This window comes from Conger conger, chromosome 3, assembly GCF_963514075.1.
Source record: "Conger conger chromosome 3, fConCon1.1, whole genome shotgun sequence".
NCBI lineage: Eukaryota > Metazoa > Chordata > Actinopteri > Anguilliformes > Congridae > Conger > Conger conger.
This window is the reverse complement of record NC_083762.1, coordinates 3275002-3330001: the sequence shown is the minus strand read 5'-3', so window position 1 is coordinate 3330001 and position 55000 is coordinate 3275002. Positions and strand designations below refer to the sequence as shown.

Genomic DNA, 55000 nt, shown 5'->3' with positions numbered 1-55000 from the left:
AAAGGCACCTGAATTGCTTCAGTGTAGAATATCCAGCTTTGTAACTGGATTTGTATGTACAAATATGATCTGTGTGAGTAACTCCGGATAAGAAGTTCTGCTAAGTGACGAAATGTAGTGTAATCTTCGAGAAGATCACAGAGCGTTCTGAGGATCTAGAGCGTTCAGTTTCCCGGGAGACTGCAGAGGTGTGGAATCGGGGTGGTGGGACAGAGGTGCGCTGGGCTTCAGGTGTGCCTGCCAGCTGAGCGGCAGGTGAAGCTGTCTGCACGCAGCCTTGCTCTCGGACCTGTGCTGTTCAGGGTGGCGCTGGGGTAGGGGGTGCTCTAAGGACGGCAGGTTAAAGGTTAAAGGTGAAAGGTTAAGGGCAAAGGGACAAGAGGGGAAGACACCATTTATTATACAGTCGTCTTCTCAGTTATCACTGGTGATGGCTATTCCCAGCTGTCCGAGCACACACACACCCTCATACACGCACACTCCCGCGCGCACACACACACACACACACACACACACACACTCAGCAAACTCCCTCAGTCCCTCCTGCGGGTCTCCAGAGGGTTGCCTGTTGACGAAACTACAGGGAAACAGAGAGATGAAGTGTCTGCCTCCGTCTCTGGAGGATAGAGTTTAAAAAATGTCTTTCCAAAAGCAGTGATGTTTTATGCAATGTGTGTGTGTGTGTGTGTGTGTGGTTGTGTGCGCGTGTGTGTTTTCTTTTCATGTAATTCCCTTTTCCCTGTCACAGCCATTGTTCTTTAGCAGCGGTTGACATGTTTGATAGACAGAGGCTTTGAGTTCCGGTTCACACATCTCCCAGTCTGCGATTTGACCCCGAAGCCATCCGGTGTCAGGGCAGACAGTCTACAGAGTGAATGCTAACTGCCGTTTCAAAGCACATCTTAGTCTGGAAAACACAAATGTGTTTAGATGTGTCTCCCCCTCTCCGTCTACCCCCCCCCCCTCACTCTCTCTCTCCCCTCGCTCTCTCTCTCCCCCCACTCTCTCTCTCTACCTCCTGCACTCTCTCTCCTTCTCGCTCTCTTTCTTTCAGATGTAAACTAAAGCTCGATTCGTTTGCTTGCTGTGACAAGAGAAATGCATTTACAGACGTTTGTAAAACACATTAAAGCAGAGGATAAGCGTAATGACTGTGATTCAGTAAAATATCCAGAATTAACTAATGAAGCAATATAAATATAAATATAAATATAAATAACTTTGCCGGATACATGATAGATGTAGAGACACACTGTTCCCAAGATTATATGTATATGGTAAACGTGTATAATGGTATCGTACGTATATGGTATATGTATTTATATATACGTATATGGTATATGTTCACTCTTAACTAAAAAGGGGAACTGTTGAGGACTTGAAACTAACAGATTGAATGGATTTGGTTCAATCTGTTCAACGGAGACAGGGACTGGACAGAGACAGGGACAGGGACAGGACACAGTCAGGACACAGTCAGTTCACAGAGACAGATGGACAGGACACAGTCAGGACGCAGAGACAGACAGAGAGGACACAGTCACGACACAGAGACAGACAGACAGGACACTGGACACAAAGACAGCCAGACACAGAGACAGGGACAGAGACAGGGACAGGACAGAGATAGGGACAGGACAGAGACAGGACACAGTCAGTTCACAGAGACAGACAGACAGGATACAGTCAGGACGCAGAGACAGACAGACACAGAGACAGGGACAGGACAGAGACAAGGACAGGACACAGATAGGGACAGGGACAGGGACAGGACACAGAGACAGGAGACAGGGACAGGACACAGATCGCATTCTGCAGTGGCACGCCCCGGCTCATTAACTCTCTCGCACACACAGCTGTCTCACGTCCTGAGAAAGGTATTGGGTCTCTCAGATTAGGTAATTAATTATGCCAATTAAGTGATTAAGACAGATGGGCTGGAATCCTGGAAGAGAAGGAGCCCCGTTGGGAGACCGTCGATTGGGGCTGAATTCACAGGCCACAGGGCTCAGTGGTGTGTGGGTGCTGCCCCCTTGTGTCTGTTAGGGGGATTGCACATGAAAACACAACACTACCTTTCCAGTCGAGCTTCCTAAACATTCCTCTCAAGCAATTTCCTCACTTTTCCCCACAACTATATATACTATAACTAATTTCATATTTTGGTTACTCTCCAGGGACCTTTTTTTCTGAGATTTGTTTAGTTTAGTTTCATCCCTTGTTTAGGTACACATGCTCATCACATCCTGGAGCTACAAATTCATCCCCCTACCCTCTGAACTACGGACTCTAAATCCCTCCATATGGAGTTTAGTTCCATACATTAAACCTAAAGGCCAGCGGAGAATGGGCATCCCCCTATAGCCAGGTTCCTCCCGAGAAACACAGACATTACATTATTGACATTTAGCAGACGCTCTTATCCAGAGCGACGTACAGTTGATTAGACTAAGCAGGAGACAATCCTCCCCTGGAGCAATGCAGGGTTAAGGGCCTTGCTCAAGGGCCCAACGGCTGGGCAGATCTTATTGTGGCTACACCGACCGGGATTAGAACCACCGACCTTGTGCGTCCCAGTCATTTACCTTAACCACTACGATACAGGCCATCCCAGACGACGCGCTATAAAACAGGCTCCAGTAGTAATGAGCTTAAAGTCACGGCCGGCGAGTATTTACAATTTACTTCAAACTGTCCCTCGCAGAAGTGAGCGCTATGGCACGTCGAAGTGAAGGGCGCCCTCTCGAATCAGATCTGATTCAGTCCAATGGGAAAACAGGCTTTTTGAGAGAACAATATGGATCACTCGGGCGCAGCTTCATATCAGTTGGCGAAGCTGAACGCTCGAAGTCTGGCCCTCGGTCGAGCCCTTGAGCCTCAGCCTTTGTCCTGCCCTGGCCTGGCGTGACGTATGATCTGCTGCTCCAGAGAGAAGAGTGTGTCCGTTTCACAATATCCTGGTCGCTGCTGTAGCCTCGTGGCTAGGGTACACGACTGGGACCTGGAAGTTCGGGGGTTCAAGGCCCATTCTAGCCACGATGAGTCCTTGCAACTATTGGACCCTTGAGCGAGGCCCTTAACCCCACATTGCTCCAAGGGGGATTGGCCCCTGTTTCATCTAATCAATTTAAGTTGCTAAAGCGTCATCTAGATATATATAAAGATTCAAATCACTGATTAGAGTTGCATTTCGCTGCACCCAACCATAAAGGCACAATCCTAACCTATCCCATGAAAACTCCAAACATATTGTGAAATTGAGGGTCACAGTGCTACGAGCCCTATATGCGATCTCGGTCAGTAATATTACAACTTGTGTGGCTACGTGTTGATATGCCATACTGCTGAATCATTGATCTGCACATTATGGATGAGGACAGCAACCCCGGTGAACTCTCGCTTCTACAAAGCTGGCTGCTGACAGCATCAACTTTCACTTACCCTGCACACTGTCCCCTTCCTCTTTCCTGGGGAGAGAAACTGGGTCCGGATTGGGCGAGAGCCACACCATGTGACCCGCGTGGGTTATCGTGGTGTATCTTCGGAGGGTGTTCACCAGTATCTGTAGGAAGGACCGCTTCTTAAATAGATCACTCGGCCACGGAAAACCCCTTCGACACGGGTTCCCCAACTGCTTCTGGGGCGACCACCTTCCAAGCACCATTACGACCCTAGAATGGTAACCTGTAATCTGTTAATTGATCTTGATTAGACACTTTATCTGCTCAGGGATGCGTTACATTCTTAAGCCTTTTCTTTTTCTAAATTCTAAATTCAGTGTTCTAGAACTGCGTTGCTGGCCCTGCACCAGCAGTGATTGCTACATCAGCATTAGAACATTCAGTTTAGAATGTTCTAAACACATGCGTATTTGTGACATCATTACATTACATTACATTACATTACTGGCATTTGGCAAACGCTCTTATCCAGAGCGACGTACAGTTGATTAGACTAAGCAGGAGACAATCCTCCCCTGGAGCAATGCAGGGTTAAGGGCCTTGCTTAAGGGCCCAACGGCTGTGCGGATCTTACTGTGGCTACACTCGAACCCCCGACCTTGCGGGTCCCAGTCATTTACCTTAACCACTGTGCTACAGGCCGCCCTCGTACCTTAAAGCATTAAAGCTGCATGGTGTCAGAAATAGTGGTGGGTGCCATGAAGAGTAAGTGGCTCATGTTCACGTCTCTGGACTGGATTACTCTGTGATCAGCCAGATCACCTAATGCGCTGACTTTCTGTAATGTGTAGTGTGTAATGTGGGAAGATGACTCCTTTAGAAAAAGGTTACTTTTATACATTATGTTTTCACAGCTGAAATAAGTGGGGTCTTACCTGTGTAGAAAGTGTAGAGGGCCGCTCGCCGCTCGCCGAATGTAAATGATTCGTAGAAAATTACGAGCTCAAAGACGAGGCAAATGGCAATGAGCCAAACCTGCGTTGTGTTCGAATAACTAACTGTTAGTCAAACTTAAACATGCAAAGTTATAGCTTACAGCTGGTCTCTAATACAAGAGATCGGCTGTAATAGGAAGCAGCAAACACAGGCATCCCCCTGGGACCAGGTTTTGGGCCCATTGCCCCATGGTCTCCCCCCATTACTCATCTTTCCACTGCACCTACAATAGCAGTACCCATCGGCGATTGGACAGGAATCAATGGCATCAGCAGCAGGTGCACAGTAGCCTCTGTCACAGGTGGACCAATCGCAGAGCTCGTCCTGATGGCTCTGCAGCCACATGCAGTTGCCATGGCTACAGTACCGTACAATGCATACATTCATATATTAGTCACAGGTACATTACCTGTACAGTGTGAATCCATCCTACCTACAGTAGTCTACATACAGTACTGAAGAGGTCGTTGGGTTTTGCCTTCATTTACCCAGGTACAGTAGTTGAACTGAGAATTTGGTTCTCTTATTGTTGCACAGGAGAATCCTTGAGTAGGGAATGGACCAACGATGACTGCATTGATGCCAGTAAATCATATTGCCAGATACACACAGGGTACAGACCCGTGCCAAAGAAATGCATAATTACTTATTCATCTGATTGTTGTTATTCTTATGACTATTTTAAAATGCAAAAAACTTATTTGCGGACAATTTAAATGTGTGGTCTTGCCATCTGATTCCAGACACTTCTCAAGTCCTGTCGGTTCATAATACCTTGTGTAATAACCCAGTAAGTCCAATTTGTTCTGTTTTCTCCCCTGGGTGGACTGAATCAGGTAGGTGCAATCCAAATATCCATACACTAGCATTGCATAGTACAGTGCTAGCATTTGTATACTCAATATACTCTGGTCAAGACACTGAATAAACATTATATTCTTTGAGGTCATACTCAAACTCAAACTCTAACCGCATTCCTTATGTGAAAACCTAAAAAAAATACCTAATTCATATGTTTCTGAGCATACGTCAGAGAGTGATATGCATCTAATCTACATACTACATAATAGCTTTATGATTCATTGATTCACTCATGAGCTGTTAGCATTATTTGCGAAGTTAAAATGTAATTGTCTAACAGGAGGAAAGTGAGGTGAATGTGTTCAGAAATATTCTCTGCTGTCTGTAAGGTGTCTCCAGGCATTCAGCAGTAATGGGAATCCAGTACCCACGGGGCAGTATTACCAGGACCACAGAGGTGTTAATGGCCAGTCAACATTTAGGAGCAGAATTTCCTCATTCTCCGGTTTCTTGCCTCCGCTAGCACTTTGCTAACAGGCTGGCAAAGAAACATCCTCTAAACTGGACAGAACTGGTCATATCCAGGGAGGGAAATTGGTGGTGTTTGGGGGGAGTTGAACTGGACAATACAAATAGTGTTCCTCTTCACAAACCACAAGCAAAATGTTTTCCCTCATTAGCAGAACTGCTAACAGCTTGGTTTGAAATTCATATATTTGCTGAATGGCTGTCATTGGCAGAATTAAGTATATATTTCATTCCTCCGAGCTGTCGACCCTGGTCACCACAGCCTGGTCACCACAACCACAGTCACTGACCGCATTTCCCCTAAAGATAACCCACAACACAATCCCTTTTCTGCTTTACTGTCTGTGACTACAGACTACCCTTGTTTGCTGATATTTAAGCTACCGATTTTCCTCACTCTTGAAACGAAAATGTTTTTGTTGACAAGCATTTTTTTGTTTGTTTTGTTTTGTTTGACATATCAGACAATGTAGGTCCTTCATTCTGACTCACAAAAAATCCCAGGCTACTGAAACACTTTTACTTTTATTTCTGAATAACCAATAAAAGAGGAACTGAATCTTTTAAGGTTTAAGGCCTGTTTCCCTCTAAGAAAACCTGAGAACAGCTATTTAGCCATCAGAATCACCCATTCTTTCTCATCCATTCATCCATCTCAATGATTCAACGGGACAACAGGTTTTAACATTTCTACATAGGTTCCATGGATTAGAGTCAATGACTTAATTAAATGTAATCATCGGAATTAAATGATGTGATTTCATTTGATTGCGGAAAAGCTCATAAAATGTCATTAAGCAAATCAAATCTGCTGACATGTGCTCAATATGATTGGCATTTTTCATGAAGCTTTTTCTTCTTCTTCAAAGAAAACCAAGCAAAGCACTGAATCTTGGAATTCCAATAGTTATCAAAGATTATTTTCTACAGCAGACGAGTGTTTCTCATCTTCTTTGCAGTCGATTATTATTATTATTATTATTATTATTATTATTATGTTCAACCACAGAACTTGATCTTGAAGTGTGGGGTGTCTTGGCTGTACTCAAGTCTGTTTTCTTCACAATCTCTTGCCATAATCACGTTATACTTATGTGAATATATAATCATATCAGCATAATTATACTGTTCATTAGTGAGTAGACTCGTACAACAACGACAAAGGCTAATACCAACCATGCATATGTCAGAGGTGGGGGGTAAACAGAGACCAAATTCTTGTGCTCTGAATTTGCTACATGAATGAATGTTTTCTCAGTTTGCTTATAATTGCAAAAGTACTCTCGTTTACACCAAAACTCAACCAGGTCAGAGTTCGGGATCAGTTCCTCTTTAGATTTGCTGTACCTTGCTGGGAAAAAAAATGTGCCCCATAGTGGACTTGGGGGCTGACTGTGGCCTGGTGGTTAAGCTACATGAAGGGAATCTGGGAGGTTGGTGGTTCAAGTCCCGGGGTAGCCACAATAAGATCAGTAGAGCTGTTGGGCCCTTGTGCAAGGCCCTTATCCCCACATTGGCCCAGGGGGGATCGTCCCCCACCAAGCCTAATCACCTGCAAGTAGCTTTGGATAAAAACGTCAGCTAAATAACAAATGATTGATTTATATACTTTGAGGCTTCAGCAAACCCAATGCTACATTGGGACATTTTTGGAGAGGAACATGGATGAAATTGACGGTCGTAGGAGAATAATCGCTTGAGTCTTCGTCTCCTGATCCCGTCAGGGGCATCGTTCTTCGGCATTCTCGTCCTCCTCCACCTGGACCATGTTCTTCATCTCCATCTTCCTGGTGTCCATCTCCAGGAGGGGGTCAGGGGTCGCGAGGAGCGTGGAGCCGCTGGTCTCCCACGGTCTGCTGGGAATAACGGACGCTGTGACGCGGGTCCAGACTGAGGACACTGAGGACGACAGCGGTCAGCAGGTCCTCTGAACTGCAACTTAAACCACTTGCAGGGCATGTGCGACCATGTTTGCAAACATTACATTTTTTACATTACGGCGGCATTTAGCAGACGCTCTTATCCAGAGCGACATACGACAAAGTGCAAATCAAACACAAGAACACGTGCAAAAGTGGACCTGAGAGGACAGTACTGTTCCGAGTCCTAGTGTGAACATACAGAAATTCAGAACAAACGGTTACTGTTTAACTATGTTAAATTGACATTCCATTTAGTTGGCCACCCATGCATTTTAAATACAAATGGACTTAGGTCTAACAGCACCAGCTAGCTGATTCATTGCTTACCTGTGATTTATTTTTAAAGGTAAGAACTAATAGTTTCATTTTCCGCTCCGATACTGGAGTCTAAATTTTTGCTTATGCCCTTACGGTATGTGGGTCTTTCTGGATAAAAGTGTCTCCTGCATATCTTAATGTAATGTCATTTACAGTCACAACGAGGTGGTCACATTGATCCTGGGTGTAACTGGGTATGATTCACTCAGGGCCAGGGGTACTCACATCTTAAAACTGCCTGCTTTCTGCTTCTTTCCTGTGGTATGGAAGAGAGAAATGTAAATATTTTCAGACATGAGTCGCATGGAAAATCAAAAATCACAGTTTGTCTCAGATCTTTCAAGAGACCTGGGAATTAAGTATTTTAGTATTCTTTGTCACATAATATTGTCACCTGTATTACATAATTCATTCATTCATTCATTCATTCATTCACTATCTTAACCTGCTTATCCTGAACAGGGTCACAGGGGGGCTGGAGCCTATCCCAGCATACATTGGGCGAAAGGCAGAATACACCCTGGACAGGTCGCCAGTCCATCGCAGGGCACACGCACCAGTCACTCACACACTCATACCTATGGGCAATTTTAGACTCTCCAATCAGCCTAACCTGCCTAACCTGCATGTCTTTGGATTGTGGGAGGAAACCGGAGTACCCGGAGGAAGCCCACGCAAACACGGGGAGAACATGCAAACTCCGCACAGAGAGGCCCCGGCCAACCGGGGGATAAATAATATGAATACTAATAATAGTGCTCACTTAATTTCTGTACAGTACATTAGTATTTTTGTTTTTAACTAAATGGTAAAATAGTCAATGGTCTACCTATATATCGCGCCTTCATCCAAAGCTCTGTACAATTGATGCTTCTCATTCACCCTTTCTCACACACACACACACACACACACACACATACACTCACACACCAACGGCGATTGGCTGCCATGCAAGGCACCGACCAGCTCATCGGGACCAATTGGGGGTTCAACCCGGCAACCGGACCACTCTTACCTCCTGAGCTGCTGTGGCCCCTTGAGCACAGATGGTAAATGGTAAATGGTTGGCATTTATATAGCGCCTTTATCCAAAGCGCTGTACAATTGATGCTTCTCATTCACCCATTCATACACACACTCACACACCGACGGCGATTGGCTGCCATGCAAGGCCCCGACCAGCTTGTCAGGAGCATTTGGGGGTTAGGTGTCTTGCTCAAGGACACTTCGACACAGCCCGGGCGGGAGATCGAACCGGCAACCCTCTGACTGCCAGACGACTGCTCTTACTGCCTGAACCATGTCGCCCCTATACAGATGGAATAGAGAGGGGAACATGGCCGTGTGCGCGGAGGACACACTCACGTATGTGTGCGCCGACTGCAGCCGCCACAACCGCCAGCAAGACCAGGGCCGAAGCCAGACTCCAAAGCAGATAGGGGCCGGGGATCAGCGCCTGAGGAATTGAGTCATGACCACGTTGTAAGCAGGTTGTACACCAGGTTATAAGCTAGTTGTAAGAGTGATTTTCAAATGTCCCGTGGAACAGGTGAGCGAGCAGCTATAACATTAAATATTACATCACATTTTTTATCACATCTTATCCACAGCAACCTAATGTTTTTCTGCCAACAATACAACTGACGATCTGTTAAGTACTTTGCTCAAGGGTGTGTCATGGAAAAAATAGTCCCCACTGAATTTCTGGTGCTGCTTCAAAAAGTGCATTGTTTATTGAAGCGGCAGGGAGAGAATACACGTGAACAGAGTCTCTGTGATTCTCAGACTAGCACAGATTTTCTGACTTCCCTTTGTGGTTCAATACCATGCCACACTCATGCTAGCATATTCTACAGCTATTGTGCAAAGCCTGGGAGATCGTTTTCTGTTTTTCAACCTTGGATACTCTGCAAGCAAGCTTCTTCTGCTTTTTGAGGGTAAATACAGGTTTTTTCTCACATCTGTCCCTTGCCTGACCTCCACAGGTGCACAGCAGCATCTCCACTAGGAGTTAAACCTGCAGCATCTCCACTAGGAGTTAAACCTGCAGCATCTCCACTAGGAGTTAAACACACAGCATCTCCACTAGAAGTTGAACCTGCAGCATCTCCACTAGGAGTTAAACCTGCAGCATCTCCACTAGGAGTTACACCCACAGCATCTCCACTAGGAGTTAAACCTGCAGCATCTCCACTAGGAGTTAAACCTGCAGCATCTCCACTAGGAGTTAAACCTGCAGCATCTCCACTAGGAGTTACACCCGCAGCATCTCCACTAGGAGTTAAACCTGCAGCATCTCCACTAGGAGTTAAACCTGCAGCATCTCCACTAGGACTTAAACCTGCAGCATCTCCACGAGGACTTAAACCTGCAGCATCTCCACTAGGAGTTAAACCTGCAGCATCTCCACTAGGACTTAAACCTGCAGCATCTCCACTAGGAGTTAAACCGGCAGCATCTCCACTAGGAGTTACACCCACAGCATCTCCACTAGGACTTAAACCTGCAGCATCTCCACTAGGAGTTAAACCTGCAGCATCTCCACTAGGAGTTAAACCTGCAGCATCTCCACTAGGAGTTAAACCGGCAGCATCTCCACTAGGAGTTACACCCACAGCATCTCCACTAGGAGTTAAACCTGCAGCATCTCCACTAGGAGTTAAACCTGCAGCATCTCCACTAGGAGTTAAACCTGCAGCATGTCCAATAGGAGTTACACCCGCAGCATCTCCACTAGGAGTTAAACCTGCAGCATCTCCACTAGGAGTTAAACCTGCAGCATCTCCACTAGGAGTTAAACCTGCAGCATCTCCACTAGGACTTAAAGCCACAGCATCTCGGCTACAAGCCCATGTCCCTGTCTGCCACCGTACCTTCAGACCCAACCAGGTGGAGTTCTCAGAGGTCTGCTCCACAGTTGGACTTTCCGTCGAATAGTACCAGTCACCTGCATACAGAGTAAGACATGTTCCTCGCGTGAGAACAAACCAATAGCAAATATATGGTTTATCCACTGAATTTTTCAGTGCTGTGCATCAATGCTATGCATCTGAAAAATACTGTACCTTCTGTGGGCGTATCTGTGGTCAGTGTGTCTGTAGTTTCTGGGTCAGCCGGCCAATAGGATGTAGAAATGTCTGGTGTCCATGGAAACACAGAAATGAGACACATGTGCACTCTATATAAGGGACACAGATATACCTATTTCATGTTTACAGGACACATTTGGCCAATATTTAATTAAAATTGGACATTTTATTACATTGACAAAAAAAGATATATAATGTTGGAAACACGAGGGAACATAACTGGTCTATTCCAAGAACAACACCACATGAGGTTTTATTGACGTAATAAAAATTACAATGTGATTTTCAGTTGTCAATTTGTTTTAATCTGGGGCGTCACTGTGACGTGAGAGTGTCTAACGGCTCTGAACGCTTTTCCTTTTTTTTTACTTTCTGTTGCGAATGTCGCAGCTTTCCGAGAGGAAAAACTTGGGTGATGGTAGTGGCGGTTGTTTTAAACGTTTGTTATTGTTTCATTTTTTTTTGCCCGAGAGGCCCAGATTATTATTTTACAACAATGGAAGGATAAATAGTTATCCACTCAGCTAGAGGATTGCGTCGTTTTTCATAATATTTCATTAAACGTCACCTCCGATAAATTTATTTGTCCTTGTTTATACTGCTTGCTTTCATTCGTTTGTTTGTTTTACATTTTTGCGTAGGACCCTTTTCTTTTTTTAAAATAACCGAACTAACTGATCCAAATTAAAAGGGAGAAGCAGGACAGCGTCTGATCGTGTGTTATGGGTTGAAGAGGGGCCTGGCGTGGGTCTGAAGACGGCCTCCTACGGAGAGGGTGAGTTCATCCGTTTCCATTTTGTCAGTTATCAACATGGTATTTCTCTTTGCTGTATACTGTTTTATGAAACCCATCCATCCATCCATCCATCCATTATCTGAACCCGCTTATCCTGAACAGGGTCGCAGGGGGGCTGGAGCCTATCCCAGCATACATTGGGCGAAAGGCAGGAATACACCCTGGACAGGTCACCAGTCTATCGCAGGGCACACACACCATTCACTCACACACTCATACCTATGGGCAATTTTAGACTCTCCAATCGGCCTAACCTGCATGTCTTTGGACTGTGGGAGGAAACCAGAGTACCCGGAGGAAACCCACGCAGACACGGGGAGAACATGCAAACTCCACACAGAGAGGCCCCGGCCGACGGGGATTCGAACCCAGGACCTCCTTGCTGTGAGGCGGCAGTGCTACCCACTGCACCATCCGTGCCGCCCAGTTTTATGAAACCGAATACCTGAAATTAAACGTCAGTACCCAAAATAACTGCAACGTATTGAAATATAAGGGAAACAAACTACATTTAGGCCCTGGAACTTCTTAAAGCTTTGATGTCTCAAAAGTACAGTCTCCAATCTACAGACTGCAGAGACAAAGTTGCTTAAAGTCCGTTCTGGAGTCTGTGCTTGAGGCCTTACCTGTAGTTGGACTTTCAGTGGTCTCTCTCTCTGTGGGCACAGGAGTTTCTGTTGTAATAGGATCTTCTACTGTAGTAGGATATTCTGTTGTAGTAGGATCTTCTGTTGTAGTTGGATCTTCTGTTGTTGTTGGATCTTCTGTTGTAGTTGTAGAAGGATCTTCTGGTGTAGTTGTAGTAGGAGCTTGTGTTGTTGTTGGATATTCTGTTGTAGTTGTAGAAGGATCTTCTGTTGTAGTTGTAGTAGGAGCTTTTGTTGTAGGAGGTGCTGGGAAACATATTGACACAATTCAACCAGTTAATCATTTTGGAAGGATACTGCACATCAAACACTACCAACTCGCTTTCTACGGATGGGGCCAATTTGATTTCAGTTCAGGAAATACATTTTAATTGAATCAAGGAACTGGAAAACAAAAGTCTATTATTGGAGCGGAAATTATCCTTATGTAGGTGGCACGGATGGTGCAGTGGTTAGCACTGCCGCCTCACAGCAAGGAGGTCCTGGGTTCGAATGCCCGTCGGCCGGGGCCTCTCTGTGCGGAGTTTGCATGTTCTCCCCGTGTTTGCATGGGTTTCCTCCCACAGTCCAAAGACATGCAGGTTAGGCTGATTGGAGAGTCTAAATTGCCTGTAGGTAGAGTGTGTGAGTGAATGGTGTTTGTGCCCTGTGATGGACTGGCGACCTGTCCAGGGTGTATTCCTGCCTTTTGCCCAATGTATGTTGGGATAGGCTCCAGCCCCCCTGCGACCCTGTTCAGGATAATTGAATGAATGAATGAAATTATCCTTATCCAATTTCCATGGATGCCCCCTTGTCCTGTTACCTAAGCTCGCCCTGAAGAATCGCACATAGATCACTTTGTTAATCCCTTTAATGAATTTAAAATCAAAATCAAATCACCCCTAAGACTCCTTTTCCTAAAATTAAAGAGATTAAGTCTTTCCTCATAACTTCTTATCTTTTAGACCAGGAAACAATCTGGTTGCCCTTCTCTGAACCTTTTTCCAGCACCTCTACATCGTTCTTGTAGTACGGTCCGCAGAACTGTGTTCTCTGACAAAGGTATTGCATAAGGCCAGTATAACGTCATTTGAGCGGGTGTACATCCCGGTGTTGTGCTCACACACCTGCGGCACTCACCTGCGGTCAGGATCAGGTGGACCGCCTCCTTCTGGTCGTTAAACAGCCCCGGGATGTGCACGCGGCACCCGTAGATCCCGGCGTCGCTGCCGACGGTGTCCCGGATGGTGAGGGAGACGTCCCCGGAGGACAGGCGCCCGAGCAGGACGTACCTGCGCGACTGGCTGTAGGTCACCGCCCGGCCGTCCGTGGACACCACCTCGTTGTTGCAGCCCCTGCTCGGCACGTAGCCCCGCCCCCAGCACATGTGCAGGGCGCCATAGTAACCGGCGTCGTACCGGCACGGCAGGGTGACGCTCCGCCCGATGAAGCCGTACACGATGCGGCCGGGGCGGGCCACTGAGGGAGAGGAGGAGGAGGAGGAGGAGAGAGAGGAGCAGGGAGAGGAGAAGGAGGAGGAGGAGGGAAAGGAGGAGGAGAAGAAGGAGGTGGTGGAGGGAGAGGAGGAGGAGGAGGAGGGAGAAGGAGAGGAGGAAGAGGGAGAGTTGAAGGAGGAGGAGGGAGAGGAGGAGGAGAAGAAGGAGGTGGTGGAGGAGGAAGGAGTGGAGGAGGAGAAGAAGAGAGGAGAAGGAGGGAGAGGAGGAGGAGGGGGGAGAGGAGGAGGAGGAGAAGGAGGTTGTGGAGGGAGAAGAGGAGGAGGGAGAGGAGGAGGAGTAGGAGGAGGAGGGAGAGGAGGAGGAGGTGGAGGAGGGAGAGGAGGAGGAGGAGGAGGGAGAAGGAGAGAAGGAGGAATATAATAATAAGAAGCAGAAGTCCGTAATGTAACACCCTAAACATTCTGCTAATTTTAAGGAATTTCCTTGATCAGTTTTCATTCACATTTAATTTGATCGATCAAATTCTTAACAGCAAATTATCAGTCATTAATCATTCATTAGCATTCCTAATTCTGTTAAGACTGGCCGATCAATACTTGAATATCGTACATCAGCCTTAAAATCAGATATTGTGATATGGAAGAATTATATGGATTCATGTGGATGTGATGAATGTAATTTATGACAACGTAACATATTGACTGAAAGCAGCAATAGTTAGCATATTTGCCAATATATTGCTATATAATAAGTGCTAAATTCTCCATAAATATAGATTTCTTTAAGTATTACAATACAAAAATTACACTCTGTTGATACTCTTATTTATTTCTATATATTTTCAAATATATTCCATAACTGTAAGGAAAGACTTATGCCCTTACACCCCCCTAACAACAATGCAGTTGCTTTAACACTGCATGTGGTATTTAGATTGTTAAATGTACATTTAAAACCATGAACTGAACATGAATCTTCATTTAACAGGGTTCAATCCGGTCTTTTTTACCTGGGAACAGATGGCACAGAAGTCCGAACAGGAAGACGTGGCCACAGAGTGTCTTCATGGTGAAGTGGTCGGAGATGTACACACACAAGCACACATATATGTGCGAGCACACACACACGGACTCTCACGAACACACACACACACACACACACGCACACTCACTAACACACACACACACACTCGAAGTTTACTTCCTTGGGTCAGTTGACTTCCTCTTCCCTATCTGCACTTGAGCGAATCATCATAAAATCAGTACTCTGAGGGGTCAATTTAATTTTGTGTTTTAAATTAATTTTTGTGGTAACAGCACTGCCAATTTGCCTGGAAATAAATCAGTTATACAGAAGATACTGTAATACATTTTTTTGTAAAAAAAAAATAAAAAACGTACACAAGAGAAATCACATTGTAAATCTCAGCCACATGTACACTGCTGCTGGATAAAAGAATGGGTTAAATCATGTTCATGCGTTTTCCTTTTAATTCCATCTGTGTAAAGCACTTTGTTTGTTTTGAAAAGTGCTACAGTATAAAAATAAAGATTATTATTTGACGGTAACGATTCTGCCATTCAGACTGTTTCACACTAAATGACAGACCAAAGTGATACTCCATCAAGTGCCATGAGTGTAATACGTACCTGAATGATGTTATTGAGGTTCATTTTCATGTGTGCCAAACCGGAGTCTTCCATCGTTCTCTTCTTCATGGTGGGAAATGGCTGCATCACTTGCCAGTGAACTTTTCTGCTCATCAGCACCACCCTCTGGCAGGATCAGGTACTACAGTTCATCAGCACGGCACTGAACACACACACGGGTATGAGTGTACATTACATTACATTACATTACATTACATTAATGGCATTTGGCAGATGCTCTTATCCAGTCTAATTAGCAATGCAGGGTTAAGGGCCTTTGCTCAAGGGCCCAGCGGCTGTGCGGATCTTATTGTGGCTACACCGGGATTAGAACCGCTGACCTTGCGGGTCCCAGTCATTTACCGCTACGCTACAGGCTGCCTCTGAGTGCACATTGAAGACAAACTTTCTGATATAAAGCTTTCTATATTCCATAGGTGGTACATCTGACCTCTCTGTCATATCTCACTCCCACACACATACGCACACACACACGCGAGTGTACACTGAAGGCCACGTTTCCCACAAATTCTATATTATATACAGTACTGTGCAGAAGTCTTAGGCACCTTCAGTCTTAGTCTTTATTGTATATATGTTTATTTTTTTGTGTGTTAGTATAAAAGAACACATTTGAGATTTCCAAATATTCATTTTCTAAAAGATTTTATTTTACAGAGACATTTTTGTATTTAATTAAAACATGTAACACATTACTGTAAGCAATTGACTACATTTTACACAAAAACCTGATCAAGGCTGTCTGAGCTCAGAAGCAAGGAGCCAACCAAAGTCTGCAGAATAACTGTGGCAAGTTCTCCAACATGCTTGGAACAACCTCCCTGCTGATTGTCTTATAGAACTGCAGGACAGCGTTGGCTATCACAGAGAAGTGATGCAGTTTTAACGCCGAAGGGTGGTCACAAAAAATATTGATTTGATTTTGTTTTTAACTATTCAGCCAAATTACTAAAATGTAGTGTAAAATGTATAGTACATTTATTTAAGACCTTTCATTGAATTGTTTTTGAAAGTGCCTAAGACTTCTGCACAGAACTGTATGTGGTACATATTATAATGTCAACTCTCTCTCCCTCATGTAGGTCAGCCCGCCCACCCGTGAGAGAAGCAGCAAATGCAGTTCCGATTAACACAGTCCTCTCCCCGTGGTCTACCACAAAATTTCACTCAAGCCTCTCTTGCGTCATGAGGTCGCACTGAAGACAGACTCACCTGAAGAACCAGGGGTGGAACAAGCACCACTCGTACCAGCCTGCCACGGAGCGGGGGGCTCGGTCCAGGCAGTCACAGCATTCTCAGATTTCGGCACCAAATTCTTTTCTTTAGGGAGTTCCAGGGAGCAGTGGCTGTATTTAGTGTAAACTTCAGCTGTGGTCACTCAGAGCTCTCGGCCCTGAGACGTCTTTATACACACCCCGGCTGTGCCAGGGAGGGTCACACCGTATCGCACTCAGAGCTGTGTGTGTGTGTGTGTGTGTGTGTGTGTCGGCTTGTGATGTCTTGGGTCTCAAGGACACCCATCAAACTCCTCAACTGGAATAATATGTTCTCTTGGAACACCAAACATCCACCCCCTCCACACACACACACACACACAGACACACACACACACAGACACATACAGACACACACACACACACACACTCACACACACAGACACACACACACACACACACACACAGACACACAGACACACGCACACACAGACACACACAGACACATACAGACACACACACACACAGACACACACAGACACACACACAGACACACACACACATTTATTACATTACAGGGATTATTATCTGATCCAGAGTCACTTACAAGGCCTTCTATGTTATTTTTTTTTACCTAGTATCCATTTTATACAGCTTAGAACAGTAAACATCCACCCACTTCCCACACACACAGGCATACACAAACTTGCTCACAAGCAGACAAGCAGTACTCCCTCACACACACACACACACAGACACACACACACACACAGACACACACACAGACACACACACACACACACACACACACACACACACACACATCGCATGTATTTATGGATCCCTTCCACACATTGTTTTCTGGTCAGGATTATTGTTATTTATTACAGTTTTTTACAATCGTTTTCACACTTGTCTCAATACCATGTCCTCTTTTTCAAAACTCTTCACACAGTGTGCTTTTGAAACACACACCTGAGCACATCAGTTAACCTTTGGTGCAAAATGCACTTCAACCACCAAAACACTTAATATTTCACCCAAAAGTGACTCTTGCTGCCATAACTATAGCGCATGCTTTCCTCCATAAGACTACTTTGTCACTCAATGTACAATGAACTACAAAACACAAACAACTTGGAGCATTGCTAAATACATATATTATGTGTTTCCCTTTCCTCTATTTTTGCATCCACAAATATTTCAAGCCAAGTAGCTAAAGAAACTTTTGATCTGTTGGTTTGCCTCTCACAATAGATGGCATGACTAAGTGTGGTAAATTTACAGTAAACTGTAAATGAATGAATGTTTTACTATTTACCCAGAATCCCAAATTTTTACTCGGTAACATAAAAGAATATATGATAAAGAAACAAATCACAAAAGCAACAGTATTCTTCAAAGGGTTTAGAGTATTTTGACATTTGTTCTCACAGTGCAATATACTGTAATTCAGAAAAGAAAAATACAATACAATCAATTACTCAAAGTACATTACAATCAATAACAAATACATACCAAAAAGCTATATTTTCACTATATACAGTAATTTGCACATATATTGTCTGCCTATCAGTATCAGAAGTCTACTGTTGGCCTGGCCCATCCATCCTGTCCTCTGCATTTGGCTATAGATTTTCATCAACATCACTCCAAATGTTATCTCTTGCTATACACCGAGGAAAACATCTCTTTGCGTGCCTTTTCCAGCCCTGGATGTGTTCCACTGTTATGTCCATACACCCAGCAGCCATTGCATCTAGAAGTGACATCTGTTCATGTGGGTGGTGGTCCTAAACCTTCACATATACCTTCATAAACTTCATATTGTTCCTTGTCTCAATACCATGTCCAACCTTCACATATACCTTCATAAACTTCATATTGGTATCTGAGCTCCTTGACACCCTCAGAGTTCCTGTCAAAGGGGACAGTGTACAACTGTTTCATCCTGAATGGTTGTAGTGTCAATGTTTGGAAATATGTTGTTGTCTGCGATTATGTTGTTGCATATTTCTCTTAGCCTGATGCTGTTATTGACAATGACCATCCCAACTATTGTATCCTCCTGTTGAGGCGTAAACATTCTTCCCCTTCCCCCCTGTGTGACTGTGTGAGGTAACCGCTGGGTCCTGTAGTGAGTCAAAGACAAATGTGCACTGATACATCTGCTTCTGAAATCACAGTACTGCTGTAATATACACATCAATTGAACTTGGTTTGGTTGATGCTCTTCCGCGACGTCTTCTTCCTCTGCTTCTGGCTGCATCCATTTTCCCCACCAAGGCTAAAGAATGCAAATGCCAATCCAAAGGTGGCCCCTTTTGTATATGTGGTAACAGGGCACAAACAACAAACACCTTGGTAGGTTGTTCACTGAAATGACAGCCCGATGTTTCAACAGTACATATACAGCAGTAATAGTGGAAAAATCTCTTCAGTGACAACTACATCTATATTTTCCCTATATACATGCACATTTCAATGCAAGTATGATCACTTTTGTATAGATGGTAACAAGGCTGCAAACAAAAAAAATTTATAAACTGAATAAACTTTCTGCTCAAATCAGAATGCTTTCTTATGTATTTCAAGCATATAGTTTCATTTTTCAGAATTTTATTGGGTTTTGAACTGAAAGTTAACTGTTTTGAACAGAGTATCTAAATGTCTGCAAAAGTTGCTGTATTTGTACAAACATTTGCTGGTAGTGAACACTGACTGAGAGAGGTATTCATGAATTTTGGAAGAAGTGGTGATTGAATGCCTTTAGTATGAAAGCAATGCAAAAATATCCACAGTTTAGTTCACATAGTCTAATGATATGGTGAATGTGTTAAGTGTTTTGAAAAAGTGGACATGGTAATGAGACAAGTGTGAAAACGATTGTAAAAAACTGTAGTGTCATTATTACAGAACAGTCTCTGTAAGGGTGCACTCATTAACCTTACATCTACCTGCATTTCTCTGACAGATCACAACTGTGTCTCTTCCTGCATTTCTCTGACATATCTCACCTGTGTCTCTACCTGCATTTCTCTGACATATCTCACCTGTGTCTCTACCTGCATTTCTCTGACAGATCACACCTGTGTCTCTACCTGCATTTCTCTGACATATCTCACCTGTGTCTCTACCTGCATTTCTCTGACAGATCACACCTGTGTCTCTACCTGCATTTCTCTGACATATCTCACCTGTGTCTCTACCTGCATTTCTCTGACAGATCACACCTGTGTCTCTACCTGCATTTCTCTGACAGAGCTCACCTGTGTCTCTACCTGCATTTCTCTGACAGATCACACCTGTGTCTCTACCTGCATTTCTCTGACAGATCACACCTGTGTCTCTACCTGCATTTCTCTGACATATCTCACCTGTGTCTCTACCTGCATTTCTCTGACAGATCACACCTGTGTCTCTACCTGCATTTCTCTGACAGAGCTCACCTGTGTCTCTACCTGCATTTCTCTGACAGATCACACCTGTGTCTCTACCTGCATTTCTCTGATAGAGCTCACCTGTGTCTCTACCTGCATTTCTCTGACAGATCACACCTGTGTCTCTACCTGCATTTCTCTGACAGAGCTCACCTGTGTCTCTACCTGCATTTCTCTGACAGATCACACCTGTGTCTCTACCTGCATTTCTCTGACATATCTCACCTGTGTCTCTACCTGCATTTCTCTGACAGATCACACCTGTGTCTCTACCTGCATTTCTCTGACATATCTCACCTGTGTCTCTACCTGCATTTCTCTGACAGATCACACCTGTGTCTCTACCTGCATTTCTCTGACAGAGCTCACCTGTGTCTCTACCTGCATTTCTCTGACAGATCACACCTGTGTCTCTACCTGCATTTCTCTGACAGATCACACCTGTGTCTCTACCTGCATTTCTCTGACATATCTCACCTGTGTCTCTACCTGCATTTCTCTGACAGATCACACCTGTGTCTCTACCTGCATTTCTCTGACAGAGCTCACCTGTGTCTCTACCTGCATTTCTCTGACAGATCACACCTGTGTCTCTACCTGCATTTCTCTGATAGAGCTCACCTGTGTCTCTACCTGCATTTCTCTGACAGATCACACCTGTGTCTCTACCTGCATTTCTCTGACAGAGCTCACCTGTGTCTCTACCTGCATTTCTCTGACAGAGCTCACCTGTGTCTCTACCTGCATGGGGGACACTTGACGTGGTCGGCCAAAATGTGTTTCACCGTGTTTTTTGTCCAGAGCCCCGACATGTGATTGGCTGCAGTTGATTGGTGAGAAAAACAGCCTGATGTTGTGACGTCGAGCACTGATGAGCCGGCTCTAATGGACTCCCGCCGTGCGCTCTCACCCTTCGCCCCAGAGAACTTCACAACTTCTCCACGTTTCGCTTCCGGCGATGAGCGCTGCCTCTCGTGGTTCTGGAAGACTCCCTAGAACATTTTCAGCTTTAAAAAAAAAGGACGAGAATAAAAACCCAATATCAAGGCTGTTAATTAATGAATCATCCTGTGCATGCATTTGCCAACAGCGATAATTGAACTTGAAATGTTACATATTAATATAGGAACCCGAGTTCATGATAGATATGTTTTGCATGAATTTGGCAAAAATGTGCAGAAATATTACGCTCCCCGACAGGTCAGAGCCAATTAGTGTTCATCATTAAAATAATAATTTGCAAAAAATAATATTAAAATAATGAGTGTAATCTTGTCTCACCCTGGAGGACTGCAGTGTAGTTTCCTTCCGCGGGCCTTGAGAACGAGGCGTGTGGTTTCCAGAGCCGAGAAACCGCTCGCACTGACTCACAGATGTGAAAAACAGGCCCGAGACCAGCAGACGCAGCAGCCCACCCGGGCCGGATCGTGCTCTGCACGACGCTCTAAGGAAGTGGTATTCTGTTGGCATGGCGACACAGACACACAGAGCACAGCCGCTCGTAATGACGGCGTTTTCTTCTTGCCTCGGCCTTTATCACGCTACAGCACCGGAGCAGCGGTGGCCGTGGCGTGTTGTTTTTTCGCAAAACAGGCATCCTGCTTTCATGCGAGTCCCAGAAGGCTTCAGTGCACGATGTGAACTGGCAACACCTCAGATGAGAATAATGACCAGCACTGTTCCAGCAGAAAGATAATAGGTCAAAGGCCAGTGCTATTAGATCTGTCATTGCATTTCATAATTTGGCATTTAGCTGATGCTTTTATCCAAAGTGACTTGCAGTGGATTAGACTAAGCAGGGGACAATCCCCCCTGGAGCAGTGCCCTCAAGGGCCCCAACAGCTGTGGAATTTTATCATGGCTACACTGGGGCTTGAAACACAAACCTTCCGGGTCCTAGTCATGTACCTTACTTCGCTGAAACGAAGCAAGCAATCAGGGACAGCATAGGGAGACGGAGCTATAGAACAGGAAAATAGGACATAACGTTAGCGAGTTAGTTACGTGATTAAATCTAAACTACCCAAATTAAGTGACCATTAGTTTATTAGTTTACTATAGCACCCGAATAGTGAAGCACACAGATAGTTTCCCCTCTTTTTTCTGTTTAGTTGTCATCGCTGGAATTATGGCATATGACAGGTTTGGCATAAAGTAGTAGCTGGTCGGCGCCTTGCATGGCAGCTAATCGCCGTCAGTGTGTGAGTGTGTGTATGAATGAGTGAATGAGAAGCATCAATTGTACAGCGCTTTGGATAAAGGCGCTATATAAATGCCAACCATTTACCATTTAGGGAGCTTTTTGAGTCCCATTGAGTCCCATTGAGTGCCCCCTCTAATCACTTCTAATCAAAGATGTCATCTGGCTTAGGAATGATAACAGAAACCAGCTCACGTTACATTACATGTCATTAGGCTGACGCTTTTATTCAAAGCAACTTACAGTTGATTAGACTAAGCAGGAGACAATCCTCCCCTGGAGCAATGCAGGGTTAAGGGCCTTGCTCAAGGGCCCAACGGCTGTGTGGATCTTATTGTGGCTACACCGGGGATCGAACCACCGACCTTGCGGGTCCCAGTCACGTACCTACAGGTCGGCCGGTAGAAAAGCTTAGAAAAGATCCGTCTCCAACGGGTATTTACCTTTTGCATTGATCACTAATCATGACATGTTCAGTTGAACGGTTCAGTTCTATTAATTCTGGTAAACTTAGATGATGAAAATGTGTGTGTGTGTGTGTATGTGTATGTGTATGTGTGTGTGTGTGTGTGCACATGCGCGTGTGAGTGTGCGTGTGTGTTTGAGATGGATCAGGGGTGTGCTTCTGCAGCGTCGAACTGGTAGAGATTCTCCACCGCAGTCTCCCTCCCTGCCTTCTGAAGCGTTGAGACGGAATTCACGTAGAAGATGGAGGAGGCGCTGCTGCTCGGTTCCCTACAGAGCATGCGGTATGTCAGCAAACAGCACTATTACATCATACAAACATTACATTACATCACATTATTGGCATTTGGCAGACGCTCTTATCCAGAGCGATGTACAGTTGATTAGACTAAGCAGGAGACAATCCTCCCCTGGAGCAATGCAGGGTTAAGGGCCTTGCTTGTTGCTACACCGACCGGGATTAGAACCACAAACCTTGCGTGTCCCAGTCATTTACCTTAACCTTAACCAAACAAACAAACAGCACTATTGCATCATACAAAGAGCACTATTACATCATACAAACAGCACTATTGCATCATACAAAGAGCACTATTACATCATACAAACAGCACTATTGCATCATACAAACAGCACTATTGCATCATACAAACAGCACTATTACATACAAACAGAAGTATTGCATCATACAAATGCCACTGTTACTTTCATCATACAAACACAATTATTACATCATGCCAACACCAACCATTATTACATCAGACATGCACCATTATCACATAATATACCTAGAACAGTACTATTCATGCAGTACTTTAGGTAATGGTGACAAAAGGTCCATAATGTACAGTAAAGCACTTCATCACACTGAGTGAAGTTGAAAGTACTTACTTTGGAACGAGCAGACCTTTTTGTATTTTGAGCCCTAAGTGAATTAAAGGAAAATATAAAAATGTTAATGAGGCAAATAAAGACTTGAGTTTTTTCATTTCAAGTTTTTTTGTGTTCATATACTTTACGCCGAATGTTTCACTTACTCCAAAATCACCACATAAACCAGGTGAGTGCCGGTGAGTGTGTAGTCTGCGTATACAGAGTGTGTGTGTGCTCATGAATGCACGTGTGTGTGTGTGTGTGTGTGTGCAAGCATGTATATGTGCGCGTGTGAATGAGCTTGCTTGTGTGTGTGCATGTGTGTGTTCACATACGCTCACATCATGAAGAGGAACATGGCTGCAAGAGTGTGTGTGCACGTGTGAATGAGTTTGCTTGTGCGTGGATGTGTGTCGTGTGTGTGCACGTGTGCTTGTGCATATGTGTGTGTACGTTCATGTGTGTGTGTGTGTGGAACATGGCTGTGAGAGTGTGTGAGCATGTGTGTGTGTGTGTGTGTGCATGTGAATGAGTTTGCTTGTGTGTATGTGTGTGGATGTGTGCAGTATGTGTGTGTGTGTGTGTGTTCACGTGTGTTTGTGCGTGTGTGTGTTTGTGTGCACGTACTCACACATCATGAAGAGTAAAATGGCTGCCAGAAGGAGCAGTAAGAGAAGAGGCAGTAAGATGGCAGCAGGGAGGCGGGGCCTGTGGTCTTCCTGTCCAATGGCAGAACAGTAGAGAGTAGTGCGGGTGTGGTCATAAAGCGAGAAGCAAAAAAATAAATAATAATAATAATATATATATATATACATTCACCAAGCACTTTATTATTGTGTGGCAGGAGTGCAATGCATTAAATCATGTAGACATGGGTCAGGAGCTTCAGCTAATGTTCAAATGTGATCGAAGTGACTTTGGCCATGGGATGATTGTTGGTGGCTGACAGGGTGGTGTCGCAGAAACTGCTGATCTTCTGGGATTTTCACGCACACTAGTCTCTAGAGTTTGCAAAGAATGGTGCAAAAAACAAAAACAATCCAGTGGGCAGCAGTTCTGCAGACAGAATCACCTTGTTAATGAGACGTCAGAGGAGAATGGCTAGACTGGTCAAAGCTGACAGGAAGGTGACAGTAACGCAAATAACCACACATTACAACAGTGGTATGCAGAAGAGCATCTCTGAACACCCAACAGGGCGGCCTGTAGCGCAGTGGTTAAGGTACATGACTGGGACCCACAAGGTCAGTGGTTCTAATCCCGGTATCTAATCAACTGTATGTTGCTCTGGATTAGAGCATCTGCCAAATGCCAATAATGTAATAATGTAATAATGTAACAACGCATCATAACTCTAAGTGGATAGGCTACAGCACTAGAAGTCCAATAAATACCTAATAAAGTGCTTGGTGAGTGTGTATGTATACATACTTGCAGGTTAACACCCTGCATAGAATGCCTTTAATGTATTTGTAGGTGTAGATTAATGAATGTCCTTGTTACTCACCTCTTGGCTCTGAAAGTGGGTCTGGTTTGAGCAGGACGGCTGCACTTCCCTGGCCTGTGTCACGTTCAGGAGAGAAGGCTCTGTGAAGCTGGCTGAAGATAAATAAAACTCATATTAGTAATAATAATAATAATAATAATAATAATAATAAAAAGGGGCTCAACAGCTTACAGCAGGTGTGAGAAACAAGGGCCGATCCGTTTGAGGATTTTTTGGCAACTTCTGCTCTTAATTATTGTACTTGTGTAACATGGTTAGCTCCGCTAGTTCGCTAGTAAGCACGGATCGTGCAGTGAAAGCGAAGGCTGGTAGCAGGTTACCGTGACAACACTCCCCGATGACGTAACCCTCAAATTCAAGAGAACGTTGTTGCCCTTGGCTAGTGGCGAGTTTGTCGTTAGCTGACTGGTAACGCGTTCGTTCAACAAATAATTTGGTACAAGTGAGAGGTCGGGGTTCAAATCCCACCTCGGACTCAGGCAAATTTCTCACCTGTTACACTTGCTCCGTCACATCTTGAGCTGATAGTGTGAGCACGGGCTCCAGCCACAGACTGTAAGTGTGTCTGAAAGGTTTTACTGAGCTCAAGTGCAGGAGTGAACCAGTGTAGTTTATCAGGCGGTCAGAACACTAAAACTAAGGTAATTGGCTGGAACGAAAACCATCACAAAGACCTGACTTACTGAAGGCAATGGGACTCCTTATGCCCAACCTGCACCCCATTATCCTCCTGAAGATAACTAAACACACATAAGATGGGACACTACCTCACACATATAGACTTTCCACGATCAATTCAGAAATAATCAGAGCGCATGACAGCGATGTGACTCCTAGATGCCCTCAAATGGATGTTTAATCAGGCCCTTTAAATTACATTTTTTGGTCGGATGTGAAACAGGTCGGATGTCGCCCTGCTAGTGCCAGCACAGGGGACCAGTTGTGGACTTTCTAAAAGTGGAGCCACTTTAAGCCATAAAAGGTGCTGTGCATGAAACTCAGAAATACAAATGGAGAAGTTGGCAACAGGGAAGGTATTTTAAATCACACCAAGTGCAAAGATTGGTTTAAACAGAGATAAACATTCATAGATCCTTTTTGACATAATTAGCCTGAGACATAGAAGAAAACCTTTTTATTACTATTTTATGGTTTTAATGCTTTGTCACATATTGTTAAACATACACATACACACACTGCTAAAATGGCAGTACCTGCTCTTGATTTGGTGGTAGTGATTGGTAGTTGGTAGTTGGTTTTAATCTGCGTTTTCCCTTGATCTGGAACACGATTGACACAGACACCATACACACAGAGTAAGACTTAAACCAAATTCATCTGATATATGCTCATCATCTTTTACCTTTCCCAACTTCTCCCTCCCCATGTGGGGTCCATCCACACACTGGAATAGAGCCTTAACAGACACCATTAGCACAGGTGCCTAGCCGTTTCCTAGCTAGCGCCAAGTTGTTAAAGTTTAAAAATAAGAAAATGAACTTTATGTGGCACTATTTATTAAAGCAATATCTGCCTACCTTTTACAACAGTCAAGTTAAAGTTTAGCTTCTTGTCGTTAAACAAGCCTGGAATCTCCACCCTGCATCCGTAGATCCCGGAGTCTTCCTCCGTTAAGTTGATGATGGTCAGTGACACGTCTCCCTTCTTAACTCCGCTCTGTAACCGGTATCTACGCGATTGTTTGTTGAAGGTCGCTTTTTTTCCGTCGGTTGAAACGATTGTGTTGCGGCATTGGTTTATCGGCACTACATCCCTTCCCCAGCATATCGTTGTGAGTCCGTTAGCTTTGACGTCGTAGCTGCAGGGCAGAGTAACCGACTCTCCGGTTTGCCCAATCAGCGTCTGCGTGGAGCCGTCACAGACTAGAGGAGAGGCAATAAACAGAAGCTTAGCGGCTTTGATTTAAAAAATCGAACACATATTTCATGTCAGACACAAATTCTGTATTGAAAACAATGTCATGATTGTATGGGTGTGGTCTGGACTGCCTCACCTACTCCTCCAAAAATGTTACACCTTGGGTTGGTGTGTCTGCGTGTTGGTGTGCCTTCGCATTGTTGTGTCTTTGTGTGGGTGTGTGCGTATATGAGCATGTTTAATCCTGAACACACACTGAAGAGAGTATGTCTCTGCGTTGGTGTGTCTGCGCGTTGGAGTGTCTTTGTGTTGCTGTGTGTGCATATATGAGCGAGATGCGAACATATAAAATGTGATGGGAGTGTGATGGCAGTGTGATGGGAGTGTGATGGGAGTGTTATGGGAGTATGATGGGAGTGTGATGGCAGTGTGATGGGAGTGTGATGGCAGTGTGATGGGAGTGTGATGGCAGTGTGATGGGAGTGTGATGGGAGCTTACCTGGGAGCAGGTGGAGGAGCAGCTGGGTCAGGAGGATGGAGCTGCAGAGCGTGTTCATGGTGAAGTGATTACAGATTCACAGCACACTGCTCTTATGTGGACACACACACACACACACACACACACACACACACACACACACAGCTCTGCGCTGGTTCTGTGGTCAGCTGTCGGCAAGCTGTTAGTCACATGATTTCCTTGGTTCTCAGAACGGAAACAATTGCTCATTTTTTATTAATCTTTATTTAACTTTTACTTTGAGTTTGCGTCTGAACAATTACACTGTGATTAAAACACGTCCTCAAGTCTGGGGCTTTTTTGCACTGGTCCGGTTGCTGTGAGCAGATTTATGTGTGACCTTTACATTACATTACATTATTGGCATTTGGCAGACGCTCTTATCCAGAGCGACGTACAACAAAGTGCATACCCATAACCAGGGATATGTGCGCTGAAAGACCCTAGAGGGAAGTACAATTTCAATTGCTACCCGTTCAACAAAGATAAGGACGAGGGCCCTTTTTTTTTTTTTTTTTTTTTTTGAGAACAAAGAAACAAAGAAACAGAGCAAAAGTGACAAAAGTTAATTATCCAAACACTGCTTACCTAGCCAACTAAAAATACCGATACGCAAAGCAAGTCACAGAGACAACAATTAAGGTTCACAGGGAGGTAGGGAGGGATGGGGAGAGGTGCTGCTTGAAGAGGTGTGTCTTCAGCTTGCGCTTGAAGGTGGGGAGAGATTCTACAGTTCTGACCTCAACGGGGAGTTCGTTCCACCACCGTGGGGGAAGGGCACAGTGAGGGGGGCGGTGGTTGTAAAGGATCTACGGATGACTGTGACCTTCTCATCGAAGAAATCAGCAAAGTCATCAGCAGCAAAGGAGGACTGAGGAGGAGGAGGCGGTGCATTGAGGAGAGAGGAGAAAATAGAGAAAGTTTCCGGGGGTTAGAACCGGAGTTCTGAATTTGTGTTTGAAAGTATTTTGCTTTGGCGGCAGTGACATCGGAAGAGAATGCCGCCAGGAGAGACTGGTAAGTTGTGAGGTCTGAAGCGTCTCTGGATTTCCCCCACTTCCTCTCCGCTGTGTGGAGGCTGGTCCTGGAGGTACGGAGTGTGTCAGATATCCAAGGACTGGGAGGGGATGTGCGAGGTGGCTTTGAGACAGGCGGGCAGAGAGAGTCAAAGGTGGAGGAGAGAGATGAAAGGAGGGTGGCAGATGCAGAGTTAGTGGGGAGTTTGAAGAAGGATTCAAGAGGGGGGAGTGAGGTGATGACGGTGCTGGCAAAGGAAGAGGGTGAGAGGGAGCGGAGGTTACGGCGGGCTGAGGAAGTGTGGGTGGGAGGAGGGGGAGGAGGATGGGGAGGAAGAGGTTGGGAGAATGAGATGAAGTGGTGATCAGATGTATGCAGAGGGGTAACCGTAAAATCGGAGCATGAGCAGTTCCTCACAAAGACAAGGTCTAGGACATTGCCCGCCTTGTGGGTTGGAGGAGAGTGTTGCAGGGAGAGGCCGAAGGAGTGGATTAGCGGTAGGAAGGCAGCAGCCTGGGAGGCTTCTAGGTGGATGTTGAAGTCTCCAAGGAGAATCAGTGGGGTGCCATCCTCAGGGAAGGAGCTGAGAAGGGTGTCCAGCTCATCAAGGAAGCTTCCCACGGGCCCTTTTTCCACTGCTGAGCCTACATAAATACAGCATGATTCTTATGTTATTCATGTCATGCTTATGGCTACTTTCATATTACAAAGCATACATGAAATCCATTTTCAAGGGAAAATGTCACATATATGCTACAACCTATGGATTTTCAGGGATATCAGGGATTTTTTTATTTTCTGCAGATTCAAGTTTGAAAGTATATTTTAACAATAATATGAATTGTCCAATTAATACATTTGATACAACAAAAGGACAGGTTTTGAAACATTAAACTAATGCAAAAGTCTTGGGGCTGAATGGCTGTTCAGGTTATCACTCACTCAAGAGGACATCGCAATACGAAAACAACTATTTGAGTAAAGATTGTATGACCACATATCCAGTGAACTGGGTCTCACATTTCTCACCACATACATTTTGTGTGTTTGCTGCCATATGTGTTAATTATTTACACAGTGTAGGTTTATTCAACCCTTATTTACACAGGCTGGTTTATTTTACATCAGCAGGGACACAAAGTAGTTTTGTCACAATATCTTATTTTAATACAGTGAACAGTGAACAAACTGTACACCTTCGAAGGATCTCATACATCACTACAGTATTTACAGAATTTGCAGTTTGTTGTCTCCATGACAACAGACATACGTGAAACGGTGCTCTGTCCTGTCGGAGTGTGTTCCAGGACCAGATCTGACTCGCTGTTTCCGCGGCGACGGACGCCTGCTTGACGACGAATGCCGCACCTTTGCGTCCCGTTTGCCGGCGCTTTTATTTTCCCTCAATTTGGAGCTCCCGATCGTTTTCACCAACCGTCCTCAGCTTGGAAGAGCAGACGCACACTGGCTCTCCTCTGAAACACGTCGTCAAACCGCGACTTCTTTTCGCGACAGTTTCCTTTGCACACACAGCTGTCAGAGTATCTGTGGGTACAGCATGAGGAAGCCGAATGTAGCCGCCTGCGTTTACCAGCAGGGGGCGCTGAATCCTTTCCTTACTGGAAACCAAGCCATTGACGTTCCCCCAGAAGCTCGCAAAACAGGCGAATTGAAGTCAATTTAAAACTATGAATTTACCCTGACAAAATTATGCTATTTTAGACATTACTTTTAAATTCTGAATTGTCTTGAACTAATATATCACTGAACTAATTAGGGCCTGATTTTTCCCCTTCTTTCTACCCAGGTCATACCTTCACGTTTAGGCACCCAGTGCTCATGCTGAGAAGCCCCGTAGTCCAACATGGCCGCCTCCATGAACCGGCTTCATTGAGCCACTGAGCAGCTCCCATAGGAACCCATGCAGCGGTAGGCGAAAGCTGTCTCCAGCTCTCATCCGTGTCGCTGGTGGGAGCAGACAGCAGTGCAGCAGTAGCACAGGACCTGCTTCTAAATCTCAACTCTGAGTGACGTGTGACCTGGGGAATGTGGATGCTAAGGGTTTTGCGGAAATGTGCACCTCTCCAGTGTATTGTTTGTGTTTTTTGTTCTTGGAGGGGTTAGGGTATTATATTATTTGTGTTCTTGGGGGGTTAGGGTATTGTATTATTTGTGTTCTTGGGGGGGTTAGGGTATTATATTATTTGTGTTCTTGGGGGGTTAGGGTATTATATTATTTGTGTTTTGGGGGGGGTTAGGGTATTATATTATTTGTGTTTTAAGGGGGGTTAGGGTATTATATTATTTGTGTTTTGGGGGGGTTAGGGTATTATATTATTTGTGTTTTAAGGGGGGTTAGGGTATTATATTATTTGTGTTTTGGGGGGGGTTAGGGTATTATATTATTTGTGTTTTAAGGGGGGTTAGGGTATTATATTATTTGTGTTTTGGGGGGGTTGGTTCCCATCTCTGCTTTCTGCTGAAGCTGAGGCGGCCCTGCTACACCCACGGGTGCGTCAGTTGGGACAGCGGGGGCGCTGTCATCCGACTGCGCACTTCTCCTGCGATTCTTCTGCTGAAGGGACCTGAGGTCTGTGCACAGAGGAGGGAGGGGAGTTTACACAGCTTGTCCACTTCCGCATTTAAAAAAATACACAAAGAGCAGAAAGCGGATTCCATTTGGCTCGGTTTCCATGTTAGCATAATGTGTTAGCTTAGCATAAAGACTTGGAGCTGATAGGAGTCAGTAGCCTACCTTCTTCAAAGTGTGGAAATACAGCAACTCTGAAGCTGTCTTATTTACATGAGACATCATGTGTATTTGAAAAATTGTAAAAACGAGAGATGTTTTCTGAGAAGTTTGACAGTTGGAACTATAACCCGCATTTATTACTACCACACATTTATCCTTCCATCCTCACCTTACCTTCAGAAGGATACATGTTTGTTCATTTATAGTTCCTACCGTCTAACTTTTTCAAATACATGTGATGCCTTGTGTAAATAAGAGAGTGTTGGAGCTGCTGTAAAGTGTATTTCTTCACTTTGAAGAAGGTAGACTACTGACTCCTATAGGCCTCAAGTCTCTGTGCTTTATCCTCAGCTACCATGGAAACTGAGCCAGTGAATGCAGAAAAATTAAAATGAAATCGAACATCTCATCTAAGTCAGAAAAGAGGTATATTTCCCAAAATGTTGGTGTAACATCGAGGACCATATTGGGAATAAGTATTTTCAAAACTTTAATGTTTTATACTCAGGAAAGTCACTGTATTTATTTGAAAGTTATGTTTGAAGTTTTATCCTCAATAAACTAAACTAAATTAAAAGAGCTTTCCGAAAAACAGAAAACAATTGGGTCAAATTGACTGTCATATTGGCTCCATACACTGTGCAATCCGACCGTGTATTAGTATTCTCTGATATTTAGCACATCAGTACCCACCAAGAATTACCAGGACAATCAGTCCTGGGATGAAGATGACCAGTCCTAGCCTTATGATATTTCCGTAGAATTTGTGAGAAATCTTCTGAAATCAGAGAGAAAACAGAGAGTCTAAGTGTACAGAAAAACCAAGTGAGAAAATGATTCAGTATCGATGAGATACTGAAACTGTGCAAAACTGGAAGACGAGTGTCATTTTCTGACAGTACGTAGGCGACCTCTGGGCTCTTATTTGCAGGACAAAATAAGCTTAGACTTTAAGGACTGTGACAATTAGAGGATTTTTAGAATCCTCCGGAACTTCTTCCGTATTAGGTAGACTAACGTCAAGTGGAAGCTGTGTGAATTTAACAACGGAACATGCGATTAAATAAGGTATTTTTGAAAAATATCAATTAGGATTGCCTTTCCCCAAACCCTCCTGCTCAATTTATTTTGATTTCATATAGTTTGTTGTATTTACGCCAAGCAGTCTGACATGTTATTGTATAAATGTGGTTTCCAAACCCAGATCAAAGACTGGAGAAGCTGTCCACTACTAACCACTTCTAACTCAGCGGACTGGTTAAGCTTCTCGAGCAAACGTGCCTCTTCTCCAGTCAACGTCATTGTGGCATGTAGTATATCCCATGAGACTAGGAAGGTAACTTTAGTGTCCGATCAGACAACTCTTGTTAAAGATTCATTTTAAGAACGAAGAAGCGATTTTACCATAAACATCCTAAGAGCAATACCATACAATGTCCGACTGCACAAGAGATTGAGTTTCCAGTTTTTTCTTCCCAGTTTTTAAACAAAATAGAGAGAAGGAGACGTGTATGTATTTGATATTTAAGAGAGAGAGGGGGAGAGAGGACTAATGAGAAGTGAGAACGTTTGAGCGTCTGTCTTGGTGATAACACTTCCAGTAGTGGAATTTGTCGGATACACAGTGTGATGTTAGGAGGTTAGGATGGCAGTACGGTCACTGCAAGCCTTAAAAGATCATCAGAAGAGCCAGGGTGTGGTGTCGCAGTATCAAAATAAATGCCCATCAATATAGTTTAGCGTGCTCAATGGAAAGACATTTCCCTGATGTGTGTTTCTTAAATATTAGCCGCATTGTTTTACGGCACTCATTTGTTTGGGGGGGGGGGGGACTAAATTCTGCGATTCTGGATTATCGGGTGTGCTTTCTCGAATCCCGGAGAATATTTGATTATCCCACGGGATTCTGGTTTGTACGTCGAGGATGTTTTCACTGTTTTCGGAGTTCACCATTTTGTGTTTGGAGCGTGTCGATCTGCTGCTGGGTGAGATCCAGGCTGGCACGTAGTTGTTTTATTACTTGGTGTAATCAGCCACGGACATGTCATTTACTGATGGAAGTGCGCACACTCACCTCGACTTCGTTGGAGGGAAGATCGTCTGTGCTGGTGGAGGAGTCCATCTTGATGGTTGGCAGGTGGGTTGCGTCTTCCATTATGTCCTGAAAGAAGTCGTCGTCAAGGTCTTCCACAATGACAAATGTCTGTGTTGTAGCTGAGTGAAATCAGGTAACAACAAACGGGTTTCCTTTTGTTGGATTCTGAAGAATTAGGCGATTACGCTGTGTTTTTTTCCCTGAGTTAGGGACAGGCTTGTGTGTCTAGCAGGTGTGCCCTGTTGAATTCCTCCACACCCTATGTTCTCAGAGCTCATGCAGAGTGTTCCTGTTGATTATTAAGCCTCTAGATCAATAAGGCCAGTTGATCAGTAAAGCTTGTTGATTAGTACGGCCTGTTGATTAATAAAGCCTCGTTTTAGTGCAGAACCGTACCTCGTTTTGGACCGTAACCAGGAACGGGACATCCAACTTCTCAGTTTCAGCAGGTATAGTTGTCCGTGTTTCAGAATGAGTTTTCTGGGCAGCTGAAACCATGCAACCATGTGTCATGTAGTGTCTGTATGTCCAAACACTTTAAAACATACACTCAGTGAGCATTTTATTTGGTTGAGCTGTATATCAGCTTGTTAAGGCAAATATTTCATCAGCCAATCATGTGGCAGCAACTAAATGCATAAAAGCATGCAGGCGTAAAGAGGTTCAGCTGTTGTTCAGACCAAACATCTGAATGGGGAAGAAATGTGATCTAAGTGACTTGACTGTGGAATGGTTGTTGGTGCCAGACAGGGTGGTTTGAGTATCTCAGAAACAGCTGATCTCCTGGGACTTTCACGCACAACTGTATCTAGAGTTTGCAGACAATGGTGCAAAAAAACTAAAAACATCCAGTGAGCAATTCTGCAGGAAAAAAAAAGTTCACGAAATAAGTTTAATAAATACCAAATATAGTGCTCACTGAGTGTATAGTTATATTATATAGTATACAGTACTGTGCAAAGGTTTTAGGCTGGTGTGAAAAATTGCTGGAAAGTAAGAATGCTTTCAAAAATAGAAATGTTAATAGTTATTTTTTTATCAATTAACAAAATGCAAATTGAGTGAACAGAAGAAAAATCTAAATCAAATCAATATTTGGTGTGACCACCCATCAGGGATTTTGTAGGCATATAATGATCATCAATTTAATATGTAGGTTGAAACAGTTTAATGTCAGAAGTCATACACCATGGCATGACTGAGCACAGCAACAAGACACAAGGTAGTTATACTGCATCAGCAAGGTCTCTCCCAGGTAGAAATTTCAAGGCTGACAGGGGTTTCCAGGTGTGCTGTCCAAGCTCTGTTGAAGGAGCACAAAGAAACGGGCAACGTTGAGGACCGTCGGCCAAGGAAACTAAGTGCAGCAGATGAAAGACACATCATGCTTACTTCCCTTCACAATCGGAAGATGTCCAGCAGTGCCATCAGTTCAGAATTGGCAGAAACCAGTGGGACCCAGGTACACCCATCTACTGTGTGGAGCAGTCTGGTAAGAAGTGGTCTTCATGGAAGAATTGTGGCCAAAAAGCCATACCTCCGACATGGAAACAAGGCCAAGCGACTCAACTACGCACGAAAACACAGGAACTGCGGTACAGAAAAATGGCAGCAGGTTCTCTGGATTGGTAAGTCAACATTAGAAACATTTGGCTGTAGCAGAAGGCAATTTGTTCATCGAAAGGCTGGAGAGCGGTACAAAAATGAGTGTCTGCAGGCAACAGTGAGGCATTGTGGAGGTTCCTTTGGGTCTGCCTTTCTGCAAATGGAGTTGGGAATTTGGTCAGAATTAATTGTCTCCTCAGTGCTGAGAAGTACAAGCAGATACTTATCCATCATGCAATACCATCAGTGAGGCATCTGATTGGCCCCAAATGTATTCTGCAGCAGGACAATGACCCCAAACACACAGCCAATGTCATGTAGGGATAATTTTCTTAATTGATTTTAAGGATAATTTTCCTAATTGATTCTTAATTTACAATGTGTGTTAACATAGAGATAATCACGTGATCAAAGATAACCTTTTATTATAATCCTTATTCGTATTAGACCACTTCTTTATTGTGTTTTTACTGGATCTGTTTTATCAGACGATGCTCACTTGTTATATCTTATATGTGCATTTTTCCCCGCACAGTCATAATGTCATTAAGAACTATCTTCAGCATGAAGAAGAACAAGGAGTCCTGGACCTGATGGTATGGCCCCCACAGAGCCCTGATCTCAAAATCATTGAGTATGTCTGGGATTTCATGAAGAGACAGAAGCATTTGAGGCTGCCTACATCCACAGAAGAACTGTGGCTAGTTCTCCAAGATGTTTGGAACAATCTACCCGCCGAGTTCCTTCAAAAACTGTGTGCAAATATACCTAGAAGAATTGATGCTGTTTTGAAGGCAAAGGGTTGTCACACCAAATATTGATTTGATTTAGATTTTTCTTCTGTTCATTCAGTTCTTCTGTTCATGCATTTTGTTAATTGATAAAACTATTAACATTTCCATTTTTGAAAGAATTCTTATTTTACACCATTTTTTTACACCTGCCTAAAACTTTGGCACAGTACTGTATATATAATGTAGTTCATGCCTACTGTCAGGGAACTGGCTGTTTCCCGTGACCTTCGTCCCCACAGGTGAAGACTTGTTTCTGCTCAGTCACAGCATTTTATTCACTCGTAAGACTTTTATTCAGTTTGCAAGCAGAGAAAAGAATGAGAGAGTAAGAATGAGAGAGTACCTACAAGACTCACTGAAGCTCTACAGACATAGACAGATTCTTATATTCACTGTCTCAATATTACATTATTGGCATTTGGCAGACGCTCTTATCCAGAGCGACCTTCAGCCGATTAGACTGAGCAGGAGACAATCCTCCCCTGGAGCAATGCAGGGTTAAGGGCCTTGCTCAAGGGCCCAACGGCTGTGCGGATGTTATTGTGGCTACACTGGGATTAGAACCACCAATCTTGTGTGTCCCAGTCATTCACCTGAACCACTACACTACAGGCTGCCCCACAATATTTGTGGACCGAAGGCTAGTTTCAACTATAAGCAGTCAACTAAGGTAAACCATCTGAATTCTAAGAACAGATCTACCAGATCTAACAGATTTTCCTGTTGTTTTTCACACCTCCTCAAGGTGCTACCTGTTCTGTCACGGGTGGCAGACAGAGGAACCAATAGCAGACTCAGGGGTTATGAGAAAATGGCAGGTTTAAATACGGCAGATGAAGGGGCAGACAGAGCGTAATCAAAACAGGCAAAGTACAAAAACCAGGAGGTCAGTCCAAACAGGGCAGAGGTACAGAGATCACAATGCAAGAGAAAGCTCCAGAGGAGAACCAGGCAGGAGTAAAAAAACCGGACAAGGAGGCTAGAACAAGGGGGAAGGAATACAAGTGCTCGGAACTCGAAATCAGGAAAAGATGAACTGGCAATTATTCCAATCTCTCAATCACACATTCATTTATAATCAGTACAATCTTCTTTTAAGCAATATATGAAGAGACTGCTGTATAAAAACAAACTGCTCATAAAAGTATTAGGAGTAGAAGATGCATAAAAGAAAAATCTTTGCAAATGGATATAAAAATGATGATTATTTAAAGCATTTATTTACAGGAGATATAATAGATTTTTTGCAACAAAGTTCCTTAAAAAACCCACAATTTTCCAATTTGCTATGAGAAAACCGGCAACCTCATCTGTAGCGCCCTTACCTTTTACAACAGTCAAGTTAAAGTTTAGCTTCAGGTCGTTAAACATGCCTGGAATCACCACCCTGCATCCGTAGATCCCGGAGTCTTCCTCCGTTAGGTTGATGATGGTCAGTGACACGTCTCCCTTCTCTACTCCGCTCTGTAACCGGTATCTGCGCGATTGTTTGAAGGTCGCTTTTTCTCCGTCGGTTGAAACGATTGTGTTGCTGCATTTGTTTATCGGCACTACGTCTCTCCCCCAGCATATCCGTGTGAGTCCGTTAGCTTTGGCATCGTAGCGGCAGGGCAGAGTAACCGACTCTCCGGTTTGCCCAATCAGCGTCTGCGTGGAGCCGTCACAGACTAGAGGAGAGGCAATAAACAGAAGCTTAGTGGCTTCGATTTAAAAAAATTCCCTTTTGCTAGTTTCTTATTCGACATCTCTATTTACTTCCCCTTTTCTATCAGTTGCAGTATTGTTGTTGAATGCGTCCCATTTTTGCTTTATATATCACAGCCATAACGCGGGAAATGGAGTAGGCTGTGTAGTTAGGAACACTTTACATTAATTACAGTAGTTTACCATTAATTACATACATCATTTCATTCACAACCTTACCGTTAAAGTGACTGTAAATTATAATGTATAGATTATAATTTATCAGAATTAAATAACCATAAATTATCAGAGGGGTGTATCCACTACACATCCATCCACATCATTTCAAAGTTTTAATGTAAATTTTTTCAAATTTTCAAAATTTTATGTAAATTAAAATAATAAGACACATTTCAAAGTAATGTGAATGACTATAATAAAACATATTTAAAGTCAGACACAAATTATGTATTGAAAACAATGTCATGATGGTATGGGTGTGGTCTGGACTGCCTCCCCACCCCACCTCCCTCCTCCACTCCTCCCAGAAATGCACCACGACAAGTACATTGTACTGGAGAAGGAGGGAGACTGTGGGGTAAAGTTGGTTGAGAGATTAAGAGATGAAAAGTAACAACATGCAAAACTCCACTCAGAAAGGGGCCCTTGACAGTGTTGTTGTGAGGCATAGCTCCTGCTACAAATCTCTCTCTGAGAGAATCTCTCCTCATACATCTCAGCCAGCCTCAGATCACAGAAAGACACAAAGGTGTTGGAGTGACTTTGTGTTGGAGTGTCTGTGTGTTGGTATGTCTGTTTGTCGGAGTGTCTGTTTGTCTTTGTGTCGGTGTGATGGTGTGTGCGTAAACGAGTGTGATGGCAGTGTGATGGGAGTGTGATGGCAGTGTGATGGGATCATGATGGGAGTGTGATGGGAGTGTGATGGGAGTGTGATGGGATCATGATGGGAGTGTGATGGGAGCTTACCTGGTAGCAGGTGGAGGAGCAGCTGGGTCAGGAGGATGGAGCTGCAGAGCGTGTTCATGGTGAAATGATCACAGATTCACAGCACACTGCACTTACGTGGACACACACACACACACACACACACAGCTGTGCGCTGGTTCGGTCACACACACACACACACACACACACAGACCTGTGCGCTGGTTCTGTCACACACACACACACACACACACACACACACACACACACACACAGACCTGTGCGCTGGTTCTGTCACACACACACACACACACACACACACACACACAGACCTGTGCGCTGGTTCTGTCACACACACACACACACACACACACACACACACACACACCTGTGCGCTGGTTCTGTGGTCAGCTGTCAGCCCTCTCTCTGTTAGTCACATGACTTCCTTGTTCATATGTGTTCTCAGAACGGAAACAAATGCTCATTTTCTATTAATCTTGATCTAACTTTAACTTTGAGTTGGCGTCCTCATGTATGGGTTTTTTTTTGCACTGGTCTGGTTGCTGCGAGCAGGTTGATGTGTGACCTCAATTATTTTTCCACTGCTGAGCCTACATAAATACAGTATGATTCTTATGTTATTCATGTCATGCTTATGTCCACTTGCATATTAGAAAGCATACATGGAATCCGTTTTCAAGGGAAAATGTTGCATATATGCTTCAACCTATGAATCATATTGGGGATTTTTTTTTTTTTCTGCAGATTCAAGTTTGAAAGGATATTTTAACAATAACATGAATTGTCCACTTAATACATTTAATATCGCAAAAGGGCATGTGTTGAACAGTCTTGGGGCTGAATGGCTGTTCAGGTTATCACTCACTCAAGAGGACATCGCAATACGAAAAAACAACTATTTGAGTAAAGATTGTATGACCACATATCCAGTGAACTGGGTCTCACATTTCTCACCACATACATTTTGTGTGTTTGCTGCCATATGTGTTAATTATTTACACAGTGTAGGTTTATTCAACCCTTATGTACACAGGCTGGTTTATTTCACATCTGCAGGGACACAAAGTAGTTTTGTAACATATCTTATTTTAATACAGTGAACAAACAGTGAACAAACTGTACACGTTCGAAGGATCTCATACACCACTACAGTATTTACAGAATTTACAGTTTGTTGTCTCCATGGTAACAGACATCGGGGTATGTGAAACGGTGCTCTGTCCTGTCGGAGTGTGTTCCAGGGCCAGATCTGACTCGCTGTTTCCGCGGCGACGGACACCTGCTTGATGACGAATGCCGCACCTTGTTTGGGGTGGTTAGGGTATTATATTATCTGTGTTCTTGGGGGGTTAGGGTATTATATTATCTGTGTTCTTGGGGGGTTAGGGTATTATATTATCTGTGTTCTTGGGGGGGTTAGGGTATTATATTATTTGTGTTCTTGGGGGGTTAGGGTATTATATTATTTGTGTGTTTGGGGGGGTTAGGGTATTATATTATTTGTGTTCTTGGGGAGTTAGGGTATTATATTATTTGTGTTCTTGGGGGGTTAGGGTATTATATTATTTGTGTTCTTGGGGGGGTTAGGGTATTATATTATTTGTGTCCTTGGGGGGTTAGGGTATTATATTATTTGTGTCCTTGGGGGGTTAGGGTATTATATTATTTGTGTTCTTGGGGGGTTAGGGTATTATATTATTTGTGTCCTTGGGGGGTTAGGGTATTATATTATTTGTGTTCTTGGGGGGTTAGGGTATTATATTATTTGTGTCCTTGGGTGGTTAGGGTATTATATTATTTGTGTTCTAGGGGGGGTTAGGGTATTATATCATCTGTGTTCTTGGGGGGGTTAGGGTATTATATTATTTGTGTTCTTGGGGGGTTAGGGTATTATATTATCGGTGTTCTTGGGGGGTTAGGGTATGATATTATTTGTGTTCTTGGGGGGTTAGGGTATTATATTATTTGTGTTTTAGGGGGGTTAGGGTATTATATTATTTGTGTTTTGGGGGGGTTGGTTCCCATCTCTGCTTTCTGCTGAAGCTGAGGCGGCCCTGCTACACCCACGGGTGCGTCAGTTGGGACAGCGGGGGCGCTGTCATCCGACTGCGCACTTCTCCTGCGATTCTTCTGCTGAAGGGACCTGAGGTCTGTGCACAGAGGAGGGAGGGGAGTTTACACAGCTTCTGCCCCCGGGTGGCAAAAACCCTCGTCCACTTCCGCATTTAAAAAAATACACAAAGAGCAGAGAGCGGATTCCATTTGGCTCGGTTTCCATGTTAGCATAATGTGTTAGCTTAGCATAAACACTTGGAGCCAATAGGAGTCAGTAGCCTACCTTCTTCAAAGTGTGGAAATACAGCAACTCTGAAGCTGTCTTATTTACATGAGACATCATGTGTATTTGAAAAATTGAAAAAACGAGCGATGTTTTCTGAGAAGTTTGACGGTTGGAACTATAACCCACATTTATTACTACCACACATTTATCCTTCCATCCTCACCTTACCTTCAGAAGGATACATGTTTGTTAATTTATAGTTCCTACCGTCTAACTTTAACTTCTCCGAAAACATCCATCCATTATCTGAACCTGCTTATCCTGAACAGGGTCGCAGGGGGGCTGGAGCCTATTCCAGCATACATTGGGCAAAAGGCAGGAATACACCCGGGACAGATCACCAGTCCATCACAGGGCACACACACCATTCACTCACACCTACAGGCAATTTAGACTCTCCAATCAGCCTAACCTGCATGTTTTTGGACTGTGGGAGGAAACCGGAATACCCGGAGGAAACCCACACAGACACAGGGAGAACATGCAAACTCCACACAGAGAGGCCCCGGCCGACAGGGATTCGAACCCAGGACCTCCTGGCTGTGAGGCAGCAGTGCTACCCACTGCACCATCTGTGCCACCTCTCTGGAAACAACTTTTTCAAATACACATGATGCCTTGTGTAAATAAGACAGCTTTAGAGTTGCTGTGAGGTGTATTTCTTCACTTTGGAGAAGGTAGGCTACTGACTCCTACAGACTTCAAGTCTATGCTTTATCCTCAGCTATCATGGAAACTGAGCCAGTGAATGCAGAAAAATGAAAATGAAATCGAACATCTCATCTACGTCTGGGTAAGTCAGAAAAGAGGTACAAAATGTTGGTGTATTCCTTTAACATCGAGGGCATATTGGGAATAAGTATTTTCAATACTTTAATGTGTTATACTCAGAAAAGCCACTGTGTATATTTCAAAGTTCTGTTTTAACTTTTATCCTCAATAAAGTAAACTCAATTAAAACAGCTTTCCTAAAACCAAATGAATTGTCATATTGCCTCCATACACTGTACAATCTGACCGTGTGTTAGCATTCTCTGATATTTAGCACATCAGTACCCACCAAGAATTACCAGGACAATCAGCCCTGGGATGAAGATGACCAGTCCTAGCCTTATGATATTTCCTTTGCATTTGTGAGAAATCTTCTGAAATCAGAAAGAAAACAGAGTCTAAGTGTAGGTACATAGGTTGTCCTCATATTGCTCAGGCTAGCCAAGTTATGTTCCATGATATCTCTATGCTAACGCTACCATATTTTCAATGGACTGTCATGTTGTCACCTGAACGGTTGGCCGACCATAAACCAGTCTCCGCATTCATGGGTGGAGTTTGAGCGCCCGTTACCTTCTGGGTAACACGGGCTGCAGCTTCAAGCCACTGGCCGAGTTTGTTTTGAGAAGTTTTGCCCCATATTTAGGAAATGGCAACACTGACTGTGATTGAAAAAACAATGCCTACACACATAATCTAAGCATTTAATCCACATAAACTCAACTGAAAAAAGTGTGACAGAGCTCCTTTAAATTCTCGTCACATGAAGTCTATTGTGAGCAATACTGGATGTGCTTTCTGGAATCCTGGAGAAAATTAGATTAGACTGTGGTTTGTATGTTGAGGATGTTTTCACTGTTGTTTGAGTTCACCATTTTGTGTTTGGAGCGTGACGTAGTTGTTTTTTTTACTTGGTGGAATTTCTCAAGGTTTTCCACACTGACAAATGTCTGTTTTGTAGCTTGTTCAAATCAGGCAAAAACAGGTTTCTTTTTGTCGGATTCTGATGAATTAGGCAGTTCTGCTGTGGTTTTTTCCAGAGTTAGGGACAGGCTTGCGTGTCTAGCAGGTGTGCCCTGTTGAATTCCTCCACACCTTATGTTCTCAGAGCTCATGCATTAGTAAAGCCTGTTGATTAGTAAGGCCTGTTGATTAATAAAGCTTAGTGATCAATAAAGCCAGTTGATTAGTAAAGCCTTGTGATCAATAAAGCCAGTTGATTAGTAAAGCCAGTTGATTAGTAAAGCCAGATAATTAGTGAAGCTTGTTGATTAGTGAAGCCTGTTGATGAGTAAATTTGGTTTATTAGTAAGGCTTAATAAAGCCTCGTTTTTAGGGCAGGACCGTACCTCGTCATCCAAGTTCTCCGTTTCAGCAGGTAGAGTTGTCCACACCCCTGTTCAAATCAAGCAAATTAGTTTTCTGGATGGCATGTGTCATGTGTCATGTACTGTCTGTATGTTAAATACGGAACAGGACAACAGGTGAAAGTCATGAAAGTGACAAAATGGTTCCATGTTATGACATTATGATGTGTTTCTTGGAATATAACCTGTGGTCAATTACAAGAAATACCAGAAATATATTTACATTTGGTCCCCTGAAATGTAATCCTAGGTGTACATGGATGCACAGTAAGTGCCCTTACATTAGTGCTGACAGTCTGCACTTTAACCTCATATTCATGGTTTCATTTCAAATCCAATGTGCTGGAGTACAGAGCCAAAGTGTGCGTGCTAGAGGTGTGTTAGATTCAGGTACACCTGGAAAAGATGCTGCTGTCATTTGTAACGTTGGCACTGGTGCGGGAAACATCAGGTAGCAGAAGGTTTCAGATCTGCCACATGAGAGGACAGCTATGAGCTGTATACCAAGGCTTATTAAACCCTTTAAAATATACACTCAGTGAGCACTTTACTCACCTTTATATCAGCTTGTTAATGCAAATATTTAATCAGCCAATCATGTGGCAGCAAATAAATGCATAAAAGCATGCAGATGTAAAGAGGTTCAGCTGTTGTTCAGACCAAACATCAGAATGGGGAAGAAATGTAATCTAAGTGACTTGACTGTGGAATGGTTGTTGGTGCCAGGGTGGTTTGAGTATCTTAGAAACAGCTGATCTCCTGGGACTTTCACGCACAACTGTATCTAGAGTTTGCAGACAATGGTGCAAAAAAACTAAAAACATTGAGTGAGTAGCAATTCTGCAGGCAAAAAAAAAAAAAAGTTTACAAAATAAGTCTAATAAATACCAAATAAAGTGCTCACTGGGTGTATAGTTATATTAAATAGTGTATATATATATATACACTACCGGTCAAAAGTTTTAGAACACCCCAATTTTTCCAGTTTTTAATTGAAATTCAAGCCGTTCAAGTCCAATGAATAGCTTGAAATAGTACAAAGGTAAGTAGTGAACTGCTAGAGGTTAAAAAAAAAGGTAAGGTTACCCAAAATTGAAAAATAATATACATTTCAGAATTATTCCAAAAGGCCTTTTTCAGGGAACAAGAAATGGGTTAACAACTTAAAGCTGTTCTGCAGCAATGGGGGTTGATCAAGCCTTGAAAGTTGGTGCTACCAATTCCTACAGGTGTTCCAACTTTTCTTGATTACTCTGTCTGCATAAAAGTAGTGTTGGAACACACTATGGTACCATACCCTTGTGAGCATCATTTGAACAGTATTGTACTGCAGAAAGTAGTGTGTTACTATAAAAATGGTGAGAAAAAGGCAATTAACAATGGAAGAGAGACATACCATCATGACACTTAAAAATGTAGGGCTTTCCTACAGAGAAATTGCGAAGAAAGTCAAGGTGTCAGTGAGTACAGTTTCCTTCACCATCAAAAGGCACTCAGAAACTGTGAGAAACTCTGACAGGAAGAGGTCTGGCAGACCCAAAGCCACAACAGAATCAGAAGACAAGTTTCTGAGAGTCAACAGCTTGCGTAATAGGCGGCTCACAGGACAACAGCTTCAAGCACAGCTTAATAGTGGTTGTAGTAAGCAAGTCTCAGTTTCAACTGTGAAGAGAAGACATCGACTTGCAGGTTTGAACGGTCGAGTTGCAGCAAGAAAGCCATTGCTAAGACGTCAGAATAAGAAGAAGAGGCTTGCCTGGGCCATGAAACACCGCCAATGGACTACTGAAGACTGGAAGAAGGTGTTATGGACTGATGAATCAAAGTTTTAAATCTTCGGTTCATCACGCAGGATTTTTGTACGCCGTCGAGTAGGCGAAAGGATGGTTCCTCAGTGTGTGACATCAACTGTCAAACATGGAGGAGGAAGCGTGATGGTCTGGGGCTGTTTTTCTGGATCCAGGGTCGGTGACTTGTACAGAGTGAGAGGCACCCTGAACCAAAACGGCTACCACAGCATTCTGCAGCGCCATGCAGTACCCTCTGGTATGCACCTTGTTGGTCAGGGGTTCATCCTACAGCAAGATAATGACCCAAAACATACGTCCAAGCTATGCCAGAACTACCGCAGGAAAAAAGAACAAGATGGTAAGCTTGAAAACATGGAGTGGCCAGCACAGTCTCCAGACTTAAACCCCATCGAGCTGGTTTGGGATGAACTGGACAGAAGAGTGAAAGCAAAGCAACCTACAAGTGCCACACATTTATGGGAACTTCTGCAACAGAGTTGGGAAGAACTTTCTGCAGAATATTTGATTTCCATTGTAGAAACAATGCCACGAGTGTGTTCAGCTGTCATATCTGCCAAAGGTGGCTACTTTGATGAGTCAAAAGTTTAGAATACATTTTGGTTTATAAATTGATTCCATGAATTTTTTTTTTTAACCTCAATTGTTTATTTGTTCTATGCTTTCATTTCAGAGTACAATGAGACATCCATCCATCCATCCATTATCTTAACCCGCTTATCCTGAACAGGGTCGCAGGGGGGCTGGAGCCTATCCCAGCATACATAGGGCGAAAGGCAGGAATACACCCTGGACAGGTCGCCAGTCCATCGCAGGGCACACACACCATTCACTCACACACTCATACCTATGGGCAATTTAGACTCTCCAATCAGCCTAACGTGCATGTCTTTGGACTGTGGGAGGAAACCGGAGTACCCGGAGGAAACCCACGCAGACACGGGGAGAACATGCAAACTCCGCACAGAGAGGCCCCGGCCGACGGGGATACGAACCCAGGACCTCCTTGCTGTGAGGCGGCAGTGCTACCCACTGCACCATCCGTGCCGCCTACAATGAGACATTAAACTGCATAATTTTCAATAAAAAACTGGAAAAATTGGGGTGTTCTAAAACTTTTGACCGGTACCGTATATATATATATATATATATATATATATATGTATATATATTTATAGTATTTATATATATAATGTAGTTCATGCCTACTGTCAGGGAACTGGCTGTTTCCCGTGACCTTCGTCCCCACAGGTGAAGACTTGTTTCTGCTCAGTCACAGCATTTTATTCACTCGTAACACTTTTATTCAGTTTGCAAGCAGAGAAAAGAATGAGCGTTAGAATGAGAGTACTTACAAGACTCTCTGAAGCTCTACAGGTATAGACAGATTATTATATACACTGTCTCAATATTTTTTCATCATGGACAGAAGGCTACAGTTTCAACCATAAGCAGTCAATTTATGGTAAACCATCTGAATTCTAAGAATAGCATATCTAGCTGTTTTCCCGTTCAAAAACCCAATTTTTTTCAACTTGCGATGAGAAAACCGGCAACCTCATCTGTAGCGCCCTTACCTTTTACAACAGTCAAATTGAAGTTTAGCTTCAGGTCGTTAAACAAGCCTGGAATCACCACCCTGCATCCGTAGATCCCGGAGTCTTCCTCCGTTAAGTTGCTGATGGTCAGTGACACATCTCCCTTCTCAACTCCGCTCCGTAACCGGTATCTGCGCGATTGTTTGTTGAAGGTCGCTTTTTTTCCGTCGGTTGAAACGATTGTGTTGCTGCATTTAGATGTCGGCACTACGTCCCTTCCCCAGCATATCCGTGTGAGTCCGTTAGCTTTGACGTCGTAGCGGCAGGGCAGAGTAACCGACTCTCCGGTTTGCCCAATCAGGGTCTGCGTGGAGCCGTCACAGACTAGAGGAGAGGCAATAAACAGAAGCTTAGCTTCCATTTAAGAAATCTCCCTTATGCTAGTTTCTTATTCGACATCTCTATTTACTTCCCCTTTTCTATCAGTTGCACTATTGTTGTTGAATGCGTCCAATTTTTGGTTCGTGAATCAGAGCCATAACGTGGGAAATGGACGAGGCTGTGTAATTAGGCCTACCTTACATTAATTACAGTTTACTATTAATTACATACATAATTTCATGCACAACCTTACCGTTAAAGTGAATGTAAATTATAATGTATAGATTATAATTGATCAGAATTAAATAACCATAAATTATCAGAGGGGTGTATCCACTACACATCCATCCACATCATTTCAAAGTCAATTAAATTTATATGACAATAATGAGACACATTTCAAAGTAATGCGATGACTATAATAAAACATATTTCAAGTCAGACACAAATGGGAGTGTGATGGGATCATGATGGGAGTATGATGGGAGTGTGATGGGAATGTGATGGCAGTGTGATGGGAGTGTGATGGCAGTGTGATGGAGGTGTGATGGGAGTGTGATGGGAGCTTACCTGGGAGCAGGTGGAGGAGCAGCTGGGTCAGGAGGATGGAGCTGCAGAGCGTGTTCATGGTGAAGTGATCACAGATTCACAGCACACTGCACTTATGTGGACACACACACACACACACACACAAACACACACACACACACACAGCTCTGCGCTGGTTCTGTCACACACACACACGCACGCACGCACGCACGCACGCACGCACACACACACTCGCACGCACGCACGCACGCACGCACGCACGCACGCACGCACGCACACACACACACACACACACACACACACAGAGCTGTGTGCTGGTTCTGTCACACACACTCACACACACACACACACACACACACACACACACACACAGAGCTGTGTGCTGGTTCTGTCACACACACTCACACACACACACACTCACACACACACACACACACACACACACACACACACACACACACACACACAGCTCTGCGCTGGTTCTGTCACACACACACACACACACACACACACACACAGACCTGTGCGCTGGTTCTGTGGTCAGCTGTCAGCCCTCTCTGTTAGTCACATGACTTCCTTGTTCATATGTGTTCTCAGAATGGAAACAATTGCTCATTTTTATTAATCTTGATCTAACTTTTACTTTGAGTTTGCGTCTGAACAATTACACTGTGGTTAAAACACGTCCTCATGTCTGGGTTTTTTTTTCCACTGGTCCGGTTGCTGAGAGCAGATTGATGTGTGAGCTCAATTCTTTTTCCACTGCTGAGCCTACATGAATACAGTATGATTCTTATGTTATTCATGTCATGTTTATGGCTACTTTCATATTAGAAAGCATCCATGCAATCCGTTTTCAAGGGAAAATGTCGCATATATGCTACAACCTATGAATCATATCGGGGATTTTTTAATTTTCTGCAGATTCAAGTTCGAAAGTATATTTTAACAATAATATGAATTGTCCAATTAATACATTTGATACAACAAAAGGACAGGTTTTGAAACATTAAACTAATGCAAAAGTCTTGGGGCTGAATGGCTGTTCAGGTTATCACTCACTCAAGAGGACATCGCAATACGAAAACAACTATTTGAGTAAAGATTGTGTGGCCACATATCCAGTGAACTGGGTCTCACATTTCTCACCATATACATTTTCTGTGTTTGCTGCCATATATGTTAATTATTTACACAGTGTAGGTTTATTCAACCCTTATGTACACAGGCTGGCTTATTTCACATCAGCAGGGACACAAAGTAGTTTTGTCACAATATCTTATTTCAATACAGTGAACAAACTGGAAAAAAAACTGTTATACAGTGAACAAACAGTGAACAAACTACACCTTTGAAGGATCTCATACATCACTACAGTATTTACAGAATTTACAGTTTGTTGTCTCCATGGCAACATACATCGGGGTACGTGAAACGGTGCTCTGTCCTGTCGGAGTGTGTTCCAGGGCCAGATCTGACTCGCTGTTTCCGCGGTGACGGACGCCTGCTTGACGACGAATTCCGCACCTTTGCGTCCCGTTTGCCGGCGCTTTTATTTTCCCTCAATTTGGAGATCGTTTTCACCAACCGTCCTCAGCTTGGAAGAGCAGACGCACACTGGCTCTCCTCTGAAACACGTCGTCAAACCGCGACTTCTTTTCGCGACAGTTTCCTTTGCACACACAGCTGTCAGAGTGTCTGTGGGTACAGCATGAGGAAGCCGAATGTAGCCGCCTGCGTTTACCAGCAGGGGGCGCTGAATCCTTTCCTTACTGGAAACCAAGCCATTGACGTTCCCCCAGAAGCTCGCAAAACAGGCGAATTGAAGTCAATTTAAAACTATGAATTTACCCTGACAAAATTATGCTATTTTGGACATTACTTTTAAATTCTGAATTGTCTTGAACTAATATATCACTGAACTAATTAGGGCCTGATTTTTCCCCTTCTTTCTACCCAGGTCATACCTTCACGTTTAGGCACCCAGTGCTCATGCTGAGAAGCCCCGTAGTCCAACATGGCCGCCTCCATGAACCGGCTTCATTGAGCCATTGAGCAGCTCCCATAGGAACCCATGCAATGACATATGTCATCCAGAAAACTAATTTCTGGGGCAACATGGCTCAGGCAGTAAGAGCAGTCGTCTGGCAGTCGGAGGGTTGCTGGTTCGATTCCCCGCCCGGGCTGTGTCGAAGTGTCCCTGAGCAAGACACCTAACCCCCAAATTCTCCTGACGAGCTGGTCGGGGCCTTGCATGGCAGCCAATCGCCGTCGGTGTATGAATGGGTGAATGGAGAAGCATCAATTGTACAGCGCTTTGGATAAAGGCGCTCTATAAATGCCTGCCATTTACCTTCACGTTTAGGCACCCAGTGCTCATGCTGAGAAGCCCCGTAGTCCAACATGGCCGCCTCCATGAACCGGCTTCATTGAGCCATTGAGCAGCTCCCATAGGAACCCATGCAGCGGGAGGCGAAAGCTGTCTCCAGCTCTCATCCGTGTCGCTGGTGGGAGCAGACAGCAGTGCAGCAGTAGCACAGGACCTGCTTCTAAATCTCAACTCTGAGTGACGTGTGACCTGGGGAATGTGGATGCTAAGGGTTTTGGGGAAATGTGCACCTCTCCAGTGTATTGTTTGTGTTTTTTGTTCTTGGAGGGGTTAGGGTATTATATTATTTGTGTTTTGGGGGGGTTGGTTCCCATCTCTGCTTTCTGCTGAAGCTGAGGCGGCCCTGCTACACCCACGGGTGCGTCAGTTCCTGACCTGGACAGCGGGGGCGCTGTCATCCGACTGCGCACTTCTCCTGCGATTCTTCTGCTGAAGGGACCTGAGGTCTGTGCACAGAGGAGGGAGGGGAGTTTACACAGCTTCTGCCCCCGGGTGGCAAAAACCCTCGTCCACTTCCGCATTTAAAAAAATACACAAAGAGCAGAGAGCGGATTCCATTTGGCTCGGTTTCCATGTTAGCATAATGTGTTAGCTTAGCATAAAGACTTGGAGCCAATAGGAGTCAGTAGCCTACCTTCTTCAAAGTGTGGAAATACAGCAACTCTGAAGCTGTCTTATTTACATGAGATATCATGTGTATTTGGAAAATTGTAAAAACGAGAGATGTTTTCTGAGAAGTTTGACGGTTGGAACTATAATCCACATTTATTATTACCACACATTTATCCTTCCGTCCTCACCCTACCTTCAGAAGGATACTGTCAGGGTTGGGAGGTAGTGACCGGTTGTGGCCACCAGGGGGCAGGGGTTTATTATTTCACCTGGCCCTCATTAGTGCCAGGGGAGCCTACCTCCTGAGGGTATTTAAAGCACTCGCTGGCTATCGGTCGGCACTTTGGTGTCAACTGTTCGCTCTTACCGAGCTGGTAAGCACGCGGTAGACTCGGTGTGTTATTAAGTCAGGTATCGTGCTGGTTCTGGTTTCTTTCTCCCTTAAAAGAAAAGGTAAGGAAGGCGATCAGGTTGTTAGTGCTGTTTGTACTACTGACGCCTTCCTAAAGGTTATTTTTATTTCTAGCTCGTGTGAGCTTTTGGGTGAGGGACGTTGTCCCCGGTATTGTATTTTGGTTTGTGGTTTTCCTGAGCTGTGTTCTCAAGGTTTATTTGTGCCTAGTGGTTTTTTACGAGGTTGTACTTTTATTTTGGTCCCCGGTCTGGGGTTGTCTGTGCTCGCCTTCTACTACCTATTTTGGTTGGGTTTTTTCACCCTGTTTTTTAGGGTCGCTTTTATTTCCGTATAGCCGTTTTGGGCTTGACCTCTTATTTGGTCAGAGTTTGTCTTCAGGTTATTTTCTGTTTCCCTTTCTGTTCCGGGAGAAATCTCCCTCAGTATTGTTTTCTCCCTGTTCCCTTATTCCCCGGGATTTTGTGGCCGTTTATAAGGTATTACCCTTAGTCGCTCCTGGCTCTCCGCCAGGCCCCAACACTTCAGATACATGTGTTCATTTATAATTCCAACTGTCTAACTTCCCCCAAAACAACTTCTCTCTTTTTTACAACTTTTTCAAATGCATGTGATGCCTTGTGTAAATAAGAGAGTGTTGGAGTTGCTGTAAAGTGTATTTCTTCACTTATTATCACGTTTATCCTCAATAAATTAAACTGAATTAAAAGAGTGTAGGGGAAAATTCACAGAACGAAAGATCTCCCTCCTAAAAGCATGATAACCAATCACAAGTCAAAATCAGACTCCACCTTAGTGAGCAGGCTGGTTCCTCCAAAACTCTCGACGATGTGTGCTAAACGTTTATCAATATATCTGTATTAAAGTATGACATGTACCCTGTATAGTTTCAAACTGATTAACTGCTAAATTGTGCTAGGATTACACAGTGAGCCCAGCCAGCTGGCAGGGGGGGCCGTCTTTAACTGTGTAGACCAAACTGTCAAGGACACGAGCAGAGCAAGATATGACTGTACAGCTGATTTCTCTGGGACTCTCGATGTTTTATGCCAGAAGTGTATCTATTTGACCTAGAACATTAATTATAGCTGAGCTTATGAAAACGCAAGATGCCAGTCGGGGTTCAGTTCTGGAGAGCTGATCCGGCTTTATGCACGTGTGCTAATAAAGTCTGATTTTCCTGAAGATCTTGCTGCCTGGTGTCGTCTTTTCCCTCGCGAAGATGTTTTTCGACAAATTGAAGATTTGGACTTTGTCAAATTGAAGATTTGACAAAATGGTTCCATGTTATGACATTATGATGTGTTTCTTGGAATATAACCTGTGGTCAATTACAAGAAATACCAGAAATATATTTACGTTTGGTCCCCTGAAATGTAATCCTAGGTGTACATGGATGCACAGTAAGTGCCCTTTCATTAGTGCTGACAGTCTGCACTTTAACCTCATATTCATGGTTTCATTTCAAATCCAATGTGCCGGAGTACAGAGCCAAAGTGTGCGTGCTAGAGGTGTGTTAGATTCAGGTACACCTGGAAAAGATGCTGCTGTCATTTGTAACATTGGCACTGGTGCGGGAAACATCAGGTAGCAGGTTTCAGATCTGCCACATAAGTATACCAAGGCTTATTAAACCCTTTAAAATATACACTCAGTGAGCACTTTATTCACCTTTATATCAGCTTGTTAATGCAAATATTTAATCAGCCAATCATGTGGCAGCAAATAAATGCATAAAAGCATGCAGATGTAAAGAGGTTCAGCTGTTGTTCAGACCAAACATCAGAATCGGGGGAAAGAAATGTAATCTAAGTGACTTGATTGTGGAATCGCTGTTGGTGCCAGACAGGGAGGTTTGAGTATCTCAGAAATGGTTGATCTCCTGGGATTTTCACGCACAACTGTATCTAGAGTTTGCAGACAATGGTGCAAAAAAACTAAAAACATCCAGTGAGTAGCTATTCTGCAGTCAAAAAAAAAGTTTACAAAATAAGTCTAATAAATACCAAATAAAGTGCTCACTAGGTGTATAGTTATATTCAATAGTATATATATAATGTAGTTTATGCCTACTGTCAGGGAACTGGCTGTTTCCCGTGATCTTCGTCCCCACAGGTGAAGACTTGTTTCTGCTCAGTCACAGCATTTTATTCACTCGTAAGACTTTTATTCAGTTTGCAAGCAGAGAAAAGAATGAGAGAGTTAGAATGAGAGAGTACTTACAAGACTCTCTGAAGCTCTAAAGCCCATGGCTTTTCTTATCATTCTTACACTGATGACACCCAACTCTTTATTTCCTTCCCCCCCGACACCCAAGTCACCACACAGATCTCTACCTGCTTGGCTGATATCTCTGCGTGGATGACTTCCCACCACCTGAAACCTTGCCAAAACTGAGCTTCTCTACATCCCTGCTAAGTCCTCTCCGTCAATCGACCTCTCACTGACTGTTGAGGACTTTGTAGTTTCCTCCTCCCGTACGGCAAATAATCTTGGGGTGACTCTTGGTAACTGCCTCACCCTGGCTCCATAAGTATCTTCCACTGCCAGAATCGGCAGGTTCTTTCTGTATAATATATGCCGTATCCGTCATCTCCTAACGGAGAAAGCCACCCAGCTCCTAGTCCAGGCGCTCGTCATTTCCCGCCTGGATTACTGCAACTCCCTCCTAGCCGGTCTCCCAGCGTGTGCCATCAAGCCCCTCCAGCTGGTCCAGAATGCTGCAGCCCGCCTGATCACCAGTCAGCCCAGGTCGGCTCATGTCACCCCGCTTCTCATTGGCCTCCACTGGCTTCCTATTGCCGCACGCATCTGTTTCAAGGCCCTAGTGTTGGCATTTCAGGCTGCTAAGGGGACTGCCCCACCTTACATACAATCCTTGATCACTCCTTACTCCCCAGCTAGACCACTCCGGTCTGCCAGCTCTGGTCGCCTTATGGTTCCCTCTCTACGTGCACCTGGCGGTCGAGCTGCACGTTCACGCCTGTTTTCCGTTCTGGTTCCTCAGTGGTGGAATGACTTGCCTACCACTGTCAGGACAGCAGAATCCCTCCCCCTATTTTGACGCAGACTCAAAACACACCTTTTCAAACTCTACCTTAGTCCTCCCTCCTGATTTCCCCCACCCCCCCTTTCTGATATCCCTATCCTAACCCAAAATAAAAAATAAAATAAAAAATTGCACTTATGATGACGACTATATGTTTAGAACAGCATTTCAGGTGTATTTTCCTAGTTATGGATGTGATGCTTTGACTTGTGGTAGAACCTATGCACCAAATCGCTTTGGATTAAAAGCATCTGCCAAATGACAAAAATGTAAATGTAAAGGTATAGACAGATTCCTATATACACTGTCCCAATATTTGTGGACAGAAGGCTACAGTTTCAACTGTAAGCAGTCAACTAAGGTAAACCATCTGAATTCTAAGAACAGCATATGTGTTATGTTCCTGTGTTCTGTCTGTTAGTTTATCATAGGTTATTCTCATTATTCCTGTAATTTATTATTTTTCATATTCATGTCTGGTGTTCTGTTTATATTCATTAGTCTTTGCACTTGTCTTCCTGTCCCCTGTGATGTCTGAGTCTGAATGTTTACTAGCCCAGTCACTCCCTTGTCTGCATGCCCCACTATTCGGGTGTTTACGGTAGTTCCGGGGTTCAACCTTTTTTCCAATCTTGCATTCCTTACTTCCTGCTTTCTCTCCATTTCATGTTTGTACATAGCACTAATATACTAATCTCAACTCACTTAGAAATTGTACAGTACTAATTATACTAACACACTAATATGTTTGTTAAACTAACAAACTAACATTCACTAGTTGTGGGTATTTGTCATTTAAATCACTGAACTAACTTACTAACGCATCTCCAGTTTCAATTCTGTTATGTAACTTCGCACCTGTATCTCTGTGTCTCTGCATCTCCTGATTCTCTGCAAATTGTCTACTCCCTAGTCCGGAGCCGTTTGTATTACATGTGTGAATCCAGTCCGTGTTTTAATTTCCCCCTCGTTATTGTGCTATTACCCTTTCATGTGTCTCACCTGATGTTTATTTGTTAGACCGCCCTCACTCCCATGCCCCGCCTAGTTTGTCTCATTCCCCTGTGTTTTTATACCTGTCATTTTCAGTTGCACGCTGCTAGTTCGTCTTGTCCTGTTTTCTTGTCCTGAGCCCTTGATTCCTTCCCCCAGTTCTAACCTCCTTGTTTC

General features: G+C 43.9%; 3 protein-coding genes across 6 annotated transcripts; all 3 read right to left on the bottom strand.

The window, feature by feature from the left end:
- Positions 1-6232: 6232 nt before the first annotated feature.
- Positions 6233-22979, bottom strand: LOC133123152 (hepatitis A virus cellular receptor 1 homolog). 4 transcript variants are annotated; one of them, XM_061233452.1, is made up of 12 exons: positions 21543-22979; positions 20991-21268; positions 16820-16927; positions 15587-15749; positions 14947-15169; positions 13621-13959; positions 12478-12744; positions 11032-11103; positions 10840-10913; positions 9332-9422; positions 8192-8222; positions 6233-7582 (listed from the first exon to the last, which is right to left on the bottom strand). In XM_061233452.1, the coding sequence occupies exons 5-12, from the start codon at positions 15002-15004 to the stop codon at positions 7447-7449; spliced, it is 1068 nt and encodes a 355-aa protein (XP_061089436.1). In that variant the 5' UTR covers positions 15005-15169; positions 15587-15749; positions 16820-16927; positions 20991-21268; positions 21543-22979; the 3' UTR covers positions 6233-7446. The 4 variants fall into 4 exon arrangements, with proteins under 4 accessions (XP_061089436.1, XP_061089437.1, XP_061089435.1 ...); XM_061233453.1 differs by having other exon boundaries at positions 14947-15107; XM_061233451.1 differs by having other exon boundaries at positions 14947-15749.
- A 93-nt stretch (positions 22980-23072) lies between these two features.
- On the bottom strand, positions 23073-27025 carry LOC133125325 (hepatitis A virus cellular receptor 1 homolog; the record flags this gene model as incomplete). Its single annotated transcript, XM_061237156.1, has 6 exons — positions 23073-23196; positions 23818-23851; positions 24431-24518; positions 25307-25398; positions 26521-26586; positions 26845-27025. Coding segments are annotated over 6 exons (585 nt in total), but the record flags the coding sequence as incomplete, so codon positions are not given.
- A 3229-nt stretch (positions 27026-30254) lies between these two features.
- Positions 30255-38692, bottom strand: LOC133125324 (hepatitis A virus cellular receptor 1 homolog). The gene is made up of 7 exons (XM_061237155.1): positions 38635-38692; positions 37290-37631; positions 33962-34053; positions 33545-33631; positions 32164-32248; positions 31228-31310; positions 30255-30299 (listed from the first exon to the last, which is right to left on the bottom strand). The coding sequence occupies exons 1-7, from the start codon at positions 38690-38692 to the stop codon at positions 30255-30257; spliced, it is 792 nt and encodes a 263-aa protein (XP_061093139.1).
- Positions 38693-55000: the final 16308 nt, after the last annotated feature.

Bases quoted from the DNA above. Each gene is read 5' to 3' on its own strand.
- LOC133125324 (XM_061237155.1), bottom strand. From the start codon at position 38,692: ATGAACACGCTCTGCAGCTCCATCCTCCTGACCCAGCTGCTCCTCCAC. The intron at 31,311-32,163 runs GTGGGTACTGAT...CTCTGTGCACAG, and splicing joins GATTGTCCTGGTAATTCTTG to ACCTCAGGTCCCTTCAGCAG. The intron at 30,300-31,227 runs GTGGGTGTAGCA...TGGTAAACGCAG, and splicing joins CTGTCCCAACTGACGCACCC to GCGGCTACATTCGGCTTCCT.
- LOC133123152 (XM_061233451.1), bottom strand. From the start codon at position 15,004: ATGAAGACACTCTGTGGCCACGTCTTCCTGTTCGGACTTCTGTGCCAT. The intron at 11,104-12,477 runs GTAAGGCCTCAA...CATGGACACCAG, and splicing joins CACTGAAAGTCCAACTACAG to ACATTTCTACATCCTATTGG. The intron at 9,423-10,839 runs GTACGGTGGCAG...TCAATTCCTCAG, and splicing joins CCACCTGGTTGGGTCTGAAG to GCGCTGATCCCCGGCCCCTA.